At 37.5% G+C, this 60,948-nt stretch overlaps 2 pseudogenes across 1 annotated transcript; both read right to left on the bottom strand.

Annotated features, from left to right (window-relative positions):
- Positions 1-9,780: 9,780 nt before the first annotated feature.
- On the bottom strand, positions 9,781-11,136 carry LOC149650527 (uncharacterized; annotated as a pseudogene).
- A 34,985-nt stretch (positions 11,137-46,121) lies between these two features.
- LOC149650526 (uncharacterized) lies at positions 46,122-47,440 on the bottom strand (annotated as a pseudogene). The gene is made up of 3 exons (XR_016371535.1): positions 46,821-47,440; positions 46,460-46,717; positions 46,122-46,279 (listed from the first exon to the last, which is right to left on the bottom strand). The product of XR_016371535.1 is annotated as an uncharacterized LOC149650526 (transcript).
- Positions 47,441-60,948: the final 13,508 nt, after the last annotated feature.

The raw sequence follows: 60,948 nt of genomic DNA, 5'->3' as shown, positions 1-60,948 counted from the left end.
CCTTGAATAAATTTCGTTGTAAAGCATCTTTAGTACTAGTTTGAGGTAAATTATCAGATTTATCACAGATCTCATTTGTAGGAACATTCTCATTAACAGCATTGCTATCAACATTTGACTCAGTAGAAATATCACAGTTTACACCAGAGTCTAACGACTTTGAACTTTCCAATAATTCGGTAACAATTTTTTTTCGTTCTCTACATCTAACTCTTGATTCTCTCTCTTCTGAACGTTTTACACAAACTGAATCTTGAAACGGTAGCTTCAAAGAAGGAACAGCACCTGGAATTAACCTTTTTTTGGTTTTAATTCCCAACAATTCCGATTTAAGATCTCTTTCAAAATCGTTATTTTGGAAATGTTCAGAACATATTCGTCCGTATGTAGTATTAACCGTTGGATTATCACATTTACGTGTCCATATTCTTCTAACTTTTTGGTCCTTTGGAAATGTGAAGTAACTAATTTGTTTCTTGCCATCAGATTTAGAAGTTACTCGAAATTTATTGTCACATCCAGTAACGGCACACGTTACTCCACCATAAGGCATGTTAAATGATTTTCTGTCCTAAAAAGAAGTTCCTTATTTAAGTTACAATATCAACTAGCAAGAAACATGGGAAATAAGCATAAATCGCGATTCTGGATAGAAATTCTATTGTAAGCCTTGGTCATAACAAATAGAAACTTCTATCAGAGCAGGCTTATTCATATCATGTCATCTGTAATCTGTATTTATAATTATTACTAACCTTTGCCTAAAGTCGTGGTTCCAATTTCGAAAGCGCCGGGGAAAGAAAAACCCCATTCGAAAGAAATACAGATGAACTATGGCGTGAAAACCATTACGTCGTCTGCAGATCTCCACGTACGACGTCAGTGAGAGAGTCGTTTTATTAGCCAATGAAATTACGGGAAATATCGAAGGCGAAATGCGCGGATTGAGGCAACCTATATAGTGCTTTCTCTTTACGAACCTTGACTACAGACAGTCGAACACTGGACGATATAGCAGAGGCAGAAGCACAGTGCGTGATAATAGAATGCATAGGTCCAACAGCAACAGGAAAAACGTGGAAAGTATAGTTGACGACACAAAATCCCACGCTAGACTGCGTTGTTATACTTGTCTAGAATTTGGACATATAGCAAGAAACTGCACACGAGAAGAAGACGAAAAGAATGGAAAGTACAAAGCGACTCCCGTAAAACATGAGGCAACATATGTAAGCAAGAGACAAGAAAATTCTAACAGAGCAAACCCAACCATATCACACGCAGCTCTCACTGCCATAAGACATGGACATGCTTCGTCCAATGGTCGTTGGATGTTGGACAGTGGATGCACTGATCATATGACGTCATGCCGGAAAAATTTCATTACCTTCAAAGAAGAAAGCACTACTGTGGATGTGGCAGGGGGTGGAGTATAAACTGCAACTGGAATTGGAGACGTGCAAATCGAGTTATCGGCAGAAAATGGAGGTTGCACCCTAACTTTGGCCAATACGTTGTACATCCCGGAGCTGGAGGGAAATTTGCTATCAGCAAGCCAAATCACTGATAAAGACGCCAGCATCTTACTTGAGAAACATTCCGCGACGATAGAAAGAAAAGACGGAGCACAAATAGCAATTGGACGAAAAGAACAACGTCTCTATTACTTTCATGAAGTAGAACCAAAGAAGGTTGCAAACAAAGCCATGTCAAAGACGCTAGACTTACGGCACCAACGTTTGGGTCACTTACATGTTACGGCTGTTAAAGAAGTGTCAAACAAAAGTAATATACAACTAGACGTCATGGAAGAGAAGATCTATTCCAAATGCGAAACATGCATGGAAGGAAAATTGAAAGCTACTCCTTTCCCGAACAAAAGTTTCACTAGAGAAGAAAAACCCTTACGATTGGTTCATACGGACGTTTGTGGTCCTATCACGCCGATATCGAAGGGAGGCAAGAAATACTTCGTGACCTTTATAGACGACTATTCACGATACACGGAGGTTTACTTGATTACTAAAATGAGCGAAGTTGAGGAGAAATTTGACGTGTATAGACGAAAAGTAGAAAATGCTCAAGAAGCGAAGATAGGCACTTTACGAAGTGATAACGGGGGAGAATATATGGGAAATTCGTTCAAGGCGACGCTTAGCGAACTCGGAATTGACAGGCAATTGACGATACCTGGAACTCCTCAACAAAATGGTGTTGCGGAAAGAGCAAACCAGACCCTCCTCGACACGGCAAGATGTTTGCTATTGCAATCCGGAATGCCAACCCAGTTCTGGGCCGACGCTTTAGCAACAGCAACATACATTAGAAACAGATGTCCAACCTCTAGTAATCAAGGAGAGACCCCGTACGAACTATGGAAAGGGGAGCAAGCAAATATATCGCACTTACGTGTCTTTGGTTGCAGAGCTTGGGCTGTAAACAAACATAGGACAAACAAGTTTTCTCCAAAGGGCATTGCCTGCATTTTCATTGGATACGACGCGAACGCTAAAGCTTATCGAAGCAGACATTGTATTTATAAGTCGTGATGTGAAGTTTGAAGAGGACGTCTTCCCTATGAAACTCAAGCGTGAAAGCGATTTGAAAGAACGACGATGTTTAGAAGATAACATGTGGTGCATGTTAGAGTCAGAAAACAAATCAGCTGATGTAGAAGAAAATGAGAACATTGAAATTGACGATGATATAAATGTTCAAGTAATCAGCGAAGAAGAACCTAACATCGAAGTGGAAGAAGAAATTGAAGACGATAACGCATCATTGCAACCCCAAGAAGAACAAGAACAACCTCGTGAAATACAAACAAGATCGGGAAGACAAATTAACCCACCTACTTGGACGAAAGACTACGACATGAGTGAAGACCCAACTTGTTCAAAAGCTCTTCGAAACCCGACGATCTTGGATAACATAGATATAGCTCGAGTTGATCCTCTAACCGCGAATGAAGCTCTATCGACGAAAGAAAGCGGAGAATGGCGAAACGCTATGATGGAAGAAGCAAAGAATTTACTTCGAAATGATTCCTTCCAGTTTCTAGCTCGACCAAAGCAAAGAAAAACCGTGAAAGGAAAATGGATATTCAAAACAAAGTATGATGAACAAGGCAACCTGGCCAGATACAGAGCCAGACTAGTCGCTCTGGGCCACACCCAAAGGCCAGGATTGGACTACGATAAAACATACGCTCCCGTAGTGCAAGCAAAGACGACCAGAATTCTGTTTGGAATTGCCATGGAAAAGGATTGGAATATTCACCATCTAGACGTAACCGCGGCATATTTAAATGCGTATCTTGAAGAAGAAGTTTACATGGATATGCCGGAGAATTTTGAAGAACTGACCGACGAATTGCGAAAAACCTTCAAATACATACCGTCTAGAGAAGCTTTTAGAACAGAAGATTATGTGTGGAAACTGAATAAAAGCATTTATGGCTTACATCAGTCAGGTCGTCAATGGAACAAGCACATTGACAAAATACTGAAGGACAAAGGTTTTAAAAGATCTAGAGCCGACCCTTGCGTGTATCATATGCCTGGTCATGAACTCGTAATAACGGTTTATGTCGATGACTTAGTGCTGTACGGAACAGATGAAGAGATTTCGAGAATGAAGGCAGCCTTATCGAACAACCTTGAAATAAAAGATCTAGGAGAAGTAAGACACATTCTTTCCATGAGAATAAGTAAAACCGCACATGCAATGACCATGGATGAAACACGCTACACGGAAGCATTACTAAAAGAAATGTGTATGGAAAAAGCGAAAAATGTCGCAACACCTTTATGCTTGGGAACTAAGTACGAAGCTTGTACAGAAGGGCAAGAACTCAGCAAAAATATGGCATATACCTATAGACTTGCGGTAGGAAGCCTGCTATATCTGGCTACGCATACCAGACCAGACATAGCGTTTGCTGTTTCATTTATGAGTCAATTCAGTCAAAATCCATCAAAGGACCATTGGAACGGTGTCCAACACATCCTCAAATACCTAAATGCGACAAAGAAGCTTGGCCTAGTATTTAGAAAAAACGAAGAAGTCGTGACAAGTGTATACAGACGCAGACTGGGGTTCCAATATTATGGATAGAAGATCCTTTACTGGCTATACATTCATTCTAGCAGGGACTGCTGTGAATTGGACCAGCCGAAAGCAGAAATGTGTCGCACTTAGCACAGTTGAAGCGGAATTCGTCGCTTTAAGTGAAGTAGCGAAAGAATGCTCTTGGATTCGACATTTTTTGGAAGAACTAGATCTACAACCTTTGATTGGACAAAAGGAAATCGATGTGAATATTGACAATCAAGGCGCTATCAAGTTGGCAGAAAACCCAACTACTTCTGATCGGTCTAAACACATACAGCTAAGAATCTTTCATGTACGGGAATTGATAGATGAAGAAAAAATCAAACTGACCTATGTCCCAACAGAACACAATATCGCGGACCAAATGACGAAAATTGTTCCTAGTCCTAAAATGCGCGAACACCTGATTGAAATGGGATTACATAATCCAGGAGGGTTGTTAGCAGGTGTTTGAAATAGGCCATAGCCATTTTAGGAGACTTCGCGAGTCACGCGGTTTTTTCCTGTATCACTCACTCTCGCGCATCCTTTTTTTGTATACTTAATAAACAGTTCTTTATCTCAACACGTTTTTTATTTCTGATTGGGTTTTTAATGCCTACTAATAGATGTCTCTAGGTGGTGATTTATTTATTTATTTCGTGTGTTGTTCACAAAGTCAACAATGTGACGTATGTGTGAACATCGTAAGTGTAGTACATAGCCATGTTACTGAAAGACACTACAGGAGTACATTAATATGAGAACTAACAAACGGTTAATAATGTAAATGTTAAAGAAAAAATAATAATAATAAGTATAACAATAATAATACTAATTATACAATTAAATAATAATACTGATAACAATTAAAACAACATCAGAAAATTTAGAAAATTGAATTCGCTGCACAATAATGTAATTTTTATATAATCATTAGGGGAGGGTTGAAGAAGTAGAGAGCTCACAAGTTAACACGAAAAATGTCTAATAATTTACGACGAAAATGGGATTTAGTAGTTAGAGTGACAACATCATTGGGCAACGAATTCCAATCGTCAATAACAGCATGCGCAAAGTGCGTTTGTCGGAATGAAGTTAGCACCCTAGGTTTGACTAGTTTGTGTGAGTGACCACGGGTTCTTGCATTATTATGGCGGGTGAAAAATAACGAAAAATCTAAATCAAGGTGGTAATTTATAATGTCAAAAACTAAGCATAGGTTATTAATTTTATGTCGTAGAGTGATAGAATCAATGTTTAATAGGGAGAGTCGTTGGGGAGCCGGAAGCTTCCTAATTTTGTGTGGGAGTTTCGAATATGCGTTTTGAGCTTTTTTTTTGCAAAGCCTGTAGATCAGTTAAGAAATGGGGGGACCAAATTGGCGAACAGTAATCAATTATAGGGAGGACCAAGGAGTTGTACAAAGTTTTAAAGAGAGGCATAGAGTTAAAATCTAAACTACGACGAATTATACCCGTTAAGCTCCTAATACGTTTGGCAATTTTACTGGAATGGGCTGTATATTTGAGAAGGGGATCTATAAGGACACCTAAGTCCCTCTCACAAGTGGACATAGTTATAGTAGTGTTATTAATTGAGTAATCAAACATGGGATTGCGACGTCCAAGGCGAAGAGTCTTACACTTAGTAATGTTGAAAGACAACCCATGGTTGTGACCCCACTGAACGATGGCATCAAGATCAAGTTGTAGGACAGCTCGATCAGTAGAATCACAAACCCGGCGATAAAGCTTGGCGTCATCGGCAAACAAGATGACAGAGGAGTGCCTCACTACCGATGGCAAGGAGTTAATAAGTATGTTAAACAGAAGGGGACCCAAAATAGAACCCTGGGGGACTCCCGTTTCAACACATTTCCAATCAGTATTTACACCGTGAAGGACAACTCTCTGTTTGCGGTCGGAGAGATAGTTAGTTAACCAAGCTAATGCTTTGCCAGTGACGCCAGCACCCTTAAGGGCAGAAAGAAGGGCATAATGAGGAATGGAATCAAAAGCCTTACTAAAATCAAGATATAAAACATCTACAGAGTAACCGTCGTCTAACCAGCGGGTCCATTCATTAGTTGTAGAGATTAGGTTGGTTAGGCATGAACGACGAGGAAGGAAGCCATGTTGATGAGGGGAGAAAAAGTTGTTAAGCTCGAGGAAGGATCGTAATTGCTCATGTGCAAGACGCTCGCATAATTTTGAGGTTTGGTTAAGTGTGCTAATGGGACGGTAATTATTAGGATCAGCTCTTGACCCTTTCTTATGGATAGGAGTTATATTAGCTTCCTTCCAGGTAGTGGGTATGAAACACGAGGAAAAGGAACGCGCTATAAGAAGGTAGAGCGGTAAGCCTAAACGTGGTGCTAGGGTTTTTAGAAGGTTAGGGTGAATACCATCAGAACCTGGCGATTGATTTACGTCTAAACTTAAGAGGAGTCTCATGATATCACTGAGGTCGCAATTAAATTCAGCTAGAGCAGGCGCCGCAGGGTCTAAAGGGGCAGGAGGCATGGATAGCGATGGTAATATAATAGGGCATTTAACTGTACTGGCGAAATAGTCATTAAGTAGTGAAGCACACTCAGAGATAGTATTGGTTAGCGAGCCATCAGCATGCCTTAATTGTAATATTTTGTATCGACATTTGCGAAAGTTGTTGATGTGAGAGTAAAACGATTTCGGGTTGGTTTGTATAAGAGATACTAGGGAGTTTTCATAACGACGTCGAGAATTTCGATAATGGGTCGTGTGAGCATTACGGGCTAAGCGGTAAGCAAGATGGAGGCGATGAATTGTTGCAGACGCGGCTCCACGGGATTTAGCTTTAGTTAGACGCTGCCAGGCCTTACGTTTAAAATTGTAACTAGCTTGAGTGCGAAGGGCAACAGAATCGACTTTACGGGGTTTGGACAACGGGGCAAAATCGCGTATACCAGAATGTAACAAGGTGGTAAGGGCCGAGCAAGTAGTGTCTAAGTCACCTTGGTATAAAAGCAACGACCAGTCAATTGTAGATAAGAAGGAGCTAAATGAGTCGTAGTCGGTTTTAAAAAAATTCGGTTTAGGAACATGAATTTGACTAGAGGGAGAGAGGACAATATTAAAAAAGTATTGAACCGTGGTCACTTGATCCTATAGGAGGAAGTAAGACAGGAGTATGCGCAAGGTTACAGTCTGAAGTAAAAATTAGATCCAAAATATTATCATTACAGAAAGTACCGCCATCGCGGGTAGCAAATGAGACAATTTGTGTTAAGGAGTATTGTCGCACTATATCACTAAAGAGTTTACTAAACCGACACGCACCAGTTTTTGGAGCGGTTGTAGACCAGTCAATTAGTGGGTAGTTAAAATCTCCTAGTAGGAGGAGTAGGAACTTATTGCTATCACAGTATACAATTAACGCGTTTAGAAGCGATAGGAGAATGTCATGGTTGCAATAGGCCTTATTCGAGCGATAGATTAGGCAAATAACAATCTTAAAGTTAGATTGTGACACTAGGACTGGTAGGATATCGAGACCGTGAATATGCGGGGTGAAATTGGGTAAATCAAGATCACGGAAACATAAAACGGTAACCTGTAAGGACGAGAGAAGATATAACGCTACGCCACCGTAAGAGCTAATAAGACGATCTTGGCGATAAAGAGTAAGTCCCGGAAGAGGGTATTCACAGTCTTGTACTTCAGGTGACCACCAGGTTTCGGTTACAGCAACAAGAGATAAGTGATGAGTGGTGACTAGAGCAGCAAGTTCTTCCAGCTAATAACGATTATTAAGGCTACGGACGTTGGTCAATAATGCGAGAGAATCACTAGTAGCATGAAGCGAGACACGGTTTGAGGCCGTCGAAGAGTCGGTTTGAGGTTTAGATGAGGCGTAGCATTGTAGATAAGTTTGCAAGGACGGGCGAAAAACGGCGGCTTTAGAATTTAAGGTAGAAGGTATATGTACGTTACGCGGAACGAAAGGCCGGCGGATGGTGGGGGTTGTTAAATGGTGGTGGACAGGGGTAGAAGTTAAACGGCGCAAGACGATTGTGATTAATTAACGATGGAGGATACGAAATGGCATTAGGGGGCGAAGGAAGACCAACCGCACTGGGAGAAGACGGTGCAACAATAGGAAGAGAATTAGGGAAGGATAGTGGTGGACCAGGCGCGATCGGGGCTGAAGGTAGGTTTTGAGGCGCACTGAAGACACGTTTGGGCACAGTGTTTGAAGACGTATTAGTAAGATCACCCGGCTTAGCAACAATGGGAGAGTGCCCGGTGTGAGAGACGCGTCGCGGCTTTTTAACAACTTTACAGTTACGAATAGCGAGATCACTTTCACCGTTAGCAAGGCGTCGTGAAAGTTCATTTCTTGCGGCAGCCAGTTTAGAGCGTTGGGACGGAGTATAGTCTGGTCGTGCTTCAAGCGAAAAATTGGGATTTTCAGATTTACGCAAACGAAAGTAGTGATAAATCATGCCTTTATGTCCAGGCGAAAGAAGAACCACTTTAACAGGCCTAGGGCGTTCACCGGGTGAGGGAAGCACACGGCCTAGGCGAAAAAAACGCACAAAGGAGTTAATTTTGCAGTCAGACATAAGGGATCGAATTTGATCCGAGTCTTCACTAGGTCCCACTTCAGGGAGACCAAACAAGAGGATATTGCATTGGCGGTCAAACATAGAAACAGTCTCTTCGTGAACTTGATTTACAATGTCAGAGAGTGAGGTTTGTGAACTCGCATTATTAGTCGAATCAGTGAGCCGATCATGAAATTTAGTTGATAAGTCAGAAATAGCTTCTTTGTGGGATTTGAGATCAGAATGAATGGCATTAATAACAGGATGAGTAACTAAATCTGATTGTTTAACAACAGTACACGTGAGATTAGACAGCGACGCGTCAACCGTCTTTAAGTCACCCGAGAGAGTCAATAAATCAATGCCATTTGTAGCGGTATTGTCAGTAATTTGGGCCATAGTATCTTTAAGTAAGCGAACTTCAGATTTGAGAGATTCCAGCGCTAGAACCAGAACACAGTGAGGACAAACCAATGCATCCGAGGTTAGAGGTAAAAGGTAACTATTTTTGCATGTAGAACAAGTAGATAAGTTGAAACGAGGCAGGCTAGGAGATGGAGATGACTGCACTGAGGCAGTAGAGTTACCAATAGGATTTGTAGAAGTAGATGTAGGCTGGTGAGTAGACATCTTAAGAGGTGTACGTAGTAAATTCGGCATAGCAATAGTAAGAAACTACGCCACAGCGGCGACTGTAGCACGTAACAGTAACTTATTGGCCTTGGGTAAGTCAACCATTAAAGAGTTACAAGACAGTGGTCAAACCAAAAAGGGTTACGAGGCATAGTTCAAGTAGTTTCCGTTAAAAAATACGAGGTAAAATCTGCAATACTACTTGCTGTTTAAAACAACAAAACACGAGGCCCGTGAACAGTCACAAAAGACCGAGGCTTAACGCGAAAGGCATTCAACGAACTTATTTACCCGATGAGACATAAATAAGAACAATTTAAACCAAGAAACGGAATACACCGCGGTGAAGCTTACTGAAAAGCACAAGTATTTAACTTAAGTACACGAGAAAATAACAAAAGTTAAGTTAAAAACCGGAGCGAAGCAAAACGCGGCTGAACGCTAGAGGCTACTCCTTCCTTCCTTATTTATTTATTTGATTGATTTTGATCATCTGGAATCGCTGGAGTTTGATCATCTGGAATCGCTGGAGTTTGATCATCTGGAAACGCTGGAGTTTGATCATCTGGAGTCGCTGGAGTTTGATCATCTGGAATCGCTGGAGTTTGATCATCTGGAATCGCTGGGGTTTGCTCGTCTGGAGTATCTGGGTCGTTGGTTGGGTTTTCGGGCAACTCTGGATGGTTAAGTTGATTTGATATGGCTGGATACTCAGGGACTACCTCGGGCAAAACTGGTTGTCTCGACTCTGGGGTTTTTGGCATAGGAATAAGATGATACCAAAAACGGATTTATGGGATAAGAACGTCGAATCATAGCTTTAGCCTCTAGTACCATCCTCGCATACTTTATTGAGAAACTTCGTCTGCTTATATTTTGACTCCACCCACAAATTCGATCTCTAGAAGTAGCTATATACAGAATTTGTGGGTGGAGTCAAAGTATAAGCAGACGAAGTTTCTCAATAAAGTATGCGAGGATGGGGAGTGAATTCGCTAACTCCGACGTTCTTATCCCATAAATCCCTTTTTGATGATACCTATTCCTACGAACAGTTCCATTGGGTGTATCCACAATATAGGATCTAGGTTCTTTAGCTAGATTTTCAACTGTGGCTTGAATTCGCAAATCCGTAATCCACACATTCTCCCCTTTTATTAAGGTAGGCAGGTGATGTACACCATGTCTTCTGTCATAATTTTCCTTTTGCTTTTCGCGCCGATGTTCTTCTCGTTTTCGTATTATGTCGTACGGTGGAATTCTCGGTTGCAGTTCTTTGATTTTTAGCGGAAGTGTTGACCGTAGCTTTCTTCCCATTAAGAGTTGAGCAGGCGTATACCCATTGGCTAATGGTGTTGTGCGATACGAGAGCAGAGCCAGGTACGGATCGTTGCTTTTTTTTTAGCGTTTGCTTGACGATCTTGACAGCTGCTTCGGCAAAGCCATTACTTTGTGCAAATTTTGGGCTTGAAGTTATATGCGTAAAGCCATACTCCTTAGAAAAACGGCTAAATTCGCTTCTGAACTGTGGTCCGTTGTCGCTTTTTACTATCTCTGGAATTCCGTGAGTGGCGAATATTGACTTCACTTGATTTATTATGGTTTTAGAGCTTTGATCTCGTAGTTCTCGAATTTCGAAGTATCTTGAGTAGAAGTCGGTGACAAGCAAGTAGGTTTTTCCAGACAAATAGAATAGATCCATGAATTTTCTCTAAGATATCCATTCGTATTGATCGAGGTATCAGGATTCTCGCTCCTTTCATGAGTAGACCATGCTGTATGGTGATTTCGTTTCTGAATGGGTAGTACTTCATCAGTTCTTGGTTAACATTCTTCCATGTTGGCCACCCTTGGTTTACGTGATTGGTTAGGGTTTGGCAAATTGTATCTTTTTGTTGCTCTTTCCATATTTCTGCAAGTCTAACGTCAGAAGCAGGTAAGTTTGACATAATTAATTGGATGTGAGCATCGAATTCTTCTTCCAGTTCGCTGTCTCCAGTCTCTGGCAGTGGACCTCTGGACAAAGTATCTGCTATCGTAAGGTCCTTTCCTGGCGTATAGAAAACTTTATAATCATATCTCATCATGCGTATCCGAAGTCGCTGCAAGCGAGGTGATAGGTCGTCCAATGATTTACTCTGCATGATAGAGACTAGCGGCTTGTGGTCTGTTTCGATGTCAATTGTTAATCCCAGTATATAGTCTTCAAAGCGTTTACAGGCCCATGCCATGGCCAGTGCCTCTTTTTCAATTTGAGCATATTTTTGCTCGGCAGGGGTGAGAGTTTTGGAAGCATATGCGACGACTCTGAGTTCTTGATTTTCTTGTTCTTGTCTAATTACGGCTCAAATTCCGAAAGAGGATGCATCAGCTGATACAATTGTTCTTTTCGACGGGTCGAATATTGCTAGTATTGGTTTGGTCGTAAGTATCCTTTTAAATTTTTCGAACGCTATCTGTTGAGGTTCGGACCATTGCCATTGGTTCTTTGTGCTGAGAAGTGCAGTCAATGGTTGAATCGTTTCTGACAACTTTGGAATGAATTTTGCCAAGTAATTCGTCATGCCCAAAAAGCGTCGTAGTTCGGCTACATCTTGAGGTTGAGGTATTTGGTTAATCGCCTCTACTTTCTCGTCATCGGGACTGATTCCTTGTCCGTCGACTGTATGTTCAACGAACTTGACTCTTGGTACGGAAAACTGGCATTTTTCCACGTTCAGTGTTAGTCCTGCTTTCTCAATTGCGTTCAATGCTCTTCTTGGATTGTTGTCATGATCGTCTTGGTCTTTGCCAAAAACTAGTACATCATCTTGAAGATTAATGTTTCCTGATACGCCTTCCAAAGCTGTGCTTATTTGTCTTTGAAAATGTTCCGAGGCAGAACTCAATCCAAACGGTAGGCGGTTGAAATAAAATCGACCGAATGGTGTTATGAACGTAGTTAGAATTGCTGATTCTTGATCCAATGGTATCTGCCAATACCCGGAATTCGCGTCGAGCTTGGAAAATATCTTCGCTTCACTTAGTTGGCCAAGGATATTGTAACCCTCCGTAGAATAATTTAACTAAGGGAGAAAGCTCCCGAGGGCCATAAAAAGAATAAAGACAACTTACTTTAATTATCCAAAAATAGAAGAATTAATCTTCTTAACTTTATTGATGAAAAAATAGCAAAGGGATAACGATCCCGTAACCAACTTGGTTTACAATAACTTGCCCCGTCTTAGGAGACTTTTAATCAAAAAGAGAGAACTATTCTCGTCGACCGTCAACATAAGAACTGATAACAAAACTCTAACGTATTCTATATTACAGCTGTGGAAGGGGGAGTGGCTTGTGACATGGAGGCTAGATATGCCCTGCCAGAACCAAGGAGTGGAAACTCCTATGATTCTGGCATCCATGTTACATCCCCCCTCTTTAGGAACTTTTGTTTATAATACAAGAATATAGCACAGAAAGATTTTTTTTTCAGTTTAGGGTTACCCCGAGGAACCCTTAAAATCATTACCAGGGGTATAGATATTTTTAAGTTCGATCACAAAATGTTTTTCACAGAAAAATTATTTTTTTTCTTCATTGGTGCTGCATGAGCTTCTGTTCAATCTTCATACCCGAAGGGCTTCCCCTTTACCGTGATGTTAGGCTCTCCTTACGGAGGATCAAAGAATATGGGTAGTGGACTTCCTCCTTTGGTCATCTAAAATTAGATATATTAGTAATTTCTCTTTGTTGCTTGGGAAATAAATTCCCTAGGGAAAACAGAGATGGGCTCTCGGGTAAAACATAAATGTTCCCTTGTTAAGTTCGTGACGTTATTATTATTGAGGTAAACTTGAACCTCATGGGGTGACCTTAACCGTTTATCGTCAGGAGGTCGATAGTAGATGTCAACTTCATTACCTCCGGGCCGAACCGTCGCCCTCTTACACACCTCTCGGCGCCATCCCAATATAAACGGTTCTAAATAAATTTCGGGTTATGTGGCCCTATTTAGACGAGGAGTTCTCATTGATTCTGACAACGTGGTCGACGAACTGTCTGACGCACGCTGTGACTGGGATTGCGGTTAAGGAATTTGTTCAGGGGTTGATATTTCCTCCGAAGGAGTAGAAATCGGTTCGGGAGGTTCTATTGCCTCCGAAAAACCAGAAGAGGGAGAATGCTGTAACGCCGGTTCCGTGACTGATTGTTCAGAAGACGTTGATTTGTCTTCCGGTGTTCGAATTTCTTCTGAAAAACTGGATGTTGACTTATGTAGCTCTGGCTCCTCGACTGATTCTTGATCAGACGGGGAAGCCTCCCCTGCCGCAGAAGGCGGACTATCGTTAGAGGGATGATCGAGCTGAAAAGCCCTCATATCATGATAGGTAAAAAGGAGGAGAGGAGGGTCTTCAAAAAGGGCCATGCCCGGTTCACTGTCAGAATCTGTAGGGCGATGTGAATCATCCCGAACTGCAGGAGGGATCGGTTGATCCGCTGCTTGATCTTCTACTGTACTTGATGTCGAGGGTTGAGGGACATCTGGCATAACAGGAACAATCGGTTGATTGACGTCCTGACCGTCCTGCGGTGGCGGTGACGTAGAAGATGATGATGATTCGGATGACGTGGTTGAGGAAGTCTTTTCAGGCTGGTGGAGCGCTCTATCACCATCCGTAGAAGGACTAGGTTCAATTTCGTCTGCAACGTCCGATTGAGAAGTGGGGGCATTTCCGGCCTGGTCGAAGACAGCTACGTTTGTCCAGTAGAGTTTCAGATGTTCGAGATTAACCTTCCCTACATTCTGCCTTGAGTTAGCATCCTCTAACTCATAGACAACGGGGGAATGTTTTGCAACTATCTTAAAGGGACCTGCCCATTTAGGACTAAGCTTTTTCATAAGCTGACTCGTCGTACTAGATAAAGGATGAGTTTCCATCCATACTAAAGTTCCTACCTCAAACTCTAAAGGGTCATGGCGGAGGTCATAGTATTTCTTTTGGTGGGCTTTAGCTAACTAAGACAATTCATTACTGAATGCTAATTGTTCCTTAAGAACCTTCAAAGCCTTATCACGACTGACTGGGGTCATCATTGTCCTGAATGGGTTCTTCAATATCTAAATCCCAAGGGAGACGTGGCTCCCGCCCTAGATTCAAGAAGAACGGGGATCTGCCCGTGGTTTCATGAGGTGCGGAATTTATAGCAAATTGAAGAAGGTCAAGGGATTCATCCCATCTATCATAGTGATTCCCTACATAAAACGATATTAACTCGCCTATTACTCTATTGACTCTTTCAGTGGGGTTTCCCTTAGGAGTATAGGGGGTGGTAAACTTTGGGTTAATTCGAAATGCTCTGCAAGTTTGCAGCCAAAGTTTTGAAGTAAACTGTACCCCTCTATCACTAAGAATAGTTTTCGGTGCTCCCCACCTAGTAATAATAGATTTAAAAGCCTGTACACAGGTCTTAGCAGTAATAGTTTTTAGTGGAATCATTTCCACAAATTTAGTCATGTAATCGACAAAGACTATTAAATATTTATAGTGGTGTCTACTGGAAGGGAAGGGTCCCATTATGTCGACACTAATTTGGTCCCAAGGACTTGTTATTTCTGAGGGTTGCATTAGACCTGGCTTTTTCCTGTTTCTAGCCTTAAATTGTTGGCATAAGGAGCATCCTCTAACATAATCCTGGACGTCACTAATTATAGTGGGCCACCAATATCTATAAGTCACTTTACTAAGGGTCTTATCTTTGCCCCGGTGAGCCGATAAAGGGTGGTCGTGTAACAACCTCATGGCTTCTAGCCTTAAACGAGGAAGTAAATAAATCTTTTCAGGATGATTCCTGTAAGGTCTTCTATAAAGAAGATCGTTTTTCATTTCGAACATTATATTCCTAACTGGGTTAGGTCCTTGCAAGGAATTAATAATAGGGGAAGCAAATGGGTCTTTGAGACTTTCTTACGTCTTCTATGGTAAAGACTGAATATAATGCTCTAGGACCTGGAGGACGTATCCGACCTTCAACAGACTCACTAGAGGAAGTTGAATTAATACTACCGGTGGAATTTTGACTGGTTTTACTACTAGTTGGATCCTGGTTACTAGTAGAATTCGAAGTAGCAGAGCTAAGGTTTATGCTTAGGACGTTTATCGGAGGTCTCGATAAAGCGTCGGCTACTACATTTTCTACTCCTTTTTTATGCTTAATTGTAAAGTCAAAGGTCTGAAGGTACATTGCCCATTTAACTAGACGAGAATTAGGTTCCCTGATATTAAACAACCACTGTAAAGCCTGATGGTCAGTGATGACAGTGAATTTACGACCTTCTAGAAAGGGCCTAAACTTCTTAACCGCCCAACATATGGCTAAACACTCTTTCTCGCTAGTGGAGTACCTTGTTTTTGCGTCTTTAAGACCTGTGCTAGCGTAAGCTATGGGAACTTCGACATTATCTTGTATTTGGGAAAGAAGGGCACCTAACCCTGCATCACTAGCATCTGTAGTGAGAATGCACGGGGAATCCCTTCTAAAGGAAGCTAAGGGATGAGCCTCACAAATTGCTTCTTTAATTTTTTCGAACGCCTGTTGCTGTTCGATGCCCCAAACAAATTTTTGATCCTTTCTTTTAAGTTTATTAATAGGGGCTACTGTTTGAGAATAGTGGCTAATAAACCTATTGTGCCAACCTGCCATCCCTAAAAATCTCTGAACTTCCTTAACATTTTTAGGAGGAGGGAATTTCTGAATAGCTTCTATTTTTGAAGGATCTATATGTACTCCTGTTTTGTTTACTATGTGACCAAATATGGTAGCTTCTTTTTGAGCGAAACGACATTTTTTCAACTGAAGGGTGAGACCCGCTTCCTTTAACCTATTTAAGACATATTCTAAACACGTTAAGTGTTGATCCCAATCCTCGCTAAGAGAGATTAAATCATCTAAATAGACAATTAGTTGGAAGTAATCTGCGTCTCTAAAAATTTCGTCAATTAGACGCTGGAAAGAGCTACTCGTACTTTGCCATGTGAGTCACGAATGCAGTTTTTTCTCTACTCTTAGGGTGCATTTCCACTTGCCAATACCCTGATTTAAGGTCAAGTGTTGTTAAAAATTTAGGTCTTCCCACCCTAGCTAACATGTCCTCTATATTAGGCTAAGGATAAGGGTCCTTTATGGTAACTTGATTTAGTTTTCTGTAATCAATACAAAACCTATAGGGTTTACCCCGTTTTGTTTGATCAACTAAAACTACGGGCGAAGCCCAAGGAGATACTGAGGGTCTAATTATCCCGTCATCTAACATTTCCTTTACATGTTGTTCAATAATTTTCCTTTTCTGGTCATTAGCTCGATAAGGCTGAGACTTTATGGGCGGACTAGAACCCGTATGAATCTCGTGGAAGACTAGTCCTGTTCTTCCTACTTTATCAGAAAACAACTCAGGGAATTTCAATAAAAGGGTTTCTAGTTGATGACGTTGTTCATCAGTAATAGGGGCTGCGGAAACTGCGTCCTTAATATTCTCTACAATCTCCTTATCTATTGGATCCTTTTCTGATGGTATTGAAAAAGGGATCCTTAAGTTACCGACTGAACATTGTGACGATTCAAAGTCTAAATTGACCCTATTTTCTTCAAGAAAATCTTGACCCAATATAAAGTCACTATTTAAGGAAGGAACTATGTAGAATTTAAATTTGAATAGTTTCTCACTGTCAATTGACTTAAGAGTAAATTCTAACTCGTGAGAACCTTTTGTAAACGTATAACGGCCGTCGCCCCAAACTACACAATCTAGTTCTTCATCTTCAGGTAATTCTGAAGAATTTCTAAATTTACAGATTTTCTGCCACTGGTCAAGACTAACAAAAAAGGCATCGGCCCCGCTATCTAATTTAGCGTGAACTGTCGCGTGTTCAAAAGTAACGGGAATAGTAACCCTTTTATAAACTGAACCCTTTCGGACTGATTCAATCCTCAAGGGAAACGCGACACGCTTCTTGTTAGGGGAATTTATTGGGCACCGGGAGAGGGACCACGAGGGACCTCTCCCGTCTGGGCTTCCCCCGACTGGATCATATTTTTATTTGGACAATCGGGTGCAAGATCACCAGGTTCCTGACAACCGTAACAGGTGATCGTACGTGTAGAGGGGTAAGATAAGGCCAATTGACGACCAGGGGACTTCGATCTCTGATTATAATATCTATTATAAGATCGTTGACCTCTATTAGAAGTGTTTTGAGCTCTAGCTTGCGATCTAGAGTCTAAGGGTTTCAAGGGATATTCCCATTTAGGATGTGATGGAGAAGTAGGACAAGGGCTTTGACAATGCCCGGGGGAACACTGACTATGGGCTGAGCCCTTATTAGCTGGGCAAGAAGACTCAGCTTTAACCTTAGGGTTAGGGGGTGACTTCCTCTTTTCCCTTTTCTCAGCATTCTTTCTCCTAACTTCAGTATCCTTTTCTATGGTTTTACAGGAATTCCTTAACTTTTCCATAGTGGTAAATTGTAAGAAAAGGAGGAGAGTTCTAAGTTCATCTTTCAGATTGCTCTTAATTATCGGAACTAACTCCTTTTCGGAAAGAGGATGGGTCATCCCTAAATTCAGCTTCATAACTTCCCCGAAGAAATCCTCTACCGACTCCTTATCTTTCTGACTTCTATGGATTATCTCTATCTTAAGCTTAGAGTCAGCTTCGGAATCTCTAAACTGAACCTTAAAGTGTCTCTTAAATGTTCTCCAAGCTAAATGAGGATGGGAAGGGTTTACACTACACATATCGTCATATTGACGGACTAAATCCCTATACCAATACAAGGCATGCCCTCGTAATAGGAGAGGCAATGCAGCTAACCTTTCTTCATTTGATAGCTTATGAAATTTTGCATACTCTTCAAAAGCTGCTAAAAACTCGGTGGCGTTATCGTTAGACGATCCCATAAAAGCTAACCTTTCTGGCGGTTCAATAGGGACTTTTCCCGTCTGAGGAGTTGAACCTCTATTTATTAAAGGGATAGAATCAAGGTTTTCCGACTAGTACAATATGAGGGCAGTTTTAGGTAAAAAAATGTGCCTAAAATTATGTGTGCTATAAAAAAAATCGAATTAAAACGATTAAAATTAAGAAAAGTACGTTAGATATTTTGAAATTCAAACTAGCCGCGAAATACTGCCCAACTTGTTTTTCACACTATGACGTTGCAAATGTTTCTTGATTCATTGGTTGTTTGGAAATAGGAGAATCTAGGGAGCTCTAGACCGTGTATAGTAGCTTTTCACCTTCACTGGCGAAGCGGCGCATTATTGAGAAGACCCTTGTAAACATAATTCTGATTTTTCATGTTTATTATCCATTGTTCTCTTAACTCTCGGTTACGTTGTAGAGTGAGGATGATAGAGATTTATCAAAATTGTTTTTTTTTTTTTTTTTTTTCTAAGCTTGGTCTAGGAAGGGATGTCCACACTAAGTCAACTCGCGACTTATTTACAGGTGGGCCCCTTTACAATGCATAGAGGGGTGGTGGCTAGCCCCTATGCCACAGCTAACCTACAGCGCCCTATACTAACTATTACCGTTAACCTCAGCAAGTTTTGATGGAAAGGAGAAACCGGGTTAGACCGCGGAGGAAAACTCCTTTTAACAAGTGGGGAGAGAACTTGCAAACTCTACGCAGAAGGATTTGTTCCCAGATTTTCACCCGGTGCCACAGTCCGGGATCGAACCCGGGATCCTCTTGCTGCGAGGCGAAAGCGCTAACCGCTACGCCACCCCACTTCTACAGGTAATGTCCAAAACACCACATTTTTGCGCTATTTTGGCAAAGGCTTAGCTTCCATGTATAATAATGGTATGACTTTATTTTAGCCTAAAGGCCCTAATCTAGGCTTTAACATATTTTTAATTGTAATTAAGCATAGTAAAACTTTTACTTTGAACACCAAAATTACAGTGAAACTATTTACCTTCCTTTATAACTTTCAAAGCATCCGAATCGAAATGAGTTATATTAATTTGGCGAAAATGCACAATAGTATGAAAATTACTTTTAGGAGTAAATCTACCATATTTCCGTGTGAGAGGAGGGTAGCGGGAGTAATTTAGTTTTTTCGTTCTTGTTTTTGCAAACGACTGTAGAGGGAGCAGTGATCGGAGCGGTGCCGAAAACTAATGCTTTTAAACATTAATTAAAAATAGTTAAGTTATTAAAACTATCAATATCTATATATTTTTGAAAACGTAATTTTAGGTTCTATCTGATTTAAAAAAATTAAAGCTTCTCATAAGTAGTCAAAAGATTGATTCTATCCCTTTAACGTGGGTAGATCCCTAACTAACCTATCCAAACTAGTAGCTAGAGCTTTTTGTTTGCTACATTTTGGTTAGAATTATCTGCCAGTGTTTGGAGTAAGGGTAATATATAAAGGCTTTTATTTCCACTTCGGGAGCGTCTGGTCCCAATTGAGGGATCTGTCGAGACGGAGATGTTTGGGTTCCGATAGTTCTTGCTCTAGGATTTGGTAAAGTGTTTGAAAAACTAACTTTAGACTTATCTTTTTTGGACGTTGGATTAGGAGAATCAAGGGAATCAATCCTAGTTTGAGGAGGGTAATTAGAGGGAGTTAAACTTCCCTTGGGGGCAGGAATACTCTTATGAAGGAATAGTAGGTAGGGAGAGAAATCCGGTTCTGAAGAGGCTGCAGTCCTCTTCCTTGAATCTTCTTCTTCTTTCTCTTCTTCAATACGAAGTTTCCGGTTGAATTCCTCCAATGGATCATCTGTTTCTGGCGGTGCTAGCCTGTCGCCATCGTCTTCCGTAGAAGTAAACAGATCTTCTTTTGATTGCTCTTCTCTTTTCTTTAGTATTGCATCATCCTCCTCATCCTCAGATGTTCGAGGCGATCTCCATTGTTTATTGTTGTCCGAATAGTAAGCCATTATCGATTTAATTTTAAGTTCAGTTTTACAATAATCAAACCACAAGTTAAGTTTACAAAAATATAAAAGTAAGCTATCTAAATTCAATAAATTTATTTACAAAGATAATGTTAATTTTTATTTTATTATTTAATTCATTTGTGATTAAAGTAGATTTAATTTAGTACAATTATCTTATTAAAAATTTAAAACTATCTATCAATGTGGAAGCCAAGGCTTAAAGCCACATGGGGGCGGATATCCTAACCGACTATGATAAACAGTTTGTATACGGGACTGACCGAGGCTTAGTCGAGTCCCTGTTCGGGTGCCAATTTATGTAACCCTCCGTAGAATAATTTAACTAAGGGAGAAAGCTCCCGAGGGCCCTAAAAAGAATAAAGACAACTTACTTTAATTATCCAAAAATAGAAGAATTAATTATCCAAAAATAGAAGAATTAATCTTCTTAACTTTATTGATGAAAAAATAGCAAAGGGATAACGATCCCGTAACCAACTTGGTTAACAATAACTTGCCCCGTCTTAGGAGACTTTTAATCAAAAAGAGAGAACTATTCTCGTCGACCGTCAACATAAGAACTGATAACAAAACTCTAACGTTTTCTATATTACAACTGTGGAAGGGGGAGTGGCTTGTGACATGGAGGCTAGATATGCCCTGCCAGAACCAAGGAGTGGAAACTCCTATGATTCTGGCATCCATGAACTCAATCCAAACGGTAGGCGGTTGAAATAAAATCGACCGAATGGTGTTTTGAACGTAGTTAGAATTGCTGATTCTTGATCCAATGGTATCTGCCAATACCCGGAATTCGCGTCGAGCTTGGAAAATATCTTCGCTCCACTTAGTTGGCCAAGGATATGATCAACGGATGGCATTTGAAATCTCTCTCTACGGATGTAGTTATTTAGTTGAGTGAAGTCGACACATATTCGAAGTTTTGTCGGTTCTTGAGCTACGTCTGTATTATTGTTTCTTTTCTGCACAATAACCATTGGTCCGTTGGCTCTTCAACTTTTGTGATGACACCTTTTTGAACCATACGATCCAGTTCGCGTTTTGTTTCTTCCATTAAGGCGATAGGAACCCTTCTTGGTACTGATAAGGCATATGGTTGTGCATCTGGTTCTAGACGAATTTTGTACGAATTTTTCATCTTTCCGAGACCGTTAAATAACGCTGGAAATTCTTCAATTGGCTTAACGGTTGAGTTGTCCTCTGTTCCGATATCCATTATTTTCTTTATCAGCTTTAGATCTTCACTCGCAGCCAGGCCCAAAAGAGTTATTTGAAGGTCTTGGACTACATAGAGATCTACTTGCGCAGAATTACTTTTATGTCGTAGCTTTGCTTCGATCCGGCCATTCGTCTTGAGTAATATCTGTCCGGCTCCAAATAATCTTTTATCGGACTGAAGTAGCTCCAAATTGTTCAGTGTGCTCTCGTACAAACTTAACGGTATTGCGCTGACATCTGCTCCAGTGTCCACTTTGAATTCCACCGGAATGCTGTCAACATTGATTGTTACGAGCCACTTGGTTTCTCGATTACTTGCTATCGTATGTAGATACTGTGTTGTTTCTTCTATTTCCGCTATCGACCCGAGAAACACGTCTTCCACTGCATGTAGGTTTTTGTTGAGACAGTATTTTGAGTAATGTCCAGTTTTACTACATCCATAGCATTTTGCGTTCTTGGCAGGGCAATTTACTCGTGGATGTTGAACTTGAGCTCCGCAATGCGTGCATCATTTCATCGGTGTAGGTTTCTTATTTACTCCGTGATACTTGTCGTTTTGGACTTTCTGGTCGATTTTTCTTTTAGCATTGGCTTGATATTGCGGCTTGAACTTCGGACGAGATCTGCTTTGAATGCGGTCGACGTTCTTCGAATGCACTGTGGCATTTAAATCTTTCTGCTCGCGTTGTCTATCTTCCATGCTTCGTACTTTTTGAATGGCTTGCTCAAGTGTCAACTTGTCGTCATCCTGTAGTCTTTCCGAAAGCGCTTTGTTGCTGATTCCCACTACGATGCGATCTCTGATTAGCTCTTCTTTTAACGCTCCATAATTGCAGTGTTCTGCTAATGAATAGACTGACGTTATGAATTCATAAACGTTACGTTTATTTACAAGTTATTAAAGAGTGGTTACATCGAGACGCACTGTCGTTACTGCCCCTTAACTAGGCTAAGAGGTTACTTATATACAGTTCTGCAGGGGAGTTCTAATCAGTTCAAATCATGATACGTTGGTGCGTTCAGTGCATACTAACACAGAAAGGTCGGCCACAAGTCAGTGGATTGTCGGAAACCAAGAACAAAGAAAGCTTTGGTGAAAGCAAAGAAACCTGAGATGGGAGCCATGATAACATCTGCATTTAGTACAACCAGTTTAACAAAAGACTGGATTATGGATTCAGCTGCTACAAAGCATTTTTGCAACCAGAGAGATTGGTTTGACACCTTTACTCCATGCAAGGCACAAGCAATGGTTGGTGAAGGAACATCCAGAATAGAAGGTCGTGGTGACATTTGGATACAAATGAATAATAAAGGAAATAACATATTTCTTTTACGGGACGTACTATATACACCAGGCATAGGACGAAATTCGATCTCTGAACGAATAATGGATCAATTAGGCTACACGGGTATACGAAAACAGGAGAAGGATACAGCATATTTTCCAAAAGGACATTTCGCATTTGAAGCACCACTATCCAAGGACCATTTTTATACTCTTGATGCTAAAGTGATAGAAGCTCCAGAATCTAAAAACGAAGTTCCAGAACCGGAAAAACCAGTTTCAGAATCTGAACAACAAGCTGAAATATCACAGCAAGAAGTCTATACAGTAGACAAAGAAGACAGTATAAAACAATGGCACCAACGCCTTGGACACTTAAACGAAACGGATTTAAAATATATGGCTTCTCACGAAATGTTGCGAGGAATGAAAAACCTAAATGGAACATTAGGGATGTGTAGCACATGCCATCTGGCGAAAAGTACGAAAGTGCCACACAAAAGGTTGGAAAACATCAGAAGTAAAGATATCTTAGATCTTGTTCAATCAGACTTATGGGGACTGTTTGCTGTAACAGCTTTATCGCAATATAGTAGCAATCCGGGTTACTCTCATTGGATGAGACTTCGGCAGCTAACTAGATATCTACTCACGACAGAATGATTTGGAAACAAATCTGACAGTATACAGTGATAGCGATTGGGGATTTGATATTGATACAAGGAGGTCTCAAAGTGGATATGTAGTATTCATTGGATCGTCAGCTATCTCATGGAGATCAGTAAAACAAAAATCAGTATCCCTATCGACTATGGCCGCCGAATATGTGGCAGTATCAGAGGCAACGAAAGAAATTCTTTGGCTTCTACCAATGTTGACTGATCTGAAGTCCTTTAACATATCATTTGAGCAACCAACACTCTTTTGTGATAATCAATCGGCAATCTACTTTTCGAGATATAACGTCGAAAATCAAAGAACCAAACACATCGACATCAAGTATCATTTCATACGAGAAAACTTAGAAGACGGACTATTTGATTTGCGTTATGTTCCATCGAAGTTAAACCGGGCCGATATTTTTACAAAATTGTTGGACAAAAATAGTTTCCAAAACGGTGTTAAAATGTTAAATTTACGTTAAGTTCAAATAGGGGGAGTGTGAAAGATGAGCTTATAAGTTTAGGCTTAAACAGATTTGAACTGAACTGAGATTAGGATCGTTGGCTGTTAGGACTTTTTATACAGTCTAGCTTTTGACCCAAGGGGGTTAGGAGTAAACAAACAAAATAAACCCACGCGTTAGTCACTTGTCTTTTGTACGTGTTAGGGTTAACATGTTTCTTTCATTCTTTAAATAAAGCATTCATTATTGTTACTTAGACATTCTTATTATTTCTTCAATTCGATGCAAATTAATAACACTAATGATGAGGGAACTATTTATCGCGTATATGATCTGGTTTAGTAACCTTGCTCCAAATGTTACGATCTTGGGAAGAATGACGTTACACTTGCCCCAGTTTGTGGTACACTTCTCTCGAAGAGAAGTATTATATACTTCTGTTATTATGAATCGTAGGTGTTAAACAAGTTAAGTACGCTACATTCGTGTTACGTACTAAAAAGCTTAGACAAAGTAAAAGTTTCATTGTTAAGAGAGAGTCAGTGGTTGAGTCAAAATCACGCAAACAAAGTAGCGCGAAACAAGTCGTAGCGGCAGGACTTGAACGTTGGAAAGTTTGTCTGTCCTTTCGAGGCTTCGGTAGAGCTCAAAAGCGTTACTGGATCGTAGGGTTCATCGCTTAACAGCACTCTATTCTCCGTTTCGAGCCTCGTAAACGCGCTTAAAATTTATTAACTTAATTTCAAAGGAAAATTTGGTTTCGAAAACCGCCTAGATGATGTTGCGCACCAGAATGTTAACCGATAAAATCGGTAAGAAAGCCACTCAAGAACTATAGAACCATAATTTTGTAAAACTATAATAGACATTAAAGGTGGAATTCATAAAGGTCGGACGCAACGCAATTTAGTACAGGCGAGGGCAAGCGTCGTGCGCAAAGGCGGGACGTTTGCGCACGCAATATTAGCGCCACAGTGTAATTTTTAATTTTAAAATAATTTTGAGAAGTCAACCTATTTAGAAAGTCTTATTTTGTTACTCTAGCTCAAATAGGAACAAAATGACAGCCAAGTGAAAATGTCCAGAGACTTTTGTCCGGCACTGTACATAGTCGGATTATCTCTTCACATTCGCAAGTCACAACTTCGTAAAATCCTTTTATAATTCCTAAAACGTCATTCTTGAGCTTAACACCACTATTATTTCTTTTCATTGTTGATTTATTCGAAAATGTGACCCATCCACTGTCATTTTATTGTATTTATTAATTTTTAACTGTGTTATATCTCTTTGTAGTATGAGCTCCAGGGCAATTTTTTCTTCGTTTGACAATTAAGCGGTTTTCCGTAAGTTATGTTTATATGTTCTCGTAGGAGCATTTTTTGTACTTTTAAGTAAGATATATCCTTTAAGGAATTCCCTCATAAAATCCCGAAAAAAGGTACCTCATCGTCGAAGGTATACTGAGCGAGTTCCTCAATTTTCCCTAGAATGGACATTTTTTCCCCAATTTGTTTGGGGGCCATTCTGCGTACCGTGGTAGAGTTTCAGCAATTTACCACTCATGTTCTCAAATTGAAAACATGACACTGACCAAAGGGGCCCCCAATTTTGAGCAGTCTCGTGAATGTGCAGTAGCTGGTGAATATTGTACGACTTAGTTTCAATACCGTATAGTCTACTAAATTTCTGAACAAATACAGACAAGTAGCCAGCTGCTTCTTCAATCATTTCTGGAGTTAAATTTGTGGAAAGGAAAATGGAAATCCCAACCACTAAATTCAACCAGTGCTTAAAATATTTTTCAGGTAGATGTCCTTTGAGAACTGCAGGTGAATAGAACAAAAGCCAAGAGCGCCATTCATTAGCCTGCCACTGTTTTCTATCATCAACAGAACGAGGTGTGCGCGTAATTACATCTGGTGGTTTCATACCAAGTAGTTGCGAGTCTATTAACTTTCTCTTTTTTCCGTTCAAGTAAAATGGCTTTTGGTGGCTTACGCTATCCAACCATAGACCCATTACTGATTTAACAACCCCTTGGCAAACACAATGCATTTAGTCAACTGCGAATCCACGAACCACGTCAAAATGATTCAAAAGACTCAAAATTGTGAACCTTTTAACCCCGTTGACTGGTTTTGCACCAATGCCTTTCAGTATAACAGTTCTGGCATCATTTTTCATTTGGGATATATCCCTTTGTTTACATTCTTTGAATTCATAAATTCGACAATGACCATTTCCGGTTTTAACACTTTTTCCTTCGTTGAACACTCATATTTACCATTATATTGTAATATTTTGAATGCAACAACGAGCAACCGCGTCGCACACGCAAGCACCAGGAAAAACCCTTATTTTGTCATTTCTTCCATTATGATGATAGGCAAGTCGGGCGCTTGACAGCTTGTTCATTTGATCAACGAAAGGTTTTACGAATGAATTAATTTCAGGTTTTCCTTGTCCAAACCAAAGTGCAGCCAATTGAACATTTAGTGCTATATGGATCTATTTCATTCACTACGAATATCAAAGTTCGATGAGTGGAAAACGGATACTCCATCTGTATTCCACGTGATTTATATATCATTTCTCTCATGGGAAGTCGGTTATACATGCTCCCACATTTAAAGCTACACGAGTCTACATCTTTAATATTTTCAGAGCCTTGGTCCCTTTTTCTCAAAATAGATCGAATTTGCTCCTCAATGGGAAAAACTAGAAAGTAGTTCCCAATTTCAAGGGCTGACTCCACAGAGCAAATGGTTTCGCAAAATTTGCATTCAGAATTGAAGATTCCTATATATGCGTTGCAAGTTTGACAATAAAGATGCAAAACAAATTGTGCTTTTGACGAATCGAAGTGCTTATAAAACAAATATAGTGTGCTTGGGAGTTTCGAAGTAGCAGGTAGAATTAAAGAAATTCAATTCAAGTTTCAATAACGCGGACGTACATTCTTTTCAGAGCTTAAATCTCATGATAAAGACCATTATTACTAGTTTATTCTGTTTATGGCTGACATCCGCTTCCGAATATAATTTTTCGTCCTACAATTATTGACATAATTATGAAACTTTTCCATTTAATAGAGGAAACCCAAGTGAGTTTTAATTCCTTTACTAATTATAAGATCTGTCAGAGAGTATAGACGCCAGTATACCGAACTAAGTTCGGTATACAGGCGTCAGCTATATGGTGGTACTGTGAGGAGGAGGGGGTTGTTTGTCCCCCCTTTTCTATCTATCTCTTGCCTCTCGCTCTAGATGGTACCGTGCCAGACGGAGGAAATATGGTTGGGGAGGGGGGGTTGACGACACTTATCACGTGATGTTGTTGGCGGGAAATTCGAATTTATAGAGGATTTTTGGTATATCGTATCGGTATGATGTCACGTGACTTGGTGACGGCGCTCAGTGTCCATAGTGGTATTATTTTGGTGTATCTTTAGGATATTGTATACATTTAGTGGATGATTTATTGGTAATTCTATAGGTTCAGTAGACCCTTTCTACACCATCCTATAATGCTATTCTCTGTATGATTTTGAGGTCTCCATGTATGTTTATGTTTCTCTTATATTAAAGAACCAGTTTCAATTGAGATAAGGTCTACGTAGTTTATTGAAAAGGGTACAAATTAAGCTACGATGATGTTCTAGGTGTACTCCTTTTTTGTATTGGTTATTAAGCGAGTTACTGGGTTAGAACGATAGTACATTTTAGTATCAAAAAAGAAGAAATACGGCAGTTTTTACACAACTTGGTAGCTGGTAATTAGTTGAAATGAACAAATATTACTAAAAAAACTCAGAACATAAGGATTACAGTAGTTTTAATACGATTTGGTAGTTGATGAGTAGTTAAAATGCTGATCCAAACAAAAGTATACTCGAATATAGCTTGACTTTTTCGTATATTTTCTATTTAGCACACATTTTAAGTGACATTTTAACCAAAAAAGAATTACATATACCGTAACAAATGATTTGTTTCAAACCTTGTCAACAACCTTTCTCTCCAGAGTTCGGAAGTGAAATGACTCTCTATAGTTTACAAAATTCCCTTTTGGATACCCAACAGATATATATATATATTATATGACATTAAGGGGGAGGATGAGGTAGAACTTGATTCATAACAAAATAATTTATCCCCATCTGTTTCTATTTATACGTAAACACGTTCAAACGTGTCTAAAGGGCTTTGGGAGGGGGGGCGTTGCTATCAATGTAATTTATTTTTCATTAATTGGACCACCCACCATGTTTTATTAAAGGGGGGGGGGCTTAAACCTTTATTCCCATCTGTTTTTTATTTATTTATAAGTAAACACGTTCAGACGTATCTTAAGGGCTTTTGGGAGGGGGTCGAACCATTTGTATTGTTATGAATGGAAGTTGTATTTAGAGTGATTTATAACTCACACAAATGTGTTATGTCCAAGATTATGTCATTGAGAGGGGCGGTGACACATCCTACAAGGGGGTTCAAGCATTTAATTGATTACAGGTGGTTGCCCCGAGGGCATTATTAGGACAAGTCTCAACAAGTTTAAGATGTTTCCGTTGCGTCAACAGAAAGGCAATATATCATTAAACCGAAACATTAACCTAAACGTACTATATTTATCAAAATTATCGGCAACGTAATCAAAAATTCGTGGAAAACGTAAAACGGTATTGAAAGAAGCATCATTCACAACGCATTTCGTGTTAGAAGTAAAAAACAATCGAAACGTTTTTGATCAACTACGGTACAATTGACCGACACGAAAACTATAATTTAAAATTCCTAAAATCCCATAGGAATACATGGGGAAATGAATAATCCACCGAAACGAAAACAGTCATGTACATTGCATTTTAGCAACACGAAACGAGTCATTTGAAAAACAGTTCAAATGATTAAAAACGTTTCGATAAATTTTAGCTCAATTTATCAAAATTACTCTATGTTTCACCAAAAACACTTTTGATTTAGCAAAATTCCACCAATTTTTTTCTATTTAAATAAAAATTTGTTACCTCTTGATCCCCCCCTCTCTTCGCAGAAACTAGTATAGCAACCTTTTACTTTAACAAAGACTAAGCTAATTAACCGAAATATTTCTAGGGAAACGTCAATCAATTCGAGCACGAGTATTGTATATGTTTACAATACCGAATCATTTACATAGTTTCACACTAGAATTTCACTGCTATTTACACTGTTCTAGGGAAAAACACAGATTTTCACTGCTATTTACACTGTTCTAGGGAAAAACACAAACACCTTTAGAAAAGACATACATCCCTATATACTAAAACAGAATATAGAACCAGCGAAAAGTTCAAAGTACAACACAGAGTGTCATTTAGCTAATGCCAGTGCATGAATCGTGGATTTCTAGCAATAGAAGGAAATATTGTACGCAACATTTTTCTAACATATAAAAATGCTTATTTGGGTTTCCTAAATTCCCCAAAGAATTGCATACAAAATTTGAAAAAGTACTGACTTCAGTTAATCCAACTCACTTTGTTTCTTTAGTTGCCTTAAAATGACGAAACGAGTCATTTGAAAAACAGTTCACATGACTAAAAACGTTGCGATGATTTTCGCAATATTTATCAAAATGATTCGATGAAAAGCATATTTTCATTTATTTCAGAATCGTTAATTTCAATACATAACTAGATGGTGTTGCAGACTTAAGGAATTTAATTTTCTATACCTCAAAACGAGCTTTACTCTTATCGTTGCAGTTTATTTATTTATTTAATAAGGCTCGAGGGATAGGATTGTGAAGCCGCCAGGGCTTGGGTACGACCCCCCTCCATGGCACAAGAGTCTAGATACAATACGAGAGTATATACAAACGGGGTGTTACAAACAGAAACGTACAAATGAACTAACAAAAGAGAGAAATCTTACGAAATGGTTAAACTTAAACATTCAGTTACGTCATTAAAAATGTTCCTTAATAATACATTTGAATATCATGAAAAATACTGGTTTTTACATCAGTAGTTACAAAATTTGACGCCTGCTTTGACTAAATTTAACATGATAACACTAGTATTAGTGGTTAGGGTCGTTTATTCTTGAGACGTTCAGAACTTGACTTTAGGGTGGTGCTTCCCTCGATTGTTGTCTGATGCTCATAGATTTTTTAGTTACATTGGAATTTATTGTCCTTTCTTTAATTGAACCACCCACCTGGTTTTATGAGGGTTAGGGGGAGAGGTTGAACTTGATCCATAACAAAAGGATTAATCCCCATCCGTTTTTATTTTTACTATAAAGACGTGTCTTAATGGGTTTAGGGGCATGGCCGAACCATTTGTATTGTTATGAATGGAATTTATTTTGTGATTTATTGCTTTGTTAGTTGGTGACTCTTCCTACCACGAAACATTTGATTCGACGGGTTTGCCCCGAAGCCATTATCCTGACAAGTCTCTACGTGTTTAAGATAATTTTGGTGCACTAACCGAAACCAGGAAAATATATGAGTATTTTTTCAGAACTATAGACTAGGAGACTAATTTCGTTCTTTTTTTAAAGGAAATAACGCTCTTTCATCATAGCAAATAATTTAACAAACCTATCCTAAATATCCGCCATTTTACCTTCAATCTGGCAGCTAAATCAAAAACTTTCAGTGTTTACAAGTAAACGCTGTATCAATCTAGGATTGATCAAAACATTTGTTAAAAACAGTACGTTTTTTAACCTTTTTATCGCAAACCATACAATATATTGTGATTTTCCCGCTCGATGAAGTCTCTTAAGCCGATATTAAATAGTTGGGGGTTCAACATTGTTAACAAGTTGGGTCGAGTAAAACATTTCTTGTCAGATATTTACGCCTATACAGAACTTTCATGAGATTAAGATTGATTTTGCAGAAAAATCGTGCTCAAATCCTTTTGTTTCTCACAAAGTCTTTAATCTTTTTAGTGGGATTAACAGGTGTATTCAATTAGGGATTACAAATAAACGTTAGAAGAAGAAACGTTGTTCTGTGCTGGTTTTATTACAGACTGATAAACTATACGTCCACATGATACGAGTTAATATGCGCTAATATTTTTAAAATTCGGTGCTTCAAAGTCTTAATCCCTTTTCAGACATATCCATATTTTCATTTTGGAGCACTAGAATTCTTTGTCCATATAGGACCAAATTGCTCTGGGTTTAGCTTTCTTTATTTACAAACCTTTCACAATCAATTGTGTCCCTTTTAAAGGTACTACACTAGCCAGTAGCTAAAATTATCTTTGTACTCTGAAATCATCCCAATCAATCTCAATTATTATACACATTTACGCCTTTTGTTATGCAGTATATACACATCGGTGGAGAAAGGTCTTTTGTTCTAATCCTACGAAAGACGCATAATGTTAGCTAATCGACTTGTTTTGAGAATTTCATTCCGTTGATAAACCTTTTCATAACGAATACTAGCTCAGTTGGCACTGTCTCTTCTTTAAAAGTTTCGAAATTTGCCCTCTTAAGGAGTTAAATATGTTATATTTAAATGCCTAGTTGCTACCTGGCTGATTAAAAATATTTTATTACCTATTACGTTCAGGCAAGGTGGGTGGTCGAAGCATTTGTTATCATTGGAATTTATTTTGTGATTCATTGCTTTACGTAGGCCTACTTCTCTTCTACACAATCATAGTGTAATTCATGACCGTGAGAAACTATCTGGTCATAGGTTAGCTTAAGGTAGAGTTGAAAGTAACATTTTGAAAAGTGTACAATGTGAAGATATCAAAGGATATTTTGACAATTGAGAATCTCTAGAAACGCTTTACGCACCCTGTTTTTCATTTATTACCTCAATAAAATTGTCCCTTATTTGCGTTGTTTATAACAAAATTCTATTTATAGGCCACTCTTTTGTTGACAATTTTTTTTGACATAAAAAAATCCATAGTTATTTTGTTATAAAAATGGTAAACTATTAACAGGCATGGGTCCGAAATGCATTGTGTGAAAACATCTGGTGACTGATAAGCAATAAATCAGGCTATTGTTAAACGATTGAGGAATATGGGCGTGTCTATTAAGAAATTTCGTTAGCTCAAGGTAGCATTTTTTTTGAAAAATGTACAATGGTTTTTATGACCTATTAGAGAAATTCGGAACAAAAGATACTTTTAACAGACTTTAAGATATCTAAGGATATTGTCACAATCAAGAATCTCTAGAAACTTTTTACGCACCATGTTTTTCATTTATTACCCCAATAAAATTGTCCCTTATTTGCGGTGTTTATAACAAAATTCTATTTATAGGCCACTCTTTTGTTGACAATTTGACATAAAGCAAATCCAACGTTCTTTTGATCTAAACTATTAACAGGCGTGTGTCAGAAATGCATTGTGAGAAAACATCTGGTGACTGCTAAGCAATAAATCAGGCTATTGTTAAATGATTGAGGAATGTGGGCGTGTCTATTAAGAAATTTAATATAAAAGCGGCTGAGGAAAGGAACAAAATACGCAGTCGATCTTCAAACATCGAAAGATAAACATGGATCCTGAAACTCTTCGCACAACGTTGAACGAACTGACTATAAATAGACCCTGGCCGTTACGGTCAATATACGAGTTTTATTTCTTCCTGTGCACCTATCTGCGAATAGATCCGTTGTACGGACCTCAGACTCTACCGCCAATCGTAGTACAATGTGGCTTAAATGCTATTCGAGCTTGCCTCGACTTACTCGAGTATATGAAAACAGTTGCACGAGTACCAGAGGGCTGTAATACCCTAGAAGAATTGGAAAACTTAAGGCATCTAATTCCTAGTCCCTTAAGAACGGAATACGTAGATCGCCTAGCGAAACGACAAGAAGAAATTGAGCTAGGTATACACGAAGAAGAAACACTAATCGCCGACTTCAACAACTCGCAATATGACAAAGAGATAGCCGCGTTTTTAGACGAAAAGGACCAAGAACCACCCGTAGAGGAGATACTATTGAACGATACCCTACCGCGGGAGCACGGATCTGAAGAGGCGCTTTCTGACGGTGAAATTGATGTACAATGGGGAGGAGGAGAAACGGACCCGCCCACACCTATTGAAAACGTACCTTCTTGCGAGATACTAGGTCAAAGTGAGAGATTTTACGAACATTTTAACATGTATGGTCGAGAGGTAGTTCTTAGAGTTACTGAGGATCCCGTCGCTAGTGTATGTACCGTAACGAAATGCGTCCTTAGTAAGTACAGGCCTAAAGATTACGTCCAAATTACTTTAAAGAGTGCCACATATATTTGCAGATCCGAACTAGAATTATCCTTTAGAAGAGCAGATCAAGTCGACCCTAATATTCTTTTTGACCAGCTTAGTGTTATGCTTTATGATGACGAAATGGAATCATTTTTCCTAGGTCCTGTTAAAATTATATTTAGCATTGTACGAATGCCTGAGGGCCAAGGGCGTTCTGTAGCCCGAGGGATTAAACCTTTTAATCTATTCTGTAAAGATAGGCGAGGTATTGTACGTATAGTCAATTCAGATAACCTGTGTTTAGCCAGATCCATTTGCGTTGCTATATCGCATCGAGCTTACGCCGACGATACATCGGGTGACAAGACGCTAAAAACGCGATATGCAACTATATCTAAAATAGGTCCAAAGGGCACACTACAAAGAAATGAGGCTTTAGAACTATGTCTTAAGGCAGGAGTAAGGGTTAGTGAGTGTGGGACGGCTGAGTCTTTTCAAAAGTTCAAAATTTATTTAAATCAATATTCGATTTTCGTGTACAAATTCGAAAATAGCGTCCCTGTTTTGATTTTAGGCGAAAACGATCCCTATGATACTAGGCCCCGCCTCTTGTTATTGAATGAAAATAACCATTATAACGTTATTACAAATTTAAAACCCCTCTTCAACCACGACCGATTCTGTGAAAAATGTCTCGTACCCTATTGGCGAATAAATGTAATGACTTTTGTTTTAGTTGCATGAGACCCACTATATGCCAAGGTCCCAAGATAGCTTGTGGGTTTTGTTTACGAAAATTCTTAGGCGATGACTGCTATCAAAGCCACTTAGCATCTTCCAGCAGTAAAAAACCGCTATGTGAACGTCTTTTTCACTGTAAAGACTGTTTAAATATTATTGATTTTTCTCGAAGAACCGAAATGCATAAGTGTGATGAGATTTATTGTCAGGTCTGTAAGAAATATCAGCCGAGCAAACACGTGTGTTATATCCAGGTTATCACAGACAAACCGCTGAAAGTTCCCTCCGTTAAGAAACTTAGACCTAATCAGCCTAACCTCATGTACATTTTCTTTGACGTAGAATGTATACAAACTAAGGTGTGTCAGGAAAAGTCGGGTGCTTACGAACACCAGGCTATCCTGTTAGTCAGTATAACCGTCTGTGAGCATTGTATAGATGAAACGTCCCTAAATTTTAACTGTATTATGTGTAGTCAGTTTGGTAAGCGTAAACAACAATTTTCAGGCGGAAATCCAATAGCTTTATTTTTAGATTATTTAATGAAATTGCATGCCGTTAGGAACGTCGTCATACTGTCACATTTTGGTAGTAATTATGATAATCAGTTACTAATTCGAGAAATTATTAATAGAGATGAAAAATTCGTTCCGTCTTTGAAAATTAACGGAACTCGAATTTTAGAAATGAAATTGTTTAACTTGCTATTTCTGGATTCTTATAATTTCATCCCTGTAGCTTTAGCAAAGTTTCCCGCGACTTTTGGTATACCCAACGCAGCCAAAGGGTATTTTCCACATTTTTTATTCAATGTAATAGAGCATAATTTTGATGTAAATAGACAGAATGAAACCAACTATGTTATAGAAACTAATCTGCCCCCTATCGAAGCTTATGGTTGTCAATATTTTACAAGGAAAAATTTAGATGCCTTCTTAAAATGGCATAGCTCTGAAGATAGTAAAGGTAAAGGTTTCGACTTTGTGAAGGAACTCAATTATTATTGTGAGAACGACACAATTTTACTATTCCTAGGATGTATAACGTTTCGTACACTACTGCTAAAAGCAACAGACGTTGATCCATTTAATTGCGGCGCAATTACTCTTCCTGGCGTGTGCTCTCACGTGTTTCGCCGAAATTATCTTAAACCCAATACTATAGGTATCATACCGGCAAATTATTATAGACTTAGTGAAAATCAGTCAATAGGGGCTATAGAGTGGCTTGAGTGGACCGCGCACAAACGAAATATATCTATCAAATCGTCCTTTAGAGGGAAAGAAACCAGAATCCAAAAACTTAGAGTAGACGGATTTTGTGAAATCAACAAGGAAATATTCGAGTATTGGGGGTGTTTCTATCATGGGTGTAAAATACACTTTCCCTTAAACAGAAACAAGCCTTTGCATGGAGACCCTGCGCAAACTTTGAATTCTAGATATATCAGTAGCATGAACGTGTTGACCAAGCTAGAATCACTCAACTATAAAGTAAATGTCAAATGGGAGTGTGAATGGCAGAAGGAAAAAGTAAATAAACCAGAAATAATAGAGTTTTTAAAATGTAATGATATTAAGCCTAAAATAGTAAAAAGGTTAGACCCCCGTGATGCATTCTTCGGTGGAAGATGTTGCGCAACAAAACTATATCATAAAACAACAGGATCAGAGCGAATTCATTACGTTGATTTCACAAGTTTATACCCTTTCATTAACAAAACCTCCAAGATACCTATAGGACATCCTGAAATCATATTAGACAACTTTCCAGACATATTTTCGTTTGATGGTCTTCTAAAATGCGACATATTACCGGCCCAAAACCTAGTTCATCCCGTTCTGCCCGCTCGTATTAATGGAAAATTAACATTTCCATTATGCTACACCTGTTGTAAAACCCAGTTTCTAGGTGATTGTGAACATACTCCTGAAAAAAAGAATTGAGAGGTACATGGGTAGTCGACGAGTTACGTCATGCAGTAGAGAATGGTTACACAATCACACGAATGTACGAGGCTTGGTCATACAAAGTGACACAGTACGACCCCAAAACAAAACAGGGAGGACTGTTTAAAGATTATGTTAATACCTTTTTAGAGTATAAAACCCTAGCTAGCGGCTTTCCATCAGATTGCCAGACTCAAGAAGATAAGGAGAACTATGTCAAAAGTTTCAAAGACGAAGAGGGTGTAGAACTGGATATCACTAAAGTAGAGAAAAATGAAGGTCTCAGATGTCTTAGCAAACTTATGCTCAACTCTTTTTGGGGCAAATTTGGCCAGAAAACAAGGCACACCTCTACCGAAATAATCAAAGATGCCAACAAATTGTATGGATTAATATTAAATCCCGACTTGGAGGTTAAAAGTTTACTAACAATCAACGAAAACACCATACTAGTAAAGTACGAACACATTCTAGAAAACGAGATTGTGCACAAACACACAAACGTAGTTATCGCTTGTTACACAACAGCTATGGCGCGATTACATTTACTAAAACATCTTGAAAAGGTCGGTGACCTTTGTTTTTATTATGACACGGATAGTTTAGTGTACCTTTCGCCAGACGGCGCTCATTTGCTACCCACAGGCGATTATTTAGGGGAGCTCAAAAATGAATTAGAATCCTATGGACCAGATGCCTATATTTGTGAATGGGGGAGTGCTGGACCAAAGAACTATTCTATGGACATTCTCGACCCTAAAACAGGCACTAAAACTAACATTATCAAAGTTAAAGGATTTTATTTAAATGCCTCTACTGAAAAATATATAAATTTTGAAACAATGAAGAACCTACTAGGCGTAAACAATGAAGGTGAACCTATACAGAACTCGGTTCAAGTCCCTATTGGCCCTCAAATCAGACGTCTACAAGATCACACTCTGATCACGATCAACCAGACCAAAACATATCAGGTCGTAGTGGATAAAGTTAGAATGATATCTGACTATAAAACTACCCCCTACGGTTATATTTACTAGAACCCTTGACATTTTCCACATAAGTTACTCGTATTTATTTTAGATACCCAGTATCAGTATTTTAATTAGTATCTCAAGCATTATTTATAGTAATATTAACGCATTTCAACTAGTAACATGTAACAATATTTTAACGAATACGGAGCTTTTTTTGGTAATATTTTTTGCATTTAGTAAGCTTTTTTTAATTAGTATATATTAACACTTTAGTTTAAAAATTAGTATTGAATTTGTATAAGTGTAATTTTTGTTTTTTGATGATAATTATAGTAACGTTTTTAGCGTGTATAACGCGTCAGAAAAAATATATTTTTTCGTCAATCCTATGAACATTTTAGTTTAATAATTAGCCTAATATCTGTACTAAAATCGTATAATAACCATTGTAGACTTTAAATCATATTAAAAAGTAGTATTCCTATATTTTCTATGAAGGTACATGGGTATATATGTACTTAATAATCTCGCATGCAGTAATATTGTTGTATTTTCTATGATGGTAAATGTCTATGTGCTTAATCATTTTGTACTACCATTTTTTTTTTTTTTTTGAAGTAGTATTAATTTTGCATTTTGGTGAATTTGTTTGATATCAAAACCATTGTAATTCGTATTTTCTAATGATGTTTTTTTAGCAATGATTACGTATATCAATATTTTAGCGCGTAGTAAAATATATTTTTCAGTCAATCCTATGAGAATTTTTAATTTAATAACTAGTATTGTGCTTATTTGCCATGTATTCTATATAACCCGTATTTTCTGATGTTTTTTTTAGTAATATTTCGCATTTTAACTCCAGTAATTGTACTTATTGTCCAAATTCGTATTAAAACTAATGTAATCCTTATGTTCTGAGTTTTTTAGCAGTACTGCTTCATTTTAACTTCTAATCAACTACCAAAAGGTGTAAAAACTGTCGTAATACCACGTTTATGGTATTAAAATGTACTATTTTTCTAACCTTGTATTTCGTTTACTAACTAATACACAAAACAGGAGAACACTTAGATCCGCATCATAGGGTAAGTTGAACCTTTTGCAATGTAAACCATATCTCAATTAAAACTGGTTCTTTAGTATAACATAAGCATCCATGGAGAGACCTCAAAATCATACAGAGCATAGCATTACAGGAAAGGGTGTGTGTAGAAAGGGTCTACTGAACCTATAGAATTACCAATAAATCATATCCTAAATGTGCACAATATCCTAAAGATACACCTAATAATAACAATACAAAACATGAGTACCGTAGAACCTCGTCATAGCTTAATTGATACCTTTTCATAAAAACCTTATCTCAATTAAAACTGGTTCTTTAATATAAGAATAACATAAGCATCCATGGAGACCCCAAAATCATATACATTACTGGAAAGGTAGGTGTAGAAAGGGTCTACAGGACCTATAGAATTACCAATAAATCATCCCCTAAATGTACACAATATCCTAAAGATACACCAAATTAATAACACTATGGACACTGAATGCCTTCAACACCAATAAATTACGTGACGTCATACCAATACACGATAAAAAATCCCCTATAAATTCAAATTTCCCGCCAACAACATCACGTGACGTCATCAATTCCCCCTTGCAACCCCCCCCAGGCACGACTAGAGAGAAGAACGAAAAGGGGGGAGAAATGACCCCCCTCCACCTCACAGTACCACCATATAGCTGACGCCTGTATACCGAACTTAGTTCGGTATACTGGCGTCTATACTCTCTTCTGTCTGTATATATAATGAAACATTTCGGAAATAGTATATTGTAACGATTTTGAAAATCAAAATAAGTTTAGATTTCTTCAATCTTTTTGTATAAATGAGTCAGACAAATCACTTAACGCCGTGCACTTAAAATAGTTCATGTGCACGCTATAGTTAGGGAATCAATAATAAATCACTTGATTTTCCTTTTCGCTATCCCTTTAATAATTAAATTCAGATAAAACATTCTGGTTAATTCGAATTTTTGCTTGATATAATCATGGTCCATAATAGAATACAGTATAGCTAGCACTAACTCATATTTTCCGTTATATGTGCTCGTTTCCGCATGAAGAAATAACTTAAAAGGTTGCAGGAGTTTTCTTCTTCAACATCATAATCATCCAAATCATTTCTGTCAGTGTTCTTGAAAATTATTTAAATTTCATTAGTTGAGGCGAGATCAATGGTTTACTAATTAAATTTTCAAGATACACTTTCGTTCTTTGACTCAGAGTAATCACTGAACGATACATTTGATTATAGTTCCGAGTTTTCTTGATGAAGAGCGCTTTCAGCTTCAGAATTATGCGTGTGAAGGTAAACTTTCACAATTTGTAGACTGTCCTGCATTATTATCCACTCGTCTTCTTTTATTTAAATTAAATTCAATGTCTATTACGTTCATGGGCTCACGTTCAATATCAGATTAGATATGTCGGACTCGTTTTGTACAGTTAAATTTATGGTAGATAAACTTTCATTCGTACCAGTGCTATTGCTTCCACTATCATCAGTATCACCGAATTTTTTTTTCTGGTTTCTATTTTCACTATTTAGCCTGTATTCTGTTCGTCGTGGAATTTCTATTTCTAAATCTATATCTATATAAATATAAGTCCTGACTGACACTCAACGCCCAGACCTAACCGCTTGCCCTAGAAGGCTGAAAATTTGCAGAAACGTTACTCATAAGTCGTCCCCGGTTTTACCCGGTTTCTCCTTTTCATCAAAGCTTGGCATGGTTAATGGTAATAGTATAGGGCGCTGTCGGCTAACTGTGTAGGGGTAACCGTTGGCTGCTGGCACCAGTCTAGAAACCAGGGAATGAACCCTTCTGTGAAGTTTGAATTAATCTACTACAATCATCAAAAATGTATCTAATTTAAACCAAAATGTTTATTCTAAATAGCGGTTATAAATAGTAATTAAAAACGTAACTGTTACCTAATAAAAATGATTGCAAGATTGGTCAACCTGTTCATTGTTCAATAATTACCGTACCATAAGGTGCCCACGGATATATTTTGAACAATCACAGAACAAAAGGTTTTAAGCGAACCTATTGAAATAGCAGTTTTACCATGAAAACCCGATTCATTTTTAAATTTAGCCTTTCTTCATCTGAGCCTTAAACCTAGATTAGCTGCAATTAGTTTAAAATTCAATAACTACCATAAGGTATCCAGGGAAATACTTTAAAGGAACAATAATAGAAACAATAGGTTTTAAGCGAATGTATTTTAATCCCCTCTTTTACGATGAAAACCTGAAATTGAATAATTAGTTCAGCTCTTTATTTACCTATTCTATCCCCTCTTTTACGATGAAAAGCTGAAATTGAATAATTAACTCTTAATTTTCCTATTCAATCCCATCTTTTACGATGAAAAAGTGAAATTGAATAATTTCAATTCATTTTTTTGGAATTGTTATTATAACATGCTTGAAGTTAGTGTAGTGTACGATGTTCAATAGGAAAGGCGACTTCGACTGCCTGCTTTTATAATTTTTGACCTATGGGAATGGTAAATGTGATATCCGGTATATATCCGTATATATATCTTAAATGGGCATTCGAATAAGTCTTACCCTTGTTACTTGTTTAGAATTTCATGAAGATAAATCAAGTGAAAAGCTAAAATTAAAACAAGAACCAATTCAATTATATTAGTTTACTGTAACCAAGCGAACATAAACGAAACTCTTCACCAAGCATCCATAATGGGATTTTTACCTAAGCGATTGATACTTACAGGGAAAACCCTCTACATTCTGCTTAATTAAAACTAAAAATTCATTTTCGCGCGGACATGGTAATGGTGTTAGGAAAATTACTTGTCTCTCTTTTAGTTTTTCAAGCAGTCGAATAGTATTCATTTTCAGGTTGGTCATAGTTATTGATTGTTTTTTTCAGCGTACTGTAAAAATTTTCAGTTTCACAAGTAACACTTGGAAAAATGCCAACGTTTTTTAACTCCACGTTTCCAGAGGACAAAATTTTTTTACCGGGAATGTTATTATTCCTGAAATATCTTCTATTGTGGAAGTATATCTAGCATAACCTATTACTTGATTCCTCTTATTAAGACGGTTCCTCTCTATAGCTTCAGAAATAATAATTATAAATGGATTTACTTTTTAACTTTCTAGGAACAAGTTCAGATTATCCAGCACTTTTTAAGTTCAAATAAGTAGATGTTCGTGTTCAACACCATAAAAAATGAAATGGAAATTAACATTAGGGTTATTCTTTTTTTTTAATCGTTTTCATAATTTTAAAATAACCAAAACAAAAAAATGCATTGATTCTTATTAATATGAAGTTCCTGAACAAGAATATCGACATCATTTTGTTTAAAAGAGCGTGGTTACCCACACTTATACAACTTTTTAAAATTTGCAATACCAATAAACATTTCCGAAAAACGAAAGGGATTCTGGCGGAATGATACAATGTTCATGAAATTCCAACACCAGCACTTATGAAGTATTCGCTTATGGTCGATTTAAATTTAATATAAAATCTACGCTAAAAGTCTCACCCGCTCAAATTTATCAAATTAATGTGGGTGCTGCGGGACCATTTTAACAAAATGCTCATGTGCACACACGTTTTGGCGAATGAATGTTAGCGTTCAATTATAATTTCAATTGTGAAGTCATCTCGAGAGCCAAGCCTTAAAAACACCGCCTTAAGCGGAATGAGTGCCATAGTAAAATGTGACATTTGTAAATGAAAAAAAAAAAAATTCCGCGATTGTAAGAGGCCGATTGTGCCTATCATGCAATGCTATAACTGAAGCAGCATGGGTACTTAATAACTGTGTCGTTTCCTCCAGGATATAGTAAAACATTATTTAAAATGATATTTTGATTATTTTGTTTTATTTCTAGATTGGTAACGGACTATTTTTACGGTTTTACTCCCTTTAACTACATATTACTCATGCATTTTGATATAAAGAAATGGTTTTCTACTCACAACTATTAGTGGGAGATATTTGACGGTCCCAAAACAGTACAGGTGAAGGAAGCGTGGATGGTTGTGTATGAAGGCTTGTGGATGGTGTATTGCGGATTGCAAGATGGAGGATGAGTAAACGGCTAAGATGGAGCCTGGAGGGTTGTGTTTAGGAAACTTTGAAAGTGGGAGGTTAGGCACTTTTGATTGACGCATCCCGCTCTCTTTTCCTCGAGGGGTTTTTGAAGTGTTTTTATTGACATGTCAATGAAGATTGTACGTTTCTCGGGTACCATAGGGTGAATTATGAATTAAAGAATAAACATAATTTTGATATGTAAATTAGATTAAAATTCGAACCATTAATTTCTCTAGTATTAATTTAAAGGCTAAGGGCTTGAATCCACGGATTGAATTAGGGGAAACATAACATTATTCAAAAAACCCGATTGGAAAAATTAACACTACCAATAAAACCCGGGTTAAAGCTGTACAAACCCATGACCTTATCAACAATAATGTACAGTGAAAGCTATGATGATTAAGTCAATATAAAGTATAAAAAGCCGAGAACGCGAGTTAAACAGCCATCACAATTCGAGTAAAGTTCGACGAGGAAGGAAAATCCAACTAGTACAATGTAAGTAAAGTCTTTTATATCGTACGCTATTTCTTTAAAATGTCCATGTAAAATCCAAAGAGGAGAGAAAGACGGAGGGAGAATCAGTAGAGGCAGCCGTGATCCATGCATGGTGAAAACGGGGGTAAATCTAAGGTACACCGCGGCGCCTGAGCGCAGCTTTCTCGCGCATAGTTGACGTAGGGGATGACAGATAAAAGGCGAGGAGGTCAATACCCCTATGCGCAAAGGATGTGCGTCCCGAAACTAAACGTACTGAAAATTGTTTTTACTACCCTCCTATTTTCCCATTTTTCGGCGGATTTTATATAGCGCGTTTCTATCTCCCTCTCTATCTCTCCACTTTGTAAATGATATGTTGCTCATACACGCCCCCTAGGTTTAAGAAATCCGGAGTCGTAGATTTCGACTTCCTAGACGATCACGCTACTAGTGATGGACGGGAGAAAATAGCGAAAGAGGTAGCCGTAACGAGTGTGGCGAAAACCCCGAGTGTCTGATCGTGGTCATTCATGGCGCACTACCCTGAAAAATAGCTAATAGTAATTTTTCCTTCGTGGTCGCCTGAGAGGGCTCCAAGGTTGCTCCATATTTTCGTGTTACGTCACAACTCTAGTTCGGAGGACCGAATGTAGTTGCTCCCAATGAAAGACAAGAGATTCTTCAGAGCGGTTTTGTGGAGCGTCGTCTGGTAGTCTCGTCGCGATTGTTAGGCAAAGGGCTAAATATTTTGAGAATTATTATGGCTACGTATCATCATGATCAAAGTGTTTTTTTGAGTCTTTTTATTGTAACGATAAAAACGAAATACAAAGACATGATAACGGAGAAATATTACGCATCGTAATCAAAAATGGTAAGTTCTTTCTTAATTTTGTTTCTGTTGGAAAAAGCTTAGCTTGGCCCGCTTGGGTAGAATTTATGAGGCTTATAACCTACAATTTTACCAAGATTCAACAAAGTTGATTATTTACATGTATAGAATAAAGATGGAAATCATGACAATCTTTTTCTAGATGCCATGAGTAAAAGCCACATTTTCTATTTTATAAATGTATTCTGATTTATTGAACACGTTATTATGGTAATTATCAATTTGTCTCGACATTGTAGATGAACGATTCTTAATGACGTTCAGTGATAAGCAACTAAAAGATTGTGAACTTATCAATTACCAGACCAAACCTTCCTTGGCTACACAACAACCATCGACATCTAATAGCATTTCGTCACCACAGCCACTGACTTCTAATAGCATTTCGTCACCACAGCCACTGACTTCTAATAGCATTTCGTCACCACAGCCACTGACATTTAATCGCGTTTCGAAGACAGCATCGACCCAGAAGTTTTAAGAGGTGTTACTTGTTTAGAAATTGTTGAAAAACGCCCATCAGAAACAGTGGCTATGGATTTTGCCATTATTCATTTTCAAAAAACAATTCTATCATTATTTATTTAAAAAAGATGACATTGTATCATTATTATTTATTTTCCAAAAAAAACCTAAAAGACATTGTATCATTATTATTTTCAAAACAGAAATCAAAAAATGACATATTATTATTATAATTTATTTTCAAAAAAAAAATTAAAAGACATTGCATCATTATTATTTTCAAAACAGAGATCAAAAACGCAATTTGTATCATTAGTCAATACTTATTTTCTTTAAAAAACACACATTCATCGTTAATAGTTTTCAAAAAAGACAATCACAAATTTCAAAAACAAACAAATTATATCAATCATTATTTTTCAAAAATAAATCACTGATTTGGAACAATAAACGTGTCATAAATCGTTATTTATTTTGAAAAAAAGTATCAAAGATCAGTATTTGATTAAAACAAATGGCATTTGAGCGAAAGATATAACGTTGTTTATCTGAATTTATTTTAATCTATCGCAGATTCTTGTTCTTTTCGCTTCCCACGAGCTAGTTAATCTTTAATCCGTTCATTTTGATGTTCGACTTCTTCAGGACAGGGTCCTGGTAAATTATCATCCGTTTCACTATCAGAACTATAATCATTGCTACCAGAAACCGATTGGTCTTTGTGATCTATGCAGAGATTATGCAATACACAACATGCCATAATAAATTTCGACATCCGATTTACTCCGTGAAAATCTATCCTTGTTAATTCATGAAAACGTTGTTTTAAAATACCAAAAGTATTTTCAATTAAAACCCTAATAGCACAAAATCTAAGATTGTATAGTTTTTGTTTTTCAGTTAAGAGGCCTGGAGTCGGGGTAAGGTTTTAGAGGCCATTCTCTTGAAGGATAGGCAACATCTTCAATGATATGATATTCATTAGCACACAAATTAGGTAGTTCTTTGGTGATAAACGATAGCTTAAGAAATCTTGGGTCATGAATTTTGCTGGGTATGCCCGTAAAAACATCCAGAAACATTCTATTTGAGTCACAAATTCCTTGTAACGTTATTGACGCCATGCCATGCCTATTAGTGTATGTTGATTTAATTTTGTGAGCTGAATTTCTTGTGCTGTTGAAACTACCATCAATACATCCCTGAATACCAGGAAAAACTGCTTACTAATCAAAAACGTATAACATTCAATAGTTTTTCAAAATGTGTAGAAATATAGTAAATACGTCTCTAAAATCTTGTTCAATTGTTTCTTTTTCTTCTGGGGCTGATGGAAATTTTATTATCGTTGGTGCAGTCTTGACTAAAAATTCTAGCACACGGTTAATAATTCTAAACATCGACGTTTCAGAAATGCCGAATCGGCCAGTCACAAAACGCATACAAGATTTCTTTCCTGCAAACCTGGAAATTATCCTAGAAGTTTTAATATAAAATTAAAATATGAAAACGCTTTCAAGGCACAAAAATACCACAGAAACGCAAAAATGTGGGTTTCAGCTATAATTGGGTTCATTCACTGGAAAGAATTCATATCCCTCAAAACTTGCAATGATTGAAGCACAAGTATCACGTTTAAAACTAAAATTCCTTCTAAACTATGTAAATACCATAATTACACAAATTAGTATATATCATCAAGAACGAAGTCCGGATGGTATCCTGAATTCGTTCTCGATATCATAAAGCGATGCTAGCGTTTCATTTAATTGATTAATCAATTACCATGAATTATTTACTTCTTCATCCGTATACTGTTCGGTAGGATTTTACTTTATCAAACTAACCCAACCAACACTTGATTCTGATTAACCAGACCACGGGGAGTTCGAAACAAATAGTGAAAAACTCTAAACCCGCCGCAAGTTGGTCAAAACGTTTTAAAAAATTGCAGGTACTTACCGCCATTAAGACCGCTGCGCGCCTAAACGCATTCTGTCCTCAATCTTGTAAAACTACTAGGGGGGAGGGTAAACATAATAAACAAGGACTCGCGACGGAAATATAGCAATGAAATTTTAACCAAACGCTGAAACATTTACAATTCTCATACCAGGGTGGAAAATTATTTGAAGAAATTCCAGTTTTAAAAATAAGCAAATTAATATATTAATATATAAATATTATGCCTTTTCCAAAATATTATTGTTTATCTTCATTTATTTCCAAATAATATTATGCCTTTTCCAAAATATTGTGGTTTATCTTCATTTACTTCCAAAATAATATTATGCCTTTTCCATAATTTGTTGTTTATCTTCATTTACTTTCGAAATAATCTGCGCATTTTAGGAAAATATCGTTGTTAACTGGCTTAACCCAAATCGGTTAGAGTACTTGAAATTGAAGAATTGAATAATCTTCGCTAGGAGATCATTTGGCCAACATTGCCTATATCTCGTTTACAAAACTAAAATTAACATACATATGAAATATAAAGGAATGACTAAATCAAGGGGTCAGACGCTTGACTTTTTTATGTGCGGGATTCTGAAACGCTATCCCTTCCTTAGAAATAATTCTATTTTACCATTTTTCGTGCGAAAGCGATCTACCCCACGGAATAAAGTGTTCGAACTTTTGTACTTACGAATAAGTTTTAGACTTATACTTTTTCTTCCCAATGGTTTTTTTTTGCTATGTTTCGCGCTTTCAGTGTTGTATGAAGATGTAAACGGTCGGCAAACATGCTCATTCCAGTCTAAAACTGATAAAGCTTGCCGAAGCGAATATGATGTTTTGTAGTATATACGTTTATCAATGTACATTAAAACAGTATTGTTAAACTTTCGGTGTAGTAGGTGTCACGACATTTTACATAATCCTCCGCGTTCACGAACAATGTGGTATTTTTAAAAAAAATCACTCAGTAGCCTTTTTCTACAATTACACTACTTGATATGTCAGAGTCTTTACAATTGGACGCCAGATCGCAATTTTCAATGTTCAACACAATTAAGGATAAGGGCTCGTAATTTTTCCGCGCAAAAATTAACATTATTTGTTGTACTCTGATCATCCTTAGATCTAATAAATTTATTGACTGCAGTGTTTCGATCATGAGCGTGGTCAATAACGTTGACGCCTTTACTACCAAATTCTTCATAAAGTTTGCTTGTTCCAATAGCTTGGTGCTTTTGGCGGGAGGTTTCCATACTTTTCGCGACATGCACAATTCCAAAAACTTTCTGGGTATTCTTTCCCAAGGCCATCACGTCTAATTTATAAGAATTTTTGCGACACGCGTGTCTCGCGTCGGTTTCAATGTACACTCTCTTATAAGGCGAAGTATCCATATTCGGGTTTGCCTTTGGTTCAGTTAATATTTCTTCAAAGAGAGCCTCACTCAAGGTATGCATTTTCGAGAGATCAACCACAGCTTCCACTGTAGTTATCATTTTTTATGATGTCTCTATGAAAATTTCCAATCTTGGAAAAGGTAGAACTTTTCTGGATTGAATTTCGAGCATTCTTGAACCGACGTTAGAGACAAATATCACCAAGTTGACTATATATAGCTATTTCCGAGCTTCTTAGAAGTGCAAAATTCGAAAACATGGTTTTCGTCACATTCACAATAAAAAGTTTTTGCAAAGCCAGTGTTTTCGTTCTTTATCGATAACGAGCCTTTGCAAGTACTTCCGTGAAGTTCCATATCTTGCAAAACTAGGAAAAAAGAGGTTGGTCCGTTTCTAGAAATAGCTTGCTCAAATGAGGTTTTTTTGTTTCGTCATGGTTACTCTCGGAATGATTTTCCTCTATCGTAGGAGTTCGCAGTTAAATTTAGCGCATTCACGGACTCGAAGGAATGGTTGAGTGTGGTAAATTGCTGGCTAAATTGATGAAGCACCTTTTCTCTCTCCAATTAGAAAAAAAAGCCATGCTTTAATATCTGTGACAATGTTAATCCTTTAATTTTGTTTCTTGCCAATGGGTAAATCGTCATTAAATTTCTTTTTCCTGGATTTTATTAAATTAAATTAAGGCCAAAAAATACAGATTTTTTGAAATCGCCCGCCGGAGGGATTCCATTTTATTATTGGTTGATAAAATATCTCACACTCAGCGGGTGTCTAAGGGTGATTTTAATAATTGTAATTTATGAGAAAAACTTGGTTTTATACCCTTCGACAACCTAAAAACAACTAAAGTCAAAATCTTAAACTTCTTTCTATGGCTTTAATATTTATTATAGGAAAGTCTCAAAAACTATACTAATTTTAATCAAAACCAATCATTACGTTTATCCTAACATTTGTGCTACGACAAACGCTCTACAGACGCCGACAATATAACGGAAAATAATATTAATAATAATAAAATAAACAATTCTGTACTAAGTTCAGCTTTGGCCACTTTTAATTTTTTTAATCCACCTTATTCCCTTTCGCCGGAAGTTAGGCTTAGCTCGGGATTCATGGGGGTGAGTAACGGGAAGAAATTCGTCTGTCGTCTGCTACAAAAGCCAAAAATATGTACTGTAGCGGACGACAGACCAATTTCTTCCCGTTACTCACCCCCATGAATCCCGAGCTAAGCCTAACTTCCGGCGAAAGGGAATAAGGTGGATTAACGACCAAATTAATTCCAATAATGTATTACAAACCACTAATCATGATTGAAAAGCCAATTTGAACCTCTTGAATGCCTTTCTAAAACATTCGCCCCCCCCTTTGGCTAATTTAGATCAAATTAATTTTTAAACGATATTTAAAAGTATTTTAAACCATTGTCAAAATTTAAAAAAAAGGCTATTTTGAACTTTAATAGCTATAATTTTAATTTTAATTAATAATGCCTTCATCGCACCTAGATCTCTTTAAATGACACGGCATAGGAATTGGTTGTTAAAATACGAAGAAAAAACTAATGCCGTTTCCCATGGACTAATTTTGTTGGGTAGAGAGTGAAAGTTTCCTTATTAGTGAATTAAAATACAGCTACGTCTCCTTAAATAGTACGGCATCAGCTTCCTTTTAGGTCCGCTTGAGGGCGCCCTAGAGCGTGGTAACGTTTTTTGTCGTTTACTACAAATTTGGAGGGATTCGCGCGATGCCGTCACTAACGGTTTAGCTTTGGAGACGACAAGTTCGACAACAACAGTAAGAAAATCAAAAATGAACGCGTTAAAAATTGACAATCTCGTCGCGTTAAAAATTGACAATCTCGTCGCGTTAAAAATTGACAATCTCGTCGCGTTATTACTTAGCCCGGAAGGGCTCATTACGGAGCGCGCATTATTTAAAGCTGAAGAAATCGGAGTTAGAAGCTTACAATTATTAAAAAATGAGGTACGTTAAGGTTAAACTTTACTTTAGCTTGCGCATTCAAACGTTTTTCAATAGGGACTTGGCAGTACTACGTCATGCAACGTCAGGCTACTTTCCACTAGTGCTAAAAAACATACCAGGAGGAGGGGCTTATATAGCTTTCATTCTGTTAAAAAAACAACAACTGTAAGACAACCTATACGAAAGCAACGTGCTGAGGTCCCAGACGCCAAACAGATTCTGACCGGAATAATTTTTTCCGCTCTTCGGCGAGTGGTAGTCTGGTAGAGCAGAGAAAATTAATAAAGGGAGTGGACGCTTCGCGCCATCTAGGTTTTCATCCGATAGAACACTTTCACTTTTTATTTCTGTAAACCCCTTTCAAGTATTCCCCCCCCCTAATAAACACAAGTGACTCAATGGTGAGAACAGAAATTAAAGTCTATTTCATTAAATACTATAATGACCATTAGAGTCGGGATTACTATAGTGTTTGGAAACGTTTGATAATTATTCTAGAAAATTAATAATTCGTTTTAATCATGATTAGTTATTTAAATTTTATTAAAATTGAATTTCTTAGAATAGGCCAAAAAAATCTATATTGTGTTAGGAGACACTGATAATTAAAATTTAAGCGTTTAAATTGTAATAATGGCCTTTTTTAGGGTGCCTAAGGGTACGAAAATTTTAAATTGGCGTTAAATAATTATAAAAGATGTTGAATAAGCCTATTTTCTTGTTATATATTGTTTATTGTTTATATTGAAGAAATTAAATGAATTAGCCCGAGATACTTAAGAAACATAAAGGGGCCTAAGCTGACTAAAGTACAGAATTGTGGGAGGAGTTAAGTTGACGATATCTTTCTCGCATGCACTCCCGGCATCTGTCGAGCCTATATCGTATCAATATTTGGATTTCGTTGTTTTGATGTTACCAAAGGGTAGAAATGAAGGTTTATCTCATTAATTGTAATCTAAATTGTGTTAGGAGACCTTTATAATTAAAATTAAAGCGTTTACAGTGTAGAAATGGCCTTATTGAGGGTGCCTAAGGGTGCGAAATTTTTAAATTGGCATGGAATAATTATAAAAGATGTTGAATAAGCCTTTTTCCGTGATAATTAGTCGTTCTAAATCGATTGTTTTATTTAATTTGCTCGATTTCAGAGAATAAACTCGAATTTTCTCGACTGACTAAAGTACAGAATTTTTCGAATCACCCGCCGGAAAGATCCGTTTCATTATTGGTTGACAAAGTATATCAAACTCAGCGGGTGCCTAAGAGTAGTTTGGGGTCGTATTAATAAGGATTAGTTGAGAAAATTTAGTGGAAATTTGAAGGGGATGAAAAGGGGTGTTTTTTAATTTATACCACTCGTTTATATTGAAGAAATTAAATGAATTAGCTCGAGATAATTAAGAAACGTAAAGGGGCCTAAGCCGACTAAAGTACAGAATTGTGGGAGGAGTTAAGTTGAAGATATATTTCGTGCATGCACTCCCGGCATCTGTCGAGCCCTTATCGTAACGCAATAAATAGGATTAAACTTAATGATTAGTTTTAATGAAGATTAGTATCGTGATTGATATGGTATTTGGAGACTAGCTTACTGTATTTTTTAAACCGATAAAAAAGTCGAATATTTATCATACCTGGATTTAGTAATTTTGAGGTTGCCAAAAAATGGAAATAAACGTGTACCTCATTAATTATTTTAATTACAATTATGTTTGGAATCGGTATTGTGTTACTCTGTTAGGAGACCTTAATAATTAAAATTTACGCGTTTAAAAGTACAGAATTTTGTCAAATGGCCGTTGTTTTGAGGGTACCTAAGGATAGAAATCCAAGTTTATTCATAATAATTAGTTTAATTACAATTATGTTCCTAACCAAAAACGAAAAAGAAAAAAGAAAGGATTGGTTTGGTGTTCGGAGAATTTTTCAATTAAAACTAAAGCGTTTACAGTGTAGAAATGGCCTTATTGAGGGTGCCTAAGGGTGCGAAACGCTTAAAAAGACGACGAATACTTATTCAAGATGTTGAATAGGGCTTTTCCCATCATGATTAGTTATTATAAAGGTTTATTTTAAATAATTCACACTTAATTAAGGAAAAAAACTAAAGTACAGAATTTTTTCAAACCCCGCTACGCAGCTTCAGCGCCTTCTGTCTCTAATTTCTCGAAGTACGCCCGTGCCTAAGGGTGATTTTAATAAAATATTGATGAAAAAAAAACTTTAAAAGTTTAAAGAGGTGTTTTTAATAATACTATTTGTTTATATTCAATTAGCTAAAACAACTTTCCGGGGATAATTAAAAATATAAAAGGGCCTAAGCTGTCTAAAGTACAGAATTTTGGGCAGCGCCAAGGGGGCCTAAGCCGACTAAAGTACAGAATTGTGGGTGGAGTTAAGTGCTCTTACCGCCGTCAATGAAAATCGTTAATTTTTGAAGAATTTGTTGATTTGAATGATAAAAAAGCTTAAATTCGTAACATTTTCATCATTTTTTAATTATAATTTATTGTATTTTACTCCCCATTGGTCTCCTTGGTGAAAAATAACGTTTAGGAGGAAGTTTCCTCTACCGCCGTTTCACCCGACTGTTAATTTAGTGATTTCCGACCTTAGGCAACCTTAGGCACATTCGACTTTTTCTGTACTTTATTCCCGCCCCGACGAAAGCGGAGCTGACGACGAAAAAATGCGACGACGAAGGCGGAGCTAATTTTCCGTTTCATGTCTCATAAATGGATGTCCGTAATATTTTGACCCATCATAGATGGCGACAAAATAAAAAACGGCGCCGATGCGAACAAGAAGTCATAAACACTATTCTAAAATTCATCGAAGACAATGATTAAAATCCAAGCTCTTTATTTAGTTTCTTCCATAGCAAATAAAAATTCACTTCATTTCATTGTTTTACGTGTCTGGTCTATTTACACCCTTCAAATCCCATTGCCAATCAACGCTGCCAGGCCCTTCAAAGTATTTCGCGTAATTGTCTCTGATTGCAGCGACTTGTCGACTATAATTTCTTGCGATTGTGGCCCCTGGGTTTAGAAATCTGTTAGCTGGATCATTTTTTAATTGCTTATGCCACTTTCCATTATCAACTTGCCCAGTTTCGTAACCTATGGCATTAGCAAAGTCATTTGGGCAGTAATGTTTTTTAACCAGAATTTCTTCTTCCATCATCATGAAGTTGTGTAGCACCACACAGGATTTGATTACTTTGTCATCATTGTATGGCTTCAACATAAGTGGCCTTCTGAACACTCTCCAACGAGTAGCCAAAATACCAAAAGCGTTCTCACTACACCTCCTATAACAAAAAATATTAAATTATTTTGAAATTAATTCTAGAACAAAGCAATTGGTTATGCTCGACAGGCTTATTTTACAGAATATCGCAATGAGCGTTTACAAAGGGGTAGGTAAATAATTAAAAATGTACTGGCTCTACTTAGCCGAAAATTGAAAATTATTTGGTAGGTTGTAAGACGGCCTTCTCGAGAATAAAGCTTCATAAAATTGGTCACCAGTTGGAGGGCATCATCTCCGACAAGCACATAAGGGGAAATTATATTGGAATTTGGCAGAATGACTGGATGTGGAAATCCAGCTTTGTTATTTTCCACAGCTTGTCCAAATGTAGAAGACCTGAAAATGCCTCCATCGGAGTGGGATCCATAGCCACCGACATATACGACAAGAAACCTGTATTTCGCATCTACCACTGCTATCAAAACAATGGAGTTGAAACTGCCAAAATAGCCATCTTATTAGATATAATTCCATATTGAGGGAAATTCTGCTTCAGCCATTCTCCAAGACGTTTCATTTGGTTGCTACAATTAAAATTACATGATAAATAGCAACATTACCCAAAGTGACGTAGAAACTAGCTATAAATATTTCCCTTAATACAAAGGCTGAAAAACCATCCAAAGGATCTCACACGTCTCTTTAATGATATTATGGGTTTTCGTTTTTCCAAGACGAAAGGCGTATACCATTGTATCAAACCCACCTCAAGTTGCCAAAAAACTGTAATTGATAGCATCAAATTACATTCAATTTCATGGTCACGATGACAGCGAATAATCTACTTTTATGTTAAGTTTACTGTAGAGTGATATTGGTTTTCGACCAGGTGGATTCTTTTGCAGATGAGGCCCAACTAATCGCAATAATTTACCAAAAAGTCCTGGTTCCATCCTCGTAAAATTTCAAAAATGCATCGGTTTTCTACCGTATTATTATCTCACTTTGGTACCACTGACCTGCCATTTAACCAAGTTTGTTTCTGATAGGCATAGTTGAACGTAGTCAATAAAAGCGCGAGAAACCGTGAGATGCAGCAAATATTGTATATTCGCTACTGAATGTTTCCCTTGGTGTTTAAAACAGCATATAAGGAAAACATAAGCAAGCGATATATTTTTATCGCTTTTCTTGCATTAAATCCAGAAGAAAAAACAAAATGGTTTTTGAAGTGCGGGTATAACAACTTTGTATTGTTCCTAGCGACTTCTCACGTGAAAGGTGATAACAAATTGACCACACAAATTATAAATAAAAATACCATTTCGGCTAGATAATGTATTATAATAATGTAATTGTTAGAAGTCATTTTACCATTAGATTTTATTTACTGAATTGTAATTGAAACGTTATTCTTGAACATAACTTAAAGGATACTTGTTGTATTTTCTTGAAAGGGAAATTATATTTTCTCAACAAAACCATATCACTAAGATCATCAGAAGCCTTAGCTTCTGTGGCAAAACTTTACTTTAGCTTGCTCATTTTATATACCGTTTTTTCAATAAATATCATTTCTTGGAGGTCAATTATATGATAATTAAATACATTTAAGGTACGGAAACTAATTTAAATCAATATTTTCCATGTTTTTTTTTGTAATTTATTCCCTAATTCCCTGAGCGGCTAAATTTGCGCCTGTTTTTGTTATTAGCAATTTTTTTAACAGCATAAATTTACCCTTTTCCAAAATATTACTAAATTTTGTATGTTTTTCTTAAAATATTACTAAATTTTGTATGTTTTTCTTAAAATATTACTAAATTTTGTATATTTTTTTCTCAAAATATTGGTACCTTTTAAAATTATTACTAGTAAGCATGGTTATTGTCACCTCCAAGAAATGTTAGTTGTGCGGACTATTTTAATCAATATTTTCATGGTGGTGGCTGACCAACGCGAAGAAGTATCCCAGTTCCCAGATGTACCGAATTATTATGAAACTAAACTGAACCAATCCAATATGAAATTAAGTCCGCGTGAAATTTTAATTAGTTAAGCTCAATTTTTTGTTGTAACTTATCCGAAAAAATTTTATTTGGTTATGTTGGATTGGACTTGAAAGTCAAACTAGCGATAGAAAATACTGAATTTATATGAAACGCGAAAATGACTGAGTCATTAAATTTGACTATAATTTACGAGATATCACGAAGTGAGAATTTCCTGACTCAACTCCAGTCTTGGGGCCTTATTCCAGAGGAACCACATTTTAAGTGTCCTGAAAGTTGCAATTCCCTCAAATGAAATCAAAAGTCAACAGGCTAAATATACCATTTATGATAACATCATTATAGACTTCAATCAATTTATGGATCCGAACAGTTCATTTGCTGATGGCCATGTTTAATCTTTGGGTAGATAATGTTGCAATTCATATTATAGGTAAGTTAGTTTCAGAGTAGGTCCACATTAGGTTTGGCCTGTGGCTATTCTGCCGTACGTTAATTTGATTGAGCAGAATACGGCCACAGGTGTGCTTAAGGTTAGGTTAGGTCGTCATTTAAGAAACAAGTTGGCATTAGTTCGTCTAGCACTATGATCGATTGGTCATCCTTTTATAGGGAAGTTGTTTATTCTATGATTCTTAAGAAAGAGAAATTTGGAGGAGAAGGCATTGTAGTGCAAATTGATGAATCAAAGTTTGGCAAACGAAAGTATTATCGGTGACATAAAGTCAACGGCCAGTGGGTATGTCATTCCCTTTAAGTTAGATTAGGTTGGATTAGGTTATATATTATTAGAAATTTTAAGGTATTTGGTGGCTACTAATGTGGAACTGGTCAGGTTTTTATGGTCCCTGTAGAGAAGATGGATGGTGAAACTCTCTTGGTTGTTATAAAGGACTAGCTGTTACCCGCGGCGTCGCTCGCTTGTAATGAGAACTTCCATCAAAATGATATAAAAAATGGGTAGATTTTACTGATGACCAATATTTTTGTAGCACCCTGGGAGCAAAGGCACTCTGCAACAAATTGAACCCAAAATTGTTACATAGAGAAGAACTTTTTCATTTCTGGGCGCCATTTTTTTAAGATGGCGGCGGATTGGAAAAATCTTTCTTAGTACGCGCCTACTACTTATGAGTAACGTTCCTGCAAATTTTCAGCCTTCTAGGGCAAGCGGTTTGGGCTGGGCGTTGATTATCAGTCAGTCAGTCAGGGCTTTGATTAATATAGATATAGATTGGAATTTACCCGGAACAACTATTGTTTCTGATTTTTGGAAAGCTTTTGATTGCCTCGAAACTGAAGGTTATAAAAACTTGAAGGTTAACCATTCGGTGCAATTTGTTGATATTGTTGATGCAAACAAAAATTCACACTAATAGCATTGAGTCCTCGTGGAGAGCCACAAAGGCTTCAATTTATCCAGGAACAAGGTTATTTTGTAACTTTACATTTGATGGATATCGCTCATTCCATATAATATTGCTTACTCATTTTGTTGTTTGTCCACTAGAAATAAACATTAATTCCCATCACGTATGGCGAAATATATGTTCATGAAGATGTGTAGGACCAAATCATTAGACCCAATCATAACTTTTTTTTAAATGGCCTGGGAACTGTATAATCCGTTTAACACTAAAGAAGAAATCCTTCCGATAAACTCTGCAAATATGGATGATGAAAGCCATGAAAATATTGATTAAACTAGTTTCCGCAACTTAAATGTATGTAATTATCATTTAATTTACGTCCAAGAAAATGAAAAAACTGTATTTAAAATGAGCGAGCTAAAGTAATTTTTTTCCGCTTCTGTACTTGTAGATACAGTAAGCAATAAGGTTTTAAATAATAAATAATATTAAATTTTAATTTAACTTATTTTTAATTGGCACCTTGACTTTCAATCAGTTCAGGGGAAATAGGTCAATATTATAATAATAAGCTATTATTTAAAATAATGGAGAAAAGTGGGATATGTGAAATTATTTTTGATTGGAATTGTTAATTAGTGGTCTCACTGACATTGACTATATGTAAATTTTCTTCTTGTTAATTTGTGTTAGGCTGTTGGTCAGCTTGAATAGGTTAGTTTCCAAATATTTTGAAAATAATGTTATGCCTTTCTAAAATATTGTTATTTATCGTCAGTTACTTTCAATTCCCAAACAATATTATGCCTTTTCCAAAAAGTGTTGTTCACATTTATTTAGTTTCTGAAAAAATATTACACCTTTTCCAAAATAAATTTATGTTTACGTTTATTCAGTTCCGATATAATATTACCAGAAGGGAATAAGAGAGAAGGGACACACTTTATATCTCCATAATGCTTTACACTCGTAACAACAGTCTTACTAACCTCAAATCAACTACCCTTCTTTGATTGGCTATCTAACTTCTGCCTTAGCTGTGACGTCACATAAGAAGGTGACGTCTCGGTTGACGTATAAAAAGTAGATTTGTTTACAACTTTACATTGAAGGAGATAAAAATGGCCGAATTTCATGTTGATAAACGAAATCAAGCTGTGCAATTAATTTAGATGCACGGGAATTGAAAACATACCAAAATCAGATAATTTGAAGATAATAAATAGATGAAAACTAATTATTCTGAATTAATATTAAAAAATAAAAATTAATTTCAATAAAATACATACTTGAGGTTATAATTACACAAGTACGAAACATCGACAGCCCTAAGCCTTTGGAGAATGAAAATCTAGCAGACAAATAGGCCGCCTGATACCGCGGAGAAGTTAAAGAACTATTTTTGCAGTAAATTGGTTAAAAGCTGTGTACTTGCGCAAAGTTTTCGCGGTTTTCTTGAGGTTGGTCGGACTCTTGTTACCATAGCAGGCTCTAATGTCTCCCTTCTCTCTTATTCCCTTCTGATATTACACCTATTCCAAATTATTTTTTTCATCTTCATTTACTTCCTCAATAACATTACGTCATTTTGGAAAATGTTGTTGTTTACGTTTAAAGACTTAATAAATTATAAAAAAACGTCTTGGTTTGGACCAAGGCCGAAAAAAACAAACGATATGTAAGAGGTTTATCATTTGACTGAAGTTCAGATATTGCAATTGTTTTAGTTATTTTTATCCATTTAATCCTTAATCAATATTAAATTCAATCAACTGATTTTACTGTTAATCGATCCATTCCCTCTAAATTAATTGAAAAAATTATATATCTACGCTTTTTCAAGAACAATTACATTTTCCGAAAACATTTTATCATGAAATTAATTATTTTGCAGGGAGTACGTGTTGAGGTATCAACATAGAATACTTTAAATATTCTATTGACTTTCTAATAAGAGCAAGCGAACTTTGACATAATTCGAAAGGAAGACGTGAATATTTAATCGAAATGCTACATTTTTATTGTCGACTCTATTAAGAAAAGATTGCACTGCAATTTCCCTCTCCGTGCTTTAGAATTTCTTGGTCATAACTCAGTCTTCATTTGAAACTTCACCATCCCTTTCTACATTGTTGGTGCTACTTTTACACCGGTTACGTATTACGCGTAATCATTTTAGCACGCTTAAAGACCATTTCGGAAAACACACAGGGGCGAGGCCACCATTGGGGTGTTCTCCCTCGCACCAAGGGTCACTGCCAGACGGTGCCAAAGTTCACTAGAGGCAGGAGGCTAGTCAACTCGCTCTGCCTATAGCGGTGCTACTAGGCGAGAGAGAGAGAGAAGAACCCAATGGCGGAATCACCCTTGTGTTTTAGTTGCTCTGTATGTAATTTCTAAAATGGTCTACTCACTTACAAATGTACACAAATTACACTGAGTGATCTGTCCTTCAGGCGCTAGCGAGTGACAAGCCACAACCACAATCATTCATGTACACGATTGTTTTATAGTTTTAGGTTATTAAGGTTGGCGGGCAAGTCCGGAGAGTCACTAATGTGAAAAGGTTTCGAACTATATGGTATTATTGGCTGAGTGTGTTGTACGGCTCAGATAGGAGGAAGGGGGTCGGAGTAAAGTGTGACCTTCTTCGCATAACTGGTAATGAATAATGTGTATACCCAAATTATTTTCGCATGAAATGAATATAACAAGTCATTGGTACTGAGAAGTATTTCTTTTTATGTAATCTTTACCCTTACCTTTGGTTATATCAGAAGTAAGATAAGGGACTTGAAGTATCGAGGTAACCAAACTCTTCACTTTGCGATGGAAGCGGCGTAAAATCGTCAAATTTGTTCGCTAGTGCTAGGCTCTATTACCAGTCCTACGGCACTTTAATTCTAGTCCCTTATCTTACTGCTGGTTATATTTATACCGATATCATATTTTTCCTGTGCTACAGAGAGCCACCTATTAAACGAAACCACACAGGATAAACATTGTTCCTTTGTCTTAAGAAGACGACATTAGTTTACAAATTAGTTTGAGAAAGAAAGTTCTTTATCATATTTTCTCTAACATCAGTCTTCTCAGAAACTTACTAGAGATTTAAACTTGTTTGGTGCAAACTTGGAAATTTGTTAAGCCAGCTGTAACCCTCAATAGCAATTAACTAAAATAAAGGGAAATCCTCCCGAGGGCCATAAAAAAGAATTTAAGACAACTTACGTTTGAATCCAAAAATAGAAGAAAACGAGTCTTCTATAACTTTATTAATAGCAATAAGGGATTAACCCTACTGTAACATACACTTGACAGATCTAACGTAAAACATAAACAACCGCTCTCTTTGAGAGACGACTAAAGAGTGACTAAATTAAATAGAAAAATCACAGAAGATCTGAGAGGAGGAGGAGCATGTAGCATGGAGGCTTAATAACCTGCCAGATACAAGGAGTAGAAACTCCAAGAATCTGGCAGACATGCTACATCCCCCCCTCTCTTTGAACTGTGGTTATTACAAGAGAAAAAAGGGATACCCCGAGGAACCCAGAATACTTTGGCAGGGGTTATCACAAAAAGTTTTTTTTTCATTGCTTTGAGTGTTTTGCTTCCAATCGGGCTCGTCTGCGAGCTGCTCTTCGTTCCAAGGGTTCCTTACTTCGCCCTCCCGGGCAATCAGAAACGACGTGGTGGGCAGTTTTATGGCACCGCCAGCATGTATGGGTGCTACAGATGAGTGGATGCTTGGTATTAGGAACTTTCGAAGCTATAAGTACTTTGGAAATTCTGATGCGAGGGGTGCACCCCATTTGTCCGAAACGCACCCAAAATATGCTATCTTCGTCAATCGGACATACATCGGGACTCCAAGGTTGCCGAGGAGCTGAAGGAGGAGAAGCAAGAGAAGCGAGAGCATCTGGAGCAGGGAGAGAGCTAGTAATGGGAAGTGGGACAATATCAGGAACTTGAGGAGTCACGTCCTGGAGTGAAGAATCAGGGACGGATTCAGCAAGACGTAGCTCTTCTGTAAAACGGCGATACACCGTAACTGGACGGCTTTCTAGCTCATGCCTAGCTTCATGATCCGAAAGTTGTTCGTCGACTTCGAAGGAGCGTCGCTCTCCCGGTGAAACCATAAGAATGATTGGTATCTCTTGAGGAGGCGTACTGCAATCTTTGGTCCAGTGGGGACCTCCGCAATCGATACATGAAACGGGAGTCTTTTTATCCGTTTTTGGAATAAAGCAATCCTTCTGCAGGTGTGAGGATTGTCCACAATTTAGGCAGAAATCAGCGTATTTGGCGCTGATTTCCTGCGAGGAATCCAGTTTGGATAATTTTCGCTCCTAATGGAGGGTCGAAATATATGGGGCGTGAATGTTCCTTTCCTCCCTCGGCCATCTAAATATAAAATATATTAGTAAGTCCTCTTATTTGCTTGGGAGATAAATTCCCATGGGAAAACAGAGATTGGCTCTCGGGAAAAACAGAAATGTTCCCTGGTTAGGTTCGGGATGGTATTATTTTGGAGGTAAACTTGGACCTCATATCTCGACCGTAATCGTTTATTATCAGGAGGTCGATAATAGATATCAACTTCATTACATCTGGGCTGAACCGTCGCCCTCTTACATACCTCTCGTCGCCATTCCAATTTAAAAGGTTCTTGATAAATATCGCGTAATGTAGCCCTATTTAAACGAGGAGTTCTCATAGACTCCGACAATGCGGTCGATGAACTATCACATGCACGCAGCGATTGGGATTGCGATTGAGGAATCTGTTCAGGGGTTGATATTTCTTCTGAAAGAGTAGAAATCTGTTCAGGAGGTACTATTTCTTCCGAAAACCGGAAGAAGGAGAATGGTGTAACGCCGGTTCTGATACTGATTGTTCAGAAGTCGTTGATTTGTGTTCCGGCGTGAGGATTTCTTCCGTAAAACTGGAGGTTGACTTGTGTAGCTCTGGTTCCTCGACTGATTTTTCATGATCAGACGGGGAAGCCTCCTTTGCCGCAGAAGGCGGACTATCTTTAGTGGGATGATTGAACTGAAAAGCCCTCATATCGTGGTTAGTATGGAGTAGGAGAGGAGGGTCTTCAAAAAGGGCCATGCCCGGTTCACTATCAGAGTCTGTAGGTTG

The sequence above is a fragment of the Phalangium opilio genome, unplaced genomic scaffold, assembly GCF_054372755.1.
Source record: "Phalangium opilio isolate 3A_F unplaced genomic scaffold, DU_Popi_V2 ptg000086l_1, whole genome shotgun sequence".
In the NCBI taxonomy this organism is placed as follows: domain Eukaryota; kingdom Metazoa; phylum Arthropoda; class Arachnida; order Opiliones; family Phalangiidae; genus Phalangium; species Phalangium opilio.
Note: the sequence above shows the minus strand (reverse complement) of the source record. Positions and strands in the feature narration are given on the sequence as shown.